At 33.4% G+C, this 69,932-nt stretch overlaps 3 protein-coding genes and 1 long non-coding RNA gene across 9 annotated transcripts; 3 read left to right on the top strand and 1 right to left on the bottom strand.

Annotated features, from left to right (window-relative positions):
- Positions 1-8,123: 8,123 nt before the first annotated feature.
- On the bottom strand, positions 8,124-59,969 carry LOC119083397. Of its 2 annotated transcripts, none has more exons than XM_037193113.1 (4): positions 59,776-59,969; positions 44,342-44,564; positions 11,760-12,763; positions 8,124-8,261 (listed from the first exon to the last, which is right to left on the bottom strand). In XM_037193113.1, exons 3-4 carry the CDS (start codon positions 12,515-12,517, stop codon positions 8,237-8,239), a joined length of 783 nt encoding a protein of 260 aa, XP_037049008.1. In that variant the 5' UTR covers positions 12,518-12,763; positions 44,342-44,564; positions 59,776-59,969; the 3' UTR covers positions 8,124-8,236. The 2 variants fall into 2 exon arrangements, with proteins under 2 accessions (XP_037049008.1, XP_037049007.1); XM_037193112.1 differs by having other exon boundaries at positions 11,716-12,763.
- LOC119083400 (vegetative cell wall protein gp1-like) lies at positions 20,480-25,290 on the top strand. Its single transcript, XM_037193118.1, has 4 exons — positions 20,480-20,626; positions 20,777-21,136; positions 24,492-24,623; positions 24,786-25,290. The coding sequence occupies exons 1-4, from the start codon at positions 20,624-20,626 to the stop codon at positions 25,176-25,178; spliced, it is 888 nt and encodes a 295-aa protein (XP_037049013.1). The 5' UTR covers positions 20,480-20,623; the 3' UTR covers positions 25,179-25,290.
- LOC119083398 (leucine-rich repeat extensin-like protein 3) lies at positions 32,678-36,898 on the top strand. Of its 4 annotated transcripts, none has more exons than XM_037193114.1 (5): positions 32,678-32,833; positions 33,065-33,320; positions 33,784-33,816; positions 34,781-34,866; positions 36,464-36,898. In XM_037193114.1, exons 1-5 carry the CDS (start codon positions 32,831-32,833, stop codon positions 36,815-36,817), a joined length of 732 nt encoding a protein of 243 aa, XP_037049009.1. In that variant the 5' UTR covers positions 32,678-32,830; the 3' UTR covers positions 36,818-36,898. The 4 variants fall into 4 exon arrangements, with proteins under 4 accessions (XP_037049009.1, XP_037049011.1, XP_037049010.1 ...); XM_037193116.1 differs by lacking the exon at positions 33,784-33,816 and adding an exon at positions 34,235-34,294 and having other exon boundaries at positions 33,065-33,290; positions 34,807-34,866; XM_037193115.1 differs by lacking the exon at positions 33,784-33,816.
- A 6,525-nt stretch (positions 59,970-66,494) lies between the features above and the next one.
- Positions 66,495-69,866, top strand: LOC119083396. 2 transcript variants are annotated; one of them, XR_005088854.1, is made up of 3 exons: positions 66,495-66,519; positions 69,501-69,645; positions 69,766-69,866. It is a non-coding gene; the product is annotated as an uncharacterized LOC119083396 (long non-coding RNA). The 2 variants fall into 2 exon arrangements; XR_005088855.1 differs by lacking the exon at positions 66,495-66,519 and adding an exon at positions 69,106-69,124.
- Positions 69,867-69,932: the final 66 nt, after the last annotated feature.

Consider the following 69,932-nt stretch of genomic DNA (forward strand, 5'->3'; position numbering starts at 1 on the left):
AAACAAACAAACCCCACGAAACCGCGTAAAACCTTATTTTGAGTTTAGTTTATTCTAAAAATCGTCAAGGACAAATTAAATATCCTCATGCCTACTCGAAAGTACACGTAATGACCAACAGACATCTGAAAAATACCGCTGACCGATCAGTGTAAAAAATCTTCATTCTGATTTCGTTGCCGTATAAGAATTTAGTCAAATAACAGGCTAAGTTAAACCTTAAAAAAAACATTAAAATGCCTGCGAAACGGGTAAACATTTCCAATGATAAAAGAGCTAACAACAAAATCCTTCCATAAAAATGTCTTCATCTCTTGATTAATCGAGTAAAATAAAAATGAAAAATCTCAGTTCTGTTAGAATGGAAATTTCAACATTATTCGCATAGACAGTAAAGTTGAAGGCAAGAACAAATTTTGATGAGATGAATGGAAATAAAATTGATTTGTTAAATAAATCTATTTGAGAAGGATTTATTTGCACACATTTTATAGGACAATTTACTTATTTCTATGCGAAATACGTAATACATTTGCATTAAATACAAAATTACGACTGTATCTACAAATATACAGATGGGAAGATCAAACTAAATTAAGTCTTGAATAAAGAGAAACCATAAATAACTATAAAAAACGACTATATCAGGAAAAAGCTCAAGTCAAGTGTGATAAAATCTTGCAAAAGTATATAAATACGACAAATAATAATAGTGATTATGCGTCGTTTCAACGTTTTGTTGTTGTTCTTTTTATTATGGAAATGTAGATCTGCTTATCTATTCTGTAACTGGGTAAAATTAATCTTTGATTCAGACATAAACGAGTTTTTTTCTATCTATGTTCAAGGTTTGATTCTATCAGGGGATTATTGTTTGACTGAAGTAGCAAATTTTGTACCACACTGAATATTTATACCATACTACACTCAAAACTCAATTACCATAATATGCAGGAAGAAGCTACGGTTATAATTTTTAAAAGCTTCTTAAAAGCTTTATGAATTTCTACAGAAAAAAAATAACAAAAAAACATAAAACAGGCACTTCATTATCGAGAAATTATAAGCGGATTCGTGTGCGATAAAATCAATTCACTTTTCGATATTAAAAACATTGTGCCCGCATTTACATCATGTAATTAAATTGATTCTTCCGTGCGTCTCTATATGTCTTTGTACCTTTTCATTTAAAATTTCCGTTTTCCATAAATAAATGAACAAATAGACGTAAAGTGTCGTGTTGAGTGAACAATTCCAGTTATATTTATTGATTTTATATCAAACAATTTCTTTTAGTAACATGCATTTCCTTTGTACACATGATATTTTCTTTTCCCGGTTATCGATTCATATAAATACGACTTTACTGCTTGTTCAAACATAATACACTGAACGATATATTATATCCCAACTATAGAAGCGAAGTACTTGAAAAAGTTGTGCAATTTCGTTTATTAAGACTTCTGATTTGATGTCAAGATTTCCTTTGTAAATTAGAGAATAACATCCTTAAAGTCGTTCAAAATTTTCACTTTGTTACAAATTGTTGCAATTATACTTCTTTGACAATGTTAATTCTGCATAATTATACTACCGATTGTTATAACTATATATTGTAATGAAGTTGATGACTTAGTAAACAGGCTTTGTTGTCACCACAGCTAAATGAAATATTAATCGATTTATAGTAATTATCAGCGAGTTCAAACCAATTCTTCCTATTCCTCAAACATAGGACATCGACTTTACCATACGTTGTTGTATACATAAAGTGCGTGTCGTATAATGTTGGGTTGTCATGCGAAACGAATAAAATGACCTGTATTTATTGCCATCTCAAACAACATTTCCGCAAAATATTATTAACAAAATAATGTTCTCGTTATATTGAGAACTAATTTTTGTCCCGCACCGGTCAGGAATGGTTCTATCTGACCTTCGGCTACTTCCGGTGGTTTGATTATTTATGTTTCTGTCCCGTGAATGTATTGATGACGGACAACGACTGATATTAATCAATATGCAACATTTTTCTCGTTTTTTGTTTGCTTCATTGTTCAGGTTGGTTGAGAGCTTTTATCTGGAGATGGCTAAAGTTACTGTAGTAGAGGAGAAAACTAAAAATGTCAGACGGTACCATTTAACAAGAAAGTCATAACATCATAACCATTTCAAAGCGTTTGGTTTAGTCGACAAAGACGACCAAAATAAACAATTGCCCTAGAGGTTGTTCTATGCAGCAAAATGCAAAATGTATTTTGAAACGAACGAAGACTTTTCGTCAAACACTAGAAAACATTTGAAGTAACAAAATGATTGATTTTTACCCGTAAACAGTGATGTTAAGTGCACTTTACCGTGCATAAGCCCGTTACATTACATTACTTACCAATGGAACAAATGTTGGAAATGACATGTTTTGTGTGAAATTTACCGATCGAGGCGTAGCCGAGTTTGTAAGCTTGTAAAACATTTTTACTGATTCACCAATCTAACCGTTTAGAAACAACTTTGGTGTATAGTGGCAAAATTAACCTTACCTCACGCTTTTGAGTGAAATATCTTATGTAATTGCTTGCGAGTTATTGTTTTGACTTGTGCGATCACTCCTATCGCCTTAGGCTCATTTCGCAAATCTAACACTTTCCAAAAGTACAAACTTACAAGCAAGGACGTAATATACTATGAAATATTAAATTGGAATGTTAGATAAAACATAACAAATTGACATTATTGGAATGTGTGGTATAGGGAAAAAAGAATGGAATAATGCAAAGTGGCTAACACTATATTTATGAGCCACATGCGCAATAAGTCTATTGGGATCTAGAACATGTAAATTTTAAGCGAAATCCACCTGCCTTGTATTGTTTTAATACAATGTTGTGGCCAGAACGTTTTAATAATTTAAACAATATTGTCTGCATAGACAACATGTTGATAATAAATTATTGAATATTGCATATACGATGGTGAGACTTTTTTACTGCTCATTCAGACCGGTGTAGCATTTAATGGAAAATATTGATTAAACGTCAACAATATAGAAATGTAATTGCCATTTGGAATCAACTAAGTTTTATATTAAATTGTCGATTCATATAGCAACTGTTGTAATATTTTATTGAGCTTTCCGACAAAGCCCTGATGTATCTACACCATTTCATACCATTCATATTTTATAATGCAGCCGTAAATATCCCACAAAACTTGGGGTAATTAAAAAAAAAATTAAATGAAATTTCATTATTGTTACAGCATGTTTCTTGAAGCTAACAAGTTGATTATAAGTCACCCAAAGCTGAAGATATATTTTTTATGATATTACTGCATTGCCTTGTACTCCACAAATGGGTGTGTGTTGCACTGATAAATGATAACTAACAGCACCCATTAAATCCAACATTTTTTCGCAGGACTTTTTTTTATATTTTTCCAGCAAGACTTTAATGTTGTCCGCATATATGTAAATGTTTACGTAAGAAAGAAGAACATACTGAAATAGACTTGGTGCAACATAAAAACGGTAGTAATACGGAATAATATTGTTTTATATCATGGAAATTATATGGGTAATGTGCGAATATATCACATGAAATCCAATGTCTTTTTCCTCGTATGTATATTTCATGGGAATAAATTTACCAACTTTATGTGTTGTAAGACGTGTTTGATTGTTGAGCCCTGGGTTTTTGTATTTACAACTATACGGAGAAATTGGATTCACATATATAAAGCGACGAACATGTTTGAATAAAGTATAGTAGAACGGCAAGGCTTTAATAATGAGGGAGTCGATGTAACGAAACAATGGAAAAGTCAGGAAAAATTTAATGTCGTTCTTCTGGAAAAGGGTATTCTTGTTTTGAATTTTTGAATACGTACGTCGTTATGTACCTGAAATCCAATAGTAAGTTATGACATGAGTCAATAACGTGTGTTTATGTTTTTCGGTAGAATATGGAAATTGATTGATGCTAAGCTACAAATGTTATATGAGTAACGGAGACATCAACGACTGGCATCAAAAATAACATAAAAATATTGCAAATATATGTCAAGCCATTTCGTGATAATATTGAAATTGGAGGCTATATATTCATGTCGTTCTCCTTTTTTTTTTCTGAAACTCTTAAGCCGCAATTTTCAATAATTGCAATTCATTTTGGAAAAAGGTTTTCTCGCAAATTTAACAGGCTTGTTACATCGAAACGTAAAAGCCTTTCTAATAATAGGTATTTGACTGAAAAACGGTATCTTCAATTAAATATCTTTTTTCTTGTAATAAAAGGTTCTATGTTCCATTTTACTTGATATGACACTTCCCTCCTACCAAATAAATAAATAAATTGGAAGCGGGCACATTTTTTCTATGTTAATTTTCATATTATCTTTTTTACGCCCTTAAAAATGAAAGGTAAAATGATGAAGACGTGAAATAAATCGATTCTCAAGATGATAGGATAATGCTACTTTTACAGCTCTTAGCGAAGCTATAACTGTAGTGAAAAGTTGAATAACCGTTTAATAACCACGAATGTTAAACAAATGTCTGAGCTCAGAAAGTTTTATTGATCTCCGACACAGACGATAAATTCGCGAATTTTACAACCCAACTACTTTTATATTATGCAGAAAAACTGTTTAGCACGCTCGTTCATATACCACTAAAATAATAGTCAAGAATTTGAAAGGGTAATCGATACGACAATTTTACAGCCACTTCGTCATGTAATGGAAAAACTGAAAATTACGTTTAAAATCCAGCAGAAAAGTTTTAACGGAACATGCAATTAAAAGTAGTTTAGAACTTGGTAGGGTGACACTATTAGCAAACTGTGCAATTAGGGTGGTTTTTGCGCCTTTGTAAAAATGGCAATGAAGGGGCCAATGCATTTTTCACGAAGATACTTTAAAAAATTGTTTGCATGCATAGGCTATGCAGCTTACCACTTGAAACAGGTATCTGGTATCGAGTCGAGGTGGAGTAATATTTCCACGTACAGATATTTTTTTAGAGAGAATCTTTTAAAAACGGTAGACAGATCTTTACAACAAAATGGTTTTGCTACTTAATCGGTGTGGCTTAAGAGGCTCCAAGCGTTCAGTTTAGACACAAACCAAAAAATGAAGTAAAATCGACCATGACTAAGTATATAAAACTGCCAAACCATGGCATGAAACTCACGTCACGAATAATTAATTAGAACCTTAACTGTCAAGACTGTGGTTTCACATTGAGTAAATTACTTGAATTCGACACTGATTGTTCACATTGAATTTACTTTTGCAAGGCAAAACAGAAGTTCAAGATAGTTCCATTAGAGGTACACTTTCTGTTAATGCAAAAACAGCAAAACTCAATATTAATTAGATCAGATCATAGAATATTGAAGTTGTCACAAAAAAGAGACTCACACGAAGTTATGTTTATTAAGCCAATCATTACACTATTTATGAAAACTTGGTCTCACTTCTTCGAAATTAGGTTTGGTTTTGATGAAATTACCGAAGATAGAAAAACAAAATTTTTCTAACACTATCCGACTGCGACTTTCGAATTTCTATTATCATTAAGGACAACCATAATGATATTAAGAATAATCACACGCGTTTCATTCGAATGAAACGAGATGGCGCTTTAGTATTTGGTTTGTATCAAAATTGAAGGCTCGGAACCTCCTAATTAAAAATTGGAGGACTGAGTGTGTTCGCTTGTAACAAACTTGAGAATTTTCATTTGTAAATTCACCTAAATATTGTTTCTCTGTCGATAAAGGATCTTACGATATTTATTATATTATAGAAGGCAATCTATAGGCAAATGTCCCGACTACCCAAATAAAAACGAAGGTTAATCGGTTATTCCGTCTTTATTAATTAATTTTTGTCATTTCTCATTTTCATAGCAGAGAGAAACACAAGCAAAACGGATAGGCTTAATGTTAAACAAGGCATCAGAACAGTCGGAGCGTTTGCTGCGACTTAGCCCCGTACAACCCGTAATCCTATTTCGTCCGCAACCATAATACGTCCGTAGCCCTAATAAGCCCGGAACCCTAATACGTCTACAACCCTCTAATGCGTCTGTTACCAAAATGCAAGTCAAGTTGGGAATTGTCAAATTTACTGAAAGTTTTCATTTTTAAAATTGCGCATAGCGCAATTACGAAAGCCCGTACGAAGTACCTCTCAAATAAAACCAACAATTTACGACATTATTTTAGAAACCCAAAATTTTTTGCCAACTTTCCATTGGGCAAAATCGGTTGAGATTTACTCGATTTATGTACAAAAAGCACTTAGGGCCGAGTAGCGGCCTTAGTGCAAGGGCCCAAATTTGAAACTTTTTTTTGCCATCATTCTATTCGGCATTCAATTATCTCTCAAATGAAACAAAAACTAGCAAAATTGGATGAGATTTACTCGATTTATGTGCAAAAAACACTTAGGGCGAGTGGCGGCCTTAGTCCAAGAGCCCAAATTTGAAACTTTTTTCGCCACGTTCTTTTCGGTATTCAACTACCTTCCATAAAAAACTAAATCTAGCAAAATCGGATGAGATTTACTCGATTTATGTGCAAAAAACACTTAGGGCCGAGTAGCGGCCTTAGTCCAAGGGCCCTAATTTAAAAATTTTTTCGTCACGTTCTTTTCGGTATTCAATTACCTTCCATAAAAAACTAAATCTAGCAAAATCGGATGAGATTTACTCGATTTATGTGCAAAAAACACTTAGGGCCGAGTAACGACCTTTGAGCCCTCCCAACAAGCCCACGTTACATCTTACCCAAAAACAATGTTCAGCAACTTTGTTCTACTCGTCAATACCTTTCATTTGATATATCACAAGCAGCTATTGCGTGCGTATTTCGGTAGATATCGTCGAAAGACTGAAAAACACCTATAGGGCCCTAGCTCTGGAGGGGCCGACCCTACCATGCCCATTTTCGAACTTGACCTTACTTTTGTCGATACCAATCGGGGAAAAAAAGAATTTTGAAAAAAGGTTGTGATTTACTCTAGCTAGAGGGGTCACGGACGGACGGACGGACGGACGGACGGACGGACGGACGGACGGACGGACGGACGGACGGACGGACATTTTTTTTATTGCGGATTCGTCATCTATGAACATAACCAAATGCTTTGCCCTTACTGTCTGCTTCCAATTCGACGTGTTACAAACGGCATATTAATCTTATAAGCCCCCAGTACTTCGTACGGGGCTAAAAATTTAAGGGTGAGGTCGAAAATATCACAAAGTAAACAAGTGTCATGCAAGTAAAATGTAAAATGTGCAGAGCTTAGATACCCCAGTAAAAAAAAATTGTAAGTGAGACTTCTTAAAAGCCTAAATCGAACGAATTCAGACTTCTCAGTCCTTAGCTTCATACAAAATTTTCTCCACTGAGACAGTGAGAAATCGGAAATCGATCGATTTCGGCTTTCTGAGAACTTTTTTTTTTACTCGGGATACACTTTACAACAATACCAAAAGGTCTAATTCACATGAAATTAACGCAATATAGAATTCAAACAATGGGGCGAAAATTAAATTTTTCTGAATTATGTCGGTATTCTCTTTGGGACGGCAGACAAAACATATTTCCTTCGGATGTGTTATTACATTTTATGTGAGTGCCCTTAAAAATGTTTACATGAATGTGAAACCGTAGACGATGGTTACTTTGCATAATTGCTAATTACTGAGGTCCGATGATTCCAAAACTTTTAGCTAAAGTAAAAGCAATGTAATTTTTTTATATAATTTCATTTAGCTTTACTTAGACAAATAATAACATTATGTACACATCCATTCATTCATTCTTTATACTCGTATTATAGACCCTAATGAACCACTTTATTATTCCCCATTTGCTTCTTTAACGTTTTCGCTCCGAAAAAGGAACTATATAAATATTGAATCGGGTTAATTATGAAATTCCATACAGAAATCTTTTACTATGCTTTCATCAGTATAACAAATTACTTAATACATAATTGATATATAATTCGTTTGGCTTAAACCCCTTACTGGCTCCGTTGGACGGAGTACATTATTATAATAAATTGCTCACCTGTTTTGACTAATTTGAAAGTAGTTGCATTGTGTGATTTAATCGTCTCGTTGAGGTTTGGATGGGTACAATCTCTTAATATACAGGATGGTGTGGCCATACTTACTGATGGGCTGAGAGAGCCGCCACGAGCACCTCTCCACCCAAACAAACGTCTACGCTCTGCGCTTTTTGGTGAGTCTGTAAAATGAAAATAGAAATTTCATTAACCTGATAGTTAATTCGACAAACAAAAGCGAAAAACTCAAAGAAAGTACATGACTCCAAGCAATAGCAACAAAAAAAAAATACAAACAAAAGGAAATAGAAGTGAAGTAAAAACCGCACCAGATTTCCTGAAATGAATTTCAAGTAAAACAATGAAAATGTAAAAGAAAGTTGTTGTTGGCGATTGTGCGCGCTGCGCAAGATGCATTTAATGTTTACCACATTTAATATAGCATCAAAACAATGAAATTGACGTTAAACTGTTTTGTACAGCAAACATTTAATGAGATATAAAATAGTAAAAACTTTTAATGCATAAATCCCATGCACAACCAACGAGTGTATGGAAAATATTCGTATACAGAAAATCATACATAACGAAAGTTTTAATGATATTTTGAACTTTCAATTGCGATAACATAAATGAACATTTTTAGATAAAACTGTTACGAATATCCAGAGTCATTTATCTACTTTCTTGTTACTCGAATATGTTCAAACCATTAGTTGATTGTAACTTGTAACAAAAAACCCTTCATCGGACGGAACTCTACCCGTTTTCATTTCAACACACTTTTTTGTCACTTTTCCGAAACCTTTCTCAGAAGAATAGAGCGAATTCTTTTCTTTGGGTATCTTCTCTATCTTTGCACTGGACTGTGATATTTTAATTTTTTTTTGTATTATCGCGTGCGCGTGAGTAGTAACAGTAATAACATGAATCAATGTCGCTGTTGAAAACGAATATGTAAACATTTCAACAAGCTAAAGGCCTAAAACATTTAAAAATGTGTATTTAGCCTAGAATATATTTTTCTTTGAAACAAAAAAAAATCTGGAAAATTAGATTACCAACATACAAAAAATTGAAAATTTGGTAAAAATATTTTTTATATTTTTCCTTGACAGATTAAGGAAAATCCGGTACCATTTCGATTTTTGGCGCCCTCTCAAAGTCTGTCAGTTTACACTGAAAACACACAATGATCGATTACTTTTGAACTGTAGGTATGCCTGAACATCGGTTGCGGTATAGCAGAAATAAATTTTACTGCCTGCCCTACGCGAATGTTAAATATTACATAGCAATTTGCCACTTACAAAAATGGTTACATGTGAAATATTTTCGGTTCATTTTTGGTGAATTTTTATGTGAAATTCGACTTTCGCATGTGGTAGGCAGTAAAATAGAATACATTGGATGCTGCTACGTAATTCATTAATTGGGATGCATTCCTCGGCTTCGGCTCGATATACAACCGTCTCACGCCTCTCAACAAAAAATTTCACAGCAAGACACAGTACCGGACTGGCTCGAAAAAGCCCATCGGGGGCTCCATGCAACTCAATTTAAAAAGGGCCACAAATTAAAAATTCTCATACAAAAATCCAAAAGGCCCATCGGGAATTCCCCGAATTCACCATATGGCCAGTCCGGGCTTGGCAACACAGTAATGTTCTACTGTGGATCCTCGTAAACTTCCTCGTGTATTTTTGAGTAGCTTGCACTCACGGACACATTTTCTGTTTCGTGGTTTTCGTACTATTTTTCGAGCGATAACTCATTTAAAAGTTGCTAACGAAAGAGTAACCTGAGACCACAACAAATTTTAATGCATTTTGTTTTGTGAAACCAAATTGAGAGCTCTTTGTTAAGTCAATACAATACAGTCAAGGCAACTCTCAAGCCTTGGTCAACATAATTTTACAAATGTAAGAGTAAACGTACAACCTCCAATATCAGAGTCTGAAAAGGTCTCAATAATCTTAGAAGATGCACATCTGTTAGCATAAAACTAACATGTCGATTAGAAAAAAAGTGTTTTTTTTTACCGTAAATTTCGTGAATAATTTTATCAAATAAAAAGTGATAAATTAACCACACAGTATGGCCATTAACTCTTCGAAATTAGTCAATGAATGGCCGTATCAGCAGTATAAAAAAAATTACAAAAACGGATTTAGAAAAATCAATTCGAGACTCGCGTAGATACTACAGAAATAATACTTTGGAATATTAATCAACTCTCAAGATTTATCTTTTAACATGTTTTTTTTTGTTCACAGAATGTATATTATGCGTAGGTACTTTTTGCACTTTTTGCTTAGAGCTTAGAGATCACGTAAAGAAGAAGAAGCGACATAAATAATCAAAATGAAAAAAGGAAAAAAATCCTTCGCATCGGTCGCTGTCGCTTATTATACATTTATAATGGAATTTCGATAAAATATTCATATTCAGACAGGAATATGCACAAAATATTTGCTGTGAAATCACAATAAAAATGAAAAATCGGTTATATAATATGCAAATAGGATGAGAAACGTAATGTAGAAATGAGAGTACCCTCTTCTTATTCATATCTATACAGCTGTCTGTCTCCCTTTGACAATGTGCAGTCAAGTGAATATTATACTCGTATTAGCGTTTGCCGAATGTAGTTGAAGGATACTTTTCATTTACTTGATTCTATAAACGAAATCGAGTGAAACATGAATATTTGTCATTTGACGTTACGATTACACTTTATTATTTCTTCAGCACTTTTTAGTCCTGTGCGAAGTAATCGTACGTACAATAGACTATTAGGTTTTGTTATGCAATTATTTGCACTTTTATTTATTATTATTTATTTTGGCCAATTTCATTAATTACTTTCGTTATTATTTTTTATAGTAAAGCAGATAAAATTACTTGTCAAAAGCTTGCACTTAGGCCACAGGTGGACCATTTGCGCTGGGTACTGACTTAATGTAAGGATTGTAGAATACGTGTTTTTAGTATACAATCATTATTAGGTTCAATTATTGAAATCATTTTGAATGATCAGTTAGTATGGCTCGACGTCGGTCGTACTGGGCTCACGTTGCCAGCACTTTTTTTGTGTACACAAATTTTGGGTGCTGAAAAAAAAACGATGCGCGATAAATTTGAGTTTAAGTTATTTGAATGTTGTCTTCAAATATTTGAATCGTGATGTTGACTTGAAAAGCAATAAATGATTGAATAACTCAATAGCTTGTTCGATATATTGCCATTGAGGTATTTTTGCACTTGGAACGTCAATTAAAATAAAAAAGAATTCACGGAAAATGTATCCAAGACCTTGACACTTGAGATTTTGTGTATTATTTCCGTGGGAATATGCAATCTAAAATATGTCGGTAGTTGCTGACGTAGCTGGTTCAGCAAATAACAAAAGAGCTGATTATTAAACTCTCTAGTAGCTCACTAACTTTTGAAAATGCTCTTGAATTCCGCTAGACTCTCAACTCAGCGCTGAACCTTCGATGAATTATTTACGGGAAACAAGGCACTCACATTAAATCAATGAAAATGATTACTCATAATCTATGAGCGAATTCAATGAATGGTTAATTAAAACAGATGATCGTCAAACAAATCCAAACGAAAAGCCAAACTCACTTAAATACTATTATTAAATCAAACCAAAAATTTGAGAGGGGCACCTGTCACCTTTCTGGGGCACATCAACCGATACCGGTACTTCAGCGCTTTTCGATCGGAACGTTACTGAAGGTTTTGGTTTGTTGAAAAACTTCAGAGAATTTGGTCGATGGTCGATTATTGAGGATGGAGGTGGTTCGGGTTCGGGTGTCGGTTTGAATGGAGCTCGTCGTTCTAATGAGTAAACCGGTTCACCAGATTCAAAAAACGCATCGTAATTTCGTTGCACCAAATTTTCTCGTGTAAATGTTGGATTTGCAATACGAATCTCGGTTACATCACGTAAACGAGCCGGTTCCGCCTTTTGACTCTGCTTTGAACGTCCTAGCCGTCCCAAGCTTAAGTGGAATCTGTGTTTAGGTTTGCTGCTTTCGTCTTTTTCTTTGTTGATAGGTGGATTATGGTTGTAGGATGTGGTGCCAGGATTTGCAAATTCCACATGAATACTTGGTGTATGTTCTCGCGGATTGTTTTCTAAACGTGAGGTTGGGTAACCGAATGCGTCCGTTTTAACATTTTGTGTGGCACTAGTGGGACGGGTACTAATTTCTTTAGGTAATGATTGATTGGCATAGGTTGAGGAAATGGGATAAATGTCTTGGGAATATGTCAAGACATTGCTAGTGGGAGAGGAGGGCCTAGTGCCAAAGGGAACAAGTGGGTCACGCAGGTTGTCCAGAGTTGGTCGAGGCTTAATTCTAGGTAGTGCGGCACCGTATGTCATGTATAATAGATCTTCGGCTGGAAATATTACGTACATTCCTGGCCCACACGATTCATGGCGATGGGCTCCAGGTAGTACGTTTCAAAACTTCTCAGTTTTATAATTTTGGATTTATCGTTTTTCAATAGCAGTAAAATTCCATAAATATTTATTTAATGGGAAAACTATATATTACTTAGTATATCACTGAGGTCAAACCGATAAGTTTCACAATATAATCACCTGTTCGACGTAATTGTTCTTACAATCATCTTGTTACACAGCTAATATAAGAATCTTTTGCTGAAAATAAAGAGAGAAAAAATGATAAATTTAAACAATAATAAAATAAATAAATAAAAATAAGGATTACTTTCTAGCTGGATCATAATCGCCACATTTCTTATTTATGACAAATATTCAATAAAGTAAGCAACGTTCTCGTAAAAATAAAATAAATTGAGATTAAAGGGGGGGGGGGGTGAAACGTAGGGCGTGGGTAATAATGACATGCTAAGGTAAAAGACGTTTCAACGACGCAGGTGAGAAATAGTTATTTTCGCAACAAGTGACGAAAAGTAGGACTTTCTGTTGCCTTTATTGCGAAAAACGTTATATACAACTCGATGATAAATGATTTTTTAGGCACACGATGTGGATCGTCACACTCGGGCAACGGCCGCGAGTGACAATCTTCATATCCAGTGCCTAAAAAAGCATTTATCACTCGGTTGTATAAATAACTATTACATGACAATGGATAAAAAGTTGAAAAGTCGAATCTTTGTGTGAAGTTTGTGTGTTGGATCAACAATCACATTACACACTTTACATGCTTTTGTAGCCTAAACCAATTTTCTTATTTTCTCTATGTGTAAAGAAAGCCACTTTACACTCAAGGGAAAACCAAAGCAGTATATTCGTTTTCTCACCTCAGCTGAGACTTCGCTAGACTTTGTTGCAAAAAACGTTGTTGACCTCGAGAAAAAAGTATGAAATTTCATTTTGACCAACATCCTCGAAATGAAATTTCCAACTTTTCTTCCATTGGTGAACAAATAACCATTTCTAAGAAAATGGAGTGGTCTCAAATTTTCAATTTTTGCACATGAATTTGTGAATTAAAAGAGAGACGACTCTAACGCGTTACAACTCTTTTAAAGAATTAATAAATTTCTAACAAAAATATTGTGTTGCTGGCACTTGTTGCAATTTAATTAATAAACCATTTTTTACGAATTTTACGCAGCAATGAGAGGTAAATCCATCGATGTAATAAAGGGTAGATTGGTACACATGAAGAGCGTTTGTGCGGAAAGAATGGAAGAATGTATGTGTACCGTAATTTACGTTCTGAGAAAGCACGCGAAAGAAAGCCATACAAATATTTCAAAATCTTAATGTCCTCTTCCTTGTTGAATGTCCCTTCGCTTTGTTTTGTGTTGTGATTACAAATTTTTGTCGTTGTGTGTGTGATATATTTCCGAATTTTCGTTCTTCGTGTGTACCAATCTACCCTATCGATGGGTAAATCTTATTTTCATTTTCGGCAAGGAAACTATTATTCAATTTTACCCCTCATCGATGCTTTGGTGAAAAGCATACATTTGAGCATTTTTTAAATACTGGAATTTAGTTTACTTTTGATGGTGTGTTAGCTTTCAACAGAAAATAGATTTGGTTGTAGCAGTTTGATCAGCTCTGAAAAAACTGAGCAGTTTACTAGCTAACACATTCGTGGTAGTTATTGCGGTCGTACATTTTTCAGTTGCGGTCGTACTTTAATTTTAGCTAAGCGTCGATGCCTCTTACAATGGAACAATTGACATAAATTGATTCTTGTATGTTTATTATGTTTTAATGTGTTTATTAACCTCGACTTTTCCTCAGATCAACAAACTTTACTGCTCCGTCTCCATTATTTGTCCCATTAATACGTAATGATCTATAGTTTTCAAGCAACGTCCTTGAATTTAGCCAAATAACATACAGGATATTAAAAGCATATTCTTAAGGGTCGGCAAGTTCAAGTTTTTTTTTAACAATAATAGAGTTTATATAAAAAAAACAATTTCAATTGAAATTAAATATCTGACGACCACTACCACTGTTTTGAACTCAATGTACAAATCATATTATTTTCTACGAAACCTTCAAAAATTTAATTAAATTTAATGTTGATGTTGAATTTAATTGAGAACATGTTTCTCTAACTTCATTAAATTTTGCTTTTAATATAAAAACATCAAAGCAATTGATCAAAAGAAGCTGAGTTCCATTGATGCGGGCTTATAAGACAAAGAAACCATTGATCGTAAATAATGTTACGAACAAAAAAATTAATAAAGAAATATGAATTAATTGGTTATAATTATTAACATTTGCTAATACCTGATTTGATTCATTGGATACATTTCGAGCTACACATTCAACAGTAATACTGAATGTCTGAATCGAGTCAATGGAAGTGTTAACGATTCCTGGTTTGAAAAAACAAAACAAACTTTAGTCAGGTTTTTTTTGTTAGTAAATCAAACATGTATACACTATAACGTATATGTGATTGATTCATTAACAAAAACTTTTAAAGAGATGAATGCACTCAAATTTGCAAACTAACAAGTGAAGTTACGAATGAAAACTTTGTTTGAAAAACCTTCAATTAAATAAATTTTCAATTCAATGAAGTGAAATACCACATCGTTGATGCACACAATTTTGTTTCAGATTGCTGTTAAATCGTACATTGACTGAACCGCAACATTTTTCAAAAAGTTTTCGACAATTTATCCATCCATTTTCAATATACCAGTCCAGCTCTAATGACAGACAACATGTCGGTTTGATACTAAAAATTTTTTGAATGAATACACAAAAAATCCTCTAGTCCGATGTACCCACCCATATTTCCAGTTATTATTTTTTTTTTGAGTATATGTACTGAAATATCAGTTTCCAAAAAAAAATCTTTTATATTTGCCACTTCCTCATGTTTCATTCGATTGACTCATACGAAAATAATATACAAAATGACATTTTTTTCGTCATAGCTGTAGATTATATTGTTATCACATCACACACAATGGGTATCCAATTCAAAAATAATACACCATGCATGAAACGAACCGAGTAATAAATCTTTTGAAAACTTAACAAAGGACATCGTTAAAAATTTACACAATAAGAAAATGTATAAACCTCTTCCACTAGTGAGCGGTGAATCTAAGTGGTTCTTTAGTTAAAGTCACAATTCAATTTTTGATATTATTAATAAATCACCAAATTAATATTCGTAAACATTTTTTAGAGTTTCTGGCTAACCGCCAAATTGTCAGGCCGAAGTGTACGCTGAATTAATCAGTCCCAGATATATCGTTAATAGCAAAACAAAAAAAAACTGTATAAGATCCGTTGAGAAAGAAAGAAAACGTTATCCTCGTTATAACGATGACGTGAATATTAAATAAAAACGTATGATCGCATAATATTGATTCGGAGCTGATGTATGCTGCGATGTCATATATTTTAAAGTTTTTTTTTATTTGTTAAAAAAATATCCATCACCACGATCACCACTTAGAACCGATGAGTTGAAAATTTTAAAAAAAAACGTCTTAACAAGAACAAGAGTATTGAAAACTAATTTTTTTTTTAACAAACCGGCAATGACTTCTTTGCTACAATTTTTCAAACAAATATTCGTCAATTTTTGTATTAAAAATGCACGAGAATATTTTTATATATACACTTGAAAATAGACTCACAACGCCGCGCCGACACGTCGGAACAGTGAAATATCCAATTTATTCTGAATTATTAGTTGGCGTAAAAATGACTTAAGGTTGAACGTTTCATTTCGTATATTTATTTTAGAACCTTTTCCCTCAACACAACAACCTGAAAATAGAAATTATGGGAAGTGTATTTAAAAATAACGCCGTGGTTTGTTTATAATTTAAAGGTTGTGATTTTGAACTTAATTATGCGTTTTTTCAATGGTATTTCGTTTATGGATCATTATTATAATTTTGTTAGGTGATTAGTTTGATGGCTTATATGAATGAACATCTTGGCAGAGTTGATTGATTGAAAATGTCTTATGCTTTGTTCCTTGCTCGTTAATCAGACAATGCTATACTTCAGCTTCAGCGATCACACAGTAGAGTTTAGGGGTAAGAAAAATGTAATATTGTACAAGGTCTGTGATACACCATGAACGCAAAGAAGAAAAATCAGGAATTACAGCAAATTTCTTATACTTGAGAGGAATGTAATTTCATTGAGGTGTTTTAGGAAGAAATATTTACACTTGCCTTGATTGAGTTAAAGTTGTAGCAATTATAAGAGAAACTTTTATTCTTTGAGGAAATTATAGGAGAGAAAGTGCATCAGTTGAGAAATGTTACATTTCTAACTTATATTCTCCATTACAAACTATATGTGTAGTGACCCTTATAATTTTTGAAGCTGTTGTGGTTTGTAATTGATTCCACAAAAATTTCGTTGAACCAATAAAAATCAAGATTTTCATTTGTTAAACAAATTTTGTGTCAAATCATGTACAAGCCCAACGCACTGTCTAGCACCGAAGCTGACTTTGACGTCACTCAAATAGAGGACTGAACCGATCAAAGTTGGCTATTCTTTTTCATACAATGGCTATCAAAAAATTTAAAAAAATAGTCAACAGGTGTGTTTTTGGCCTTCTAATTGAGTGATCTCAAAGTCAGCTTCGGTGCTTGACAGTGCTTTGACAAGCCACAACAATTCCAAAAACAGAAAACATGTCGAATTTCACTTTTCTCTCCCTGTAATATAATGATCACAATTAGGGCAGTCATTTCAATTTTGTATTCACCAGTTTTTAAGTTCTTTTCTTTATTTTATTAAAAAATCTAATTGAGCCTGCTGTATTAACTTATGTGGACTTTTTCTGAAACAATTTTTACAACAAAACAAAATTTAAAATTTTAAGTCGCCGATGTTCCCAGTCATCTAAGTGCTTCCCAGTCTATGATATTTTGGCGTGAAATTTGAATTCGTTTAGGGATTTTGAACTTTTGAGCCAAAATGTTATAACCTGGAAACACTTTATTGACTGGAACATTGAGGACTTTTAATAGTTATTTATACTTCGCTTTGAACCATTTACCATTTCTCGAACATAAAATGCCCACACAATTCTTGTAGAATAATAAATATTATGCACGTATGACAAAAGCGGTCGAGGCTTGCCGAGACGGCTTGTCATACGTGCATATTCTTTTTTATCTGTCTAGAACGATAATCTCGAGCTTATCCTTCTAGGGAGTTTTTGTTTATCTCGATATATCTGTTCTCGACAGATAAAATATGATATGCACCTATTGCCAGACTGTTATTTTGACGTGTAGGCATTATGACCCACGCCTTTGGCTAGGGCAATAATGTCCTACACGTCAAAATACCAATCTTGGCAACAGGTGCATAATATATATTATCGCATAAGCGAAAACGAGACAACAAGATATGCGAATGACACTTTGACAATTTACAGAAGTATAATGTTTGTTTATATATCCTAGGTGAATAATTTTTTCGGGGAATCACACCGCGTATGCGATAAAAAATTTTATATGTTAAGCGCTTAAACGCACTTTATTTGACCAAAAACAAAACACACATTCTGAGTGTAGATAAACGTGTCATCTATGTACCTTGGCAGTTCAACTATAAAACTTTATATACTCGACCATAAAGCTTATGTATTGGCTTATTTATTTATTTAGCGTATGGTTCTCTTCCTTTCCCTCTACAGCATAAGTACAAAACCTTTCAAAAATTAACAAATCTTTGTCGTCAAGCAAAAATAAATCAGAACAAAATCAAAACAAAAAAACACGGTTTGCTCGGCAACCAAATTCCATTACAACTGGAGCGAATCCAGCCATTTTAGTGCATGCGGCGTCGTTGATTTAATGTCTTCGATAGGCCCCTGGTACGAAAACACGGGACAATTGAGTAGCAGGTGGTCGGTGGTTTGATATTGTTCGCCACACACACAGCCGGGATCATCGACGTAATTCCATTTATGCAGCATGTAATTGCATCTACCATGGCCTGTACGTAGCCGATTTAAGTTGCACCAAGCTTTACGTGGCATCATAAACTCAATTGAACGGCTGGAATGTGTGTTGATGTCGAAAATTGTACTCGGATTAGTCGATTCCGGCCAAGCGACCTTCCATTGTGTGGTCAAGTCCACATTCCTCGACGACATTTCCCTCGCTGTTTCACTTGGTGTGAGTCTTGATTTCAACCGTTGTATGGTCGGATGTTGTATGTCGTGGTACAGTGGTACATTCGGATTGGCGGCAGCTTTCTGGTAGTCTCTCAGTAGTGCTCGCTTTCGCCTGATTTCAGGTGGTTCGATATTGGCTTATATATAAGGCAAACAGTGATGTTTACACGCTAATCCCAAAGGCTTTTTTATATCGAGGTTTGCGGTCAGAAAAAGTGCGCTTTTTAAACGAGAAATCTATAAAATTCTAAAATATTTCTAATATTTTCCGAGATGAAAAAAAGGCCCATTATTAAGTTAAGGTTGCATATTGATGCAATTTTCAACCAGAAAAAATTCATTCGGTAAATTGTCAATTCATTGCGATTTTATACTTTTTGTATCATACGCAATGTCCATAGTGCTATAAAAACGTTACGTAACGCTGTGAAAATGAAACGATCGTAAAATTCTATTTTTAAGCTTTTTTTCAGATAAGATTTATAAAATTCTGTAGGTGAGGTTTCCAGTAACTGGCCCTGGGCTGCACGCTCTTTATTTTATGTAGAACCTTCTTTTCATTATATTCTTTTATCGATCAGATCTTACATTTGATCGAAAAAAAAACTTCTATCTATTAGACCAAACACGGTGAGCTTGAACCAAGTCTAAATAAAAAAGTTGATACATATGCGCTTTACAGTTTACACGCGAGCAAATTTTTAACAAATACGACATTTTCCATACATTTTTAGAATCCTTTCAAAGTTGATGAAAAAACGATTGTTACAAACAGGCCTCATTTTATTTTTCGTAGACGGACGGGACACATGTTTATGAGCAAAATTTGTTCTACGTGATGTTTTTTATGGAATCTTTTTGAAGCACAGAATTGATTGAAAAATGCAAACAACATTGGAGCTATAAAAAAAAACTAAACGTTTTTAGGGGCATACCATAGAACAATTTTAGAACAAATTTATGGGAACTGGTCGTTTTTGTCAATTACGCCAGAACAAAGAAGTATGGTCTTGACCCTAAAAACAATTTTCCGTCACAAAATTCCATATGCATCACCTTTTTATTTAGACTTAGTTCAAGCTCACCGTTCAAAAACGGTTCGTTTCATTGATACAGTGTTAAACTCAGTTCATTTCGGGTAGATACATTTTAAGCCAGTTTGAGGCATATTAACATAATTTTTTCTCAATCATCCAATATACGTTATATAAAGAATTTACCACTAATCCAATCATCTACCGAAATCATTCGATAGTAAATCAAACTCACCCACTTTGCATGGAGAGCTTTGCAAATTTATGTTTTAGAGATTCTTTTATTACGATTAGTAGAACTTAGTGATGCCTAACCTACTTTTAAAAGTCCCGGAAAGAATTGAAATAATCATTTAGCGAAAAAAATAGTTTCTCAAATTGGCACAAACAGTAAAAACAAAACAAGTGTAATGTGAAAACTTCTTATATTTTCCGTGAAAATCGACAAAAGTCGGAAGAGACGAATCAAAGATCCTTGTAATGGTTTCTTTTTTCAATGTTCAGGAAAAATTTGCCTTTTTCAAATCTTTTTCTAAAACTTATTTTTCCCTTTATACATCCCAAAGTGCTTTGAACACTAGTCCACTGTATCACTCGTTATGTGTAGGGTATAATGAATGGCGGCAAACCGTTTCTAATTTTTTGTTCAATTTTTTTGTTGTATACTCATTAAACAATATTCTATACCAGAAAGTCGCAACCGGTTTACATGCTCATTAGGTGCTTTTGCACATATTGGCAAATGATATAAATAAGCCGAAATTGTTAATAAACAATTATTCTGGAACAGCCAGCTAAGACGTAATCTTCTTTGCTTTGTTCAGTTCATCTCTGTGAAAAATTTTGAAAATGGTAAGAATATTGAATTGTAAGAATTGAATATTGAATGGACTAGTAAAAGTTCTAAAACAAAATTTTGTTGTTATCAATATCACATACTGGTGCTGATTTTCATTTTCATAAAATGACAAACGATACTGATGCCATATTTTTGTTCGACAGAAATTGCTCATTGTTTGCCTCGCTGCAATTGCAGTTGTTAGCGGAGATGTATCCCATTTGTTCGGCGGAACAAATGTTGAGCGCTCATATTTACCACCTGCACAAGAACCATCGAACCAATACATTCCACCAGCAGGACCACCACAACACGAACCAGCACAGCAGCAATATCAACCAGCTCCAGTGCCTCAATATGCACCACCACCACCTCCACCACCACCACCACCGCCACCACAACAATTCCAACCAGCTCCACAACCACAATACCAACCAGCTCCACAACAACAATTCCAACCAGAGCCAGCCCCAGCTGCTACTTTCGATGATGTCAACGGATACGATTACAAAGTTCCCGGAAAATAAGAATCTATTCCATTTCCGTCATTTTGATTAAACAGTTACCATCCAAGATTTTCGAAAATAGTGTGATTGTATCGACACGAAATCAGTAATAAAATTTGCGAACTCAATTAATTTGTGGAATTTTATTTGAAATCGTCGGCGAAAAAAAACTGCTTACTTTTAGACCGGAAAAACGTATTTTTCCCGATATTAGGTCTTTCTGGAAAAAGAAGTTACCTACCAAGGATAAAGGATACAGTGAAAAAGAGCTGAGCCCACACTTGTTAAAAAATCAATTTCAAAGGGAAGCAAGGATCGTTTTACTCCTTTGAGAGATTAAAGTGCGATGTGAAAGTAGGCATCAATTAATTGTGCATGTTCAAGTTTAAAGATCGTTCAGGTATCATCTCTGCATCGACGAGACAATAAAAGAGAAAATTAGTAATTTTATAGGTCTTCACCCAGATGTTTATACATTCAAAATAAAAGTATGTCAGATCTATCTGTTTTTTATCGAGAACTTTTAATGCGAATTTAAGCAATTATATCAACCCCGTGTATGAAGAACGGAAGTGCTGATGTAATTTTACAAGTGTTAAGCTAATCAAATCCATCGTGTTGTACGTTCTAGCAACGATATAAAAAAATATATCCACCTTGGTTATAACAAACAACGAACATACGAAAGACTTCATCGCATATCAATGAAATTTGATTTAGCAATGTGTGATTTGTAAACGATCTAATTGCAGTATGATATGAATCTCAGATTATCATTAACGTCCTTAGAATTAGAACTATTGATTGCAATGACAACCAGATTAAAGATCCACTACACACGAAATAGACTGATATATTTTACATCTTGAAACTTAGTGTACAAATGATGTCTAAATAAGGGTTGTGCAGATTTTTCTAGAAAACTTTAAAAAAAGATTCGCTTAAGTCAGTTAGATAGGAGTTATCTTATAGATGTGTAACTTATTATTGAGGAGAGATATGCATGAACCGAAATTTTTTTTTGGGAAATGTCTTTTTGTGACGGTTAGTGCATAGCTCTACTCAATTATAGTTGTTTCACATTCATTACACAACTATAATTGTAAGTAACACAGGAATAATGGAAGTAAAACTTGATACAGTATGCCAAGTCCAAATATGCGGGACACATCCATTTCGGGTTTTCAGTGCATGATCCAGAGTTTTAGAGTGTAAACATTTTTGTGTTTTCTTAAATTTAAAACCACAATTCCACTTCGCTGAATGGTCAGCTAATATTAGTTTTCTTATTAAAAATACCAAGTTTTGCAAAAGTTATTATGATTTTAGAATTCTGATCCCATTATAAATGTAAGTAAAGTAATGTAAAAATACATCATGAGTTGCGAACAAAAGCATGCATACCGGTAGACAATAGATTTTAAATCTGAGCTTATTTCAAGTGAAAGCGGTTAGAACAAAAACCTTATTCGTTGTAGGTGTAGACACAAAGTTTACGCGGTTTCGTAAAAATACTTCGTAAACTTGAATTATCCTTGATTCCTTCGTAAAAATTAAATTCATCGGGTGTGACCTTTCCGATATTGTGAAGATGTTTGTGCAAAACATATTTTTACGAAGAAAACTGGTAATTCCAACAAGATTGACGTTTTGTAGTCAGAGCGAAGAGAAAACAGAATTACATTATTTTATATTGAGCTATGTTCGCTGACAGCGAAAACGTGTGTCAGCCTTATATGCTACAGAATTTTTTTTATCAAATTGTTTCCGTGTTCGTTGATCTTTGAACCAATTCTCAAATTTATCCTTAAAAGGTACATTCATCGTGTCACTACTCATGCATGTTTGGTGTCGTCGGAAAGCTCGGTCTTTCTGCTATTTTTACACAAAGTCTATTCTGTGCACAAAAAGTCCATTTCGTCAGAAACAATGATTTTGTACACCCTCGCCCTCGACTGTCAGCTTTTATTCTATGTACAACCTTCTTTTCATCTTCTTTTATCGATCAAATCTTACATTTGATCGAAAATTTAAAAAAAAAGAAACTTCTATCAATTAAACACTTTGTACTTGCTTGTATCTCAGTGTAGATGAATTTTAATCCTAATGAGAAAGTACTCGCAATTACCTTTCCTACGACACTACAAACGATTACGTAGCTTTCCTATATCTGGAATGGACTCCATAAGAAAAGTACATGTTTTTACATCTCTTCCGCTCTTACATCTCTTACAATTCTAGCAGTTTTAACTTCTAGGGACCAATACCGTTCAAGGTACATATCAAAAAGTCCTATGAAAAATGCGTCCGATTTCGATAGGTTCGTTTTCAAAAGAATCCCTCAGAAGAACCTATAAAATTGTGGTCCGCCTTTTCTGAAACAATTCTTCGGCTTTTTTTAGCTGCGAATTTATGAATCCCGAAGGTGAGGTTTCCGTTCTTTATTATATGTAGAGCCTTCTTTTATTAATGGGATCGTAATAAACGGCAGATAAAAAATTCAAAAACGCAGATATAAAGTTCGTAAAAGAAAGATATCTTCGTTATCTTCTGCGCTTTTGATTTAAATATCTCCGAATTTGTATTTTTTTATTTCAACGTTTAATATAATACTTATTAATAAGATCTTAGAACATTTAAAGAAAAAAATCTTTTTCGAAACAAGTGACGAAAAGTAGGACCTTCCGTTGCCTTTATTGCGAAAAACGTTGTATACAACTCGGTGATAGATGATTTTTTAGGCACACGATGTATATTGTCACACTCGACCTGCGGTCTCCACATCTAGTGCCTAAAAAAGCATTTATCACTCGGTTGTATAACTATTTTATACCAGAAACCGTATGTTTCACTGATTTAGCAATCCATGTAGCTACATGTAATTCATCCGAATTGATTCCACATATCGGTTCTTCCTGTCAGGTTTATTTCACTCTGGTAGAAATATATAAGCCAGTTTGTGCGACATAACTCTAATTTTGATTCAAATCATCCAATATACCACTAACCATGTACAAAAATCATTCAATAGTGGAATTGGTAGCACTTAGTGATGTTTAACCAATTTCAAAAGTCCCGGAAAAATTCTTTATATTTCAGTGAAAATTGACAAAAATCGGAAAGGACGGCTCAGAAACACCATGCAAGGATTTTTAATGTTCATCAAAAATCTGACTCTTCCAAAGACTATTCTGAAACTTTTTTTTTTCCTTTTATACATCCTAAAATGCTAGTCCACTGTATCACTCGTTATGGGTAGGGTATAATAAATGGCATCAAACCGTTTTTATTTTTTTGTTACATTTTTTTGTTATGTACTCGTTAAAACAATATTCTATACCATGAAACAGCAACCGGTTTACATGCTCATTAGGTGCGTTTGCACATATTTGCAAACGATATAAATAAGCCGAAATTGTTAATCGACAATTATTCTGGAACAGTAACAGTACCAGCTAAGACGTTCTTTGCTTTGTTCAGTTCATCTGTGAAAATTTTGAAAATGGTGAGAATAAACCTAAATCCTTTTCATAGACTAGTAGAATAGACTAGTAAAAGTTCCGAGACAAAATTTTGTTGTTTGTGATATTGATACTGATGTCGATTTTCTTTACTTTCTTTCTCATAAAATGACAAACGATACTGATGCCATATTTTTGTCCCACAGAAATTGCTCATTGTTTGCCTCGCTGCTATTGCAGTTGTTAGCGGAGATGTATCCCATTTGTTCGGCGGAACAAATGTTGAGCGCTCATATTTGCCGCCTGCACAAGAACCATCGAACCAATACATTCCACCAGCAGGACCACCTGCTCCTCCACCACCACCACCGCCACCACAAAATTTCCAGCCAGCTCCACAGCCCCAATATCAGCCAGCTCCACAACCACAATATCAGCCAGCTCCACAGCCTCAATATCAGCCAGCTCCACAACCACAATACCAACCAGCTCCTCAACCACAATACCAGCCAGCTCCACAACAATTCCAACCAGAGCCAGCACCAGCAGCTACTTTTGATGATGCCAACGGATACGATTACAAAGTTCCCGGAAAATAAGAAACTATTACATTTCCGTCATTTTGATTAAAAAGTTACCATCCATGATTTTCGAAAATAGTGTGATTGTATCGACACGAAATCAGTAATAAAATTTGCGAACTCAATTAATTTGTAGAATTTCATTTGAAATCATCGGCGAAAAAAACAACTTCTTAATTTCAGACCGGCAAAATGTATCTTCTCTCCGATTTGTCAATTCTTTCGGTAGAAAGTGAAAACAGACTGAGTGTAAAAATCACTTTTACATTTAGCCATCAATAGTGAAGAAAAAGAAAAGTCGTGCTATTGTGTAACAGTAGGGAAAAAATTGTTCTGCATCTAAAGTTCGGAATTCGTTCAGAGCTGGTTCGACTAGATAATTATAAAACAAAAAATTTTATCGGTCTGCACTTTTTGTTTGTGAATTCAATGCTAGAGTATTTCAGATCGATTTAAGAAGATTTCTGTTTTTTATCGACAAATTTTTATGCGAATATCTGAATTAATTAAAATAAATTATTTTCGTATAGAGTGATATGAAGGATTGAGGTGATGAAATTTTATAAAAGTAAGTGCATTGTTATTATAAAATTTTTTCGGAGAATTAAAAAAAATAGTTAGACTCTGTGAAACGACAACGGGTCATCAAATATGATCCAGAGTCCCAGAGCGTAAACTTTTTAGTCATTTTGAAATTTATCCACAATTCCACTTGGCTAAGTGGTAAACTAATATCGCAAAAGTTATTATGATTTTTGCATTCTGTTTCCATTATAAATGTAAGTGTTGTAATGTCAAATATTGTACATGGTTCATGAGTTGGGAACAGCAGCAGACATACCGTTTGAAAAATACATTTAAATCTGAGCTTATCTCCATTGAAAAACATACCCCTTGTAGGTGTAAACTTTGAGCGGTTTCGTAAAATAACTCCTTAAACTTGAATTTAAGAAGACTTCTTAGTAAAAATTAAATTCTTCGGGTGCGACCTTTCTGATATTCTGAATATGTTTGTGAAAAACATGTTTTTATGACCTCGTGATAAATGACTTAAAGAGTTCGCCTATGTTGTATATCATGTATCGAATACACAAACTAGTATAAAATGGAAATCAACAACGCACTTCAAGCGCATAAGTGCTACTCTAAAAAGAGTACTGAAACTGGAACTGAAACTATCGAACAAACTTTGGCACTGTAAACTTTTGACTCTTTTTTCATACAAAATAGTACTGTGATAGCTGCGATGTCATTAAAAACACTTTTGCTTGAAGTGCATTGATACCAAAATATGATAAATATAATTCAGATTCAGATTCAGATTAAGTATGGTTTACACTCAACAAAAAGTACTACGTGAGAGAGCGAGCTGTAAAATAAACAAAGCAAAAATTGAAAAAATTCAATTTTGTCTCTTGCACGGAGTACTTTTTTGGTAAGTGGAAATCAAGCATTATTAATATGCAGAGCAGACATACACCGTGTATCGCATACGCTATTTTTTTTTTCAAAATGAGTTTTCAAATTAGATTTCAAATTTGCTTGACAACATTGACAAAAACAAAATGTTTACGCATAGCTCCGTAGTCAGAAGAGACCGTGTAAAATATTTCCAATTCGTCAACCAAAAATTCAGCTTTCTGATTGCTTGAATTCGATATTTTGTGTAAAAATTATAGCTTGACTTCGTAAGTTTCTTTTTACTCAAACTTCATGTGTACATGCACGGAAAATCCCAATATGTGTGTGAGATCTATAAGTGGACTTAGCACCCCCATTTTTTGGCATATATATAGCTGTGTAATGCATATTGCGAAGACTGTAGCTAAAATAGCTGTGTAGCTTATATTATAGCTGTGAGACGCGTTTCAAATCTATCTCGAGAAATAAACATTTTTCCTAAACTTTCATGAATTTTGCGGTCACCCATCCAAGTACTAACCGCGCCCATTGATGCTTAACCTGATAATCCGACCGTCAACTATGCTACTGCTGTGCTAATTTTGCTTGTGCTTTAACACGTTCTTATTTCGAAGCGTTGTTACCGCAATATAAATTCTGCAGCTATATTATAAGGCACACAGCCTAATTCAAGTCTGTAGTTTTCATATTTAGCATTTTTACTTTGGTGAGTTGTCATTGGAGCATTGTTTCAGGTTCTGAAAGAAAGTGAATTGAGACTGCCTGCGTGAAGAATCGCCCATTCAATTGTTTTCTGTGAAATGCCTAGTTTGACATTTGGGAGCAGTTACTTGGCTTAATTCGTTTGTAATGTATTGACATTTCTGATATATACGGATATATACTTTCATTCGTCTGTGTTTCCACGGATTTTGACTATTGAAGAGGTATTTCTATAACCTGACAATCAAGCTTTATTAAAATCAGCCAAGCTATTTTACGATTTTTCTTTATCTGTTAACATTGAGTCCGACCAAGCGTCAGTACAAATCACAACTTGAATGCATGGTCCCATACATTTTCTGATATGCAGCACACAGCTATATTTTTCATACGTCAAATATGCGTTACACAGCTATGATATAGAGTACACAGCCACAATATGCAAATCCTAGCTATAACATGTGTTGTCGATGCATAATGTAGCTCTGTAATCTATAATATAGTTGTGTAACTCACATTGCAGGTAAATAACCAAAATTAATAGGATATGCGTTCAGTAGCTATATTTTTATAAGTCTCGCAGCTATATTATAAGAACTGCAGCTACATTATAAGTTACACAGCCTTTAACGAAATCCACGAATTTTCCGTGTGGGTATGTGTATGTTCGTAGAACCTATATTTCAGGCGACTTATTAAATAGTACTTTACATGACTAGGGATAAAAAGATGAAAAGTAGAGTTTCGTGTGAATTTTGTTGATTTTTTTTTGCGAAGCCGAGGTCAATAAACACACGAAAAAGAGACTTTTCATTTTTATCCCGAGTTATGAGGGCGTCGAAAATAGTGCTTGAAACACGAAAAGTACGGTTTCAGACGCATGTAACATGTAAATAATTTTGGTTGCACATTCCGCAAACTTACGAACTGGAACTGCGTGAAATTGCTTTTACAGTGTTCTACGTTTGTATGATACACTGTCTAGTTTCAGTACTATATTTAGAGTACCACTCATGCTTGAAGTGCGTTGATTTCGCTTGTTTTTTTTGTGTCGAAAGTACACATTTTTACATTTTATTTCTCGTGGCTTTAGGTCCACATCAACCATTTCCACTTCAGACTTAACTTTAACTAAATTCATACAAATCAATAATTTACGTCTATAAGGTTTTCCGAAATGCCCATTCTTCTACAATCTTAAAACGAAAGAAAAGGCAGAATAGTTCATATTTTAACCTTCGTTCATTGATAAATTGTGGAAATTCGAACTTAAAAATCAATTATATTTCTCGGCCAATGGTCAATCAAGTTGATACATTAATTACACCCATTTATGCTCTATTCACATTGAAAATTCATTTTAAGACCGCGTTTAAAACGATATTATTTCATGGTAAAACTATCCAACTATTAATGGTACATAGCGCAATCGTTTGTACACAACGATTTAGGTGTGAAAACGATTTAAAATTTTGAATTTGATCAAACAAATTGATATTATAACAAATATTTGATAGATCGCTAAGTTTTTCTATGTATTAACGAAATGATTTATCTCAATATAATTTAATAATTATATGCATCGCCACTGATACTTTTAGCGTAATTTAATTTAATTTGCTAACATCTCCAATGTTACACAACATTTTTTTTTCTCCATCGATTTCGTAATGCCTCATATACGAATGTGTGTGTATTTCTACGTTTCGTTTCTTTCTTTTTCTTTTTGTTTTTTTGTAGTTTGGGTTTTTTTAATTAACAAAAAATCGATGTTCTGAGTTAATGCCTTATCACAAATTTATACAATGCTACAATCAAGTTCAAGATCATGGTTTGTGAAATTAATGTCGGCATCTTGTCTATCGAAATTTGAATTTCCAATAATGAAAGGCTTATAATGGGACATGTTCTTTTTTTGTTGATGAGATTTAGGAGGATAGTTTGAATTAATTAGATAAATTTGCATATTACCTTGTTCGGCTATAGTTAGATCGTTGCATAAGACATTTTTTTCTTCAATTATTTATTTTAGAATTTATAGGTAGAAATAAAATTCTGGATCATTTATTGGTTTATTTTCGCTAAATGTATGCATATGGACGGACAATAATAATATAATAGCCAAGTTATATAATTTTATGCGTGTGGTTTTTATGGTCGGTTATACAACGAAAATAATTTCGGTAGATTTTCTCACAAAACTGCTAATTGGCACATAATTCCACCACACCAGATTAACGATATTTTTTATCTTTCATATTTTTTATTTCATTACGTCTGATCAGAATGTTTTAACATTCTTACATTAAAACAATGAGCATTACTCTAGCAACGTTTCCTTAAATGTAAAAAAAGAATTGTTCATCTCACAACTTATAATTTCCTGATTGAATGAAAAAATAATAATTATTAGCTTATTGACTTATAGACAATAATAGAGACATGTTTCACAAAAAAAAAGAATCGAAAAAAAAAACAGAAAAATTATGCAACAACTCAGTTCGATTCATTAACGAATGAATTAACATAGATAGTATACAAACTTGAACAATAAATTTTATTTGTCCATGTTAGACAAAAAATCACATAAATTAATTAATTTTAACAAATAAAAAGTCCTTTTTTCTGGCTAACAAAAAAGTTCTTATTTATTATTAAGCCTGGCAACGCGATGAGATAGTCTGTAGGAATGCAAATGCTTATGGTCAACATTATAGACGAATTGTAGCCACCACGATGCCCTAAAGAATCTAAAATCCATTTTTATCTTTTTTCGGCGATATTTTACAAAATCCGGTTAACGTACAATATTTGAATTATATAAGAATTTAAGTCGAATTGGGATGAAGTGTCGATGCCGACTATACGCTTTCAGATGTAATTCTACACAAATGTGCACGGTTCAAAAATATGAAGAGATATCTAGCTAATAAGGTAAAAGTAAAATAAAATGATCGAGTCTGGTTTTTGACAATTGAATTTTAATTGTCAAAAACCAGACTCGATCATTTTATTTTGCTTTCATTTTAGAAGTGATGCAAATTTTAAATCAGTATTCAATGACACAACTAATAGAAAATGATATAAAGTTTTTGATAAAATCTTTCATTATTAGCTATAAAAAAAAGCATTTTTTGCATGACCTGAATAACAAATTTATCGGCTCTAATTATCATTATCAGTGAAATATTTGAGCTTTCAGCATTTAGCTTCCCCGAATGTCTCATTCAAAATGGTTCTTGTTGGTTTTTCGACTTCTTTAAAAAACTCAGCTGAGGAATGGTTTCTTCCTAACATACTCGTAGTTCATAGTTCATTAATTTCGTCACAATTCTTCTCTTCAATCACCAAATCTCAATTTCACACATTCACACGTTTCATCACTTTCAGCTGTTTTGTCAATATTATAAGAATAACAAAAAGAAATAACTGCACAAAATTGAGATTTAATGATTGTAATTCCTGAGATACAATTTCTCTCTATATAAAATTTACAACACGCATGAAACTTACTTTTAGTGACCACAATCAAACACTGGTTGACTGAGAGGAGCTATCCAACTGTAAGCCAAAATGACAGAACCTTCTTCTCATTAATTTGGTTATATTTATTTATTTAAAGTGTATTCAATATCAATACAAGCAAAAATGTCTTTTAGAACGTGATCCCACATTATTTAACCTTTTGTAAAAATGAAAACATGTGATCAATAAATCCATGCCACGTTTTCTGTTTAAACTATTACAGACAGCAAGCATATGACCAAAGTTATTATCAGGTTTTTTACTTCCATCGATCAAAGTATTTTGAATCTGTTGATTTCAAATCTTGTACTTCAATTGTTTTAACATGTATTTTACTATGAAAGGGCCGTATTACTCAGAGCTTCTCATTATTTTTGCAGATAACAGATAACAGATGTGACAGGTTACAGTATAACATAGTATGTGCAGTAATAGTATATTACTTCCGAGGTTCCAAGTTGTGTATTTGATAAGTGTGGTGTTACCCGAAGGGGAGGGCTGTATTCCCCACTTGTCAAATACACAACTTGGAACCTCGGAAGTACAATGCTTTACGTGATTAGGCAATGTAAATGAAAATGAAACATGCTGTAACACGTAAAGTCTTTTACTTCATTAGTTTTACTGGACATTCCGCTATCTAAGATCCCTAGCTCGTCGTTTTATTGTGTGGCCGCTCTCAATAATAGATAACTATCTGATTCTAAAGAAACTCATGCAATTAGTTAATTAACTAGCAGACGTGAAACAGAAACAGATTTAGATTAAATTATAGCCAGGGACAGTGAAACTTCAGCTTGAATTTGCTTCAGCTGGTTTTCAGCTGATCCCCACATACAATCAAAACTGTTTTTACTTGTTTATAGGGTTCAAGCTGTTACAGGCACGTGGATGGTAATGGTAAAACCTTATAGACAGTTTTGATTGTTTGTATGGATCAACTGAAAAACAGCTGAAGCAAATTTATGTTAAAATTAGGTATTTTCGTTTCTCTGATAGTTTCGCACAAATACAAAAGAAGTAACCAAATATTTTATCGAACTCTTCATTTGTTCATTTGCTTTTAAGCTTTTCCTTTTGTTAATCGTACAACTTGATGACTTTTTTGGCCAAGAAATCGTCGTCTCACAGTGAAGCCATGGTGTCACATTTTTGGTCAAATTAAGAAAAATGTGATAGACAATATAATCTACGATTTTCTTCGCTTGGTCCTCTGAAGAAGGTCTTGGCCAAAAATAAGTCTTTAAGTTTTACCATTATGAGATATTAAAATATGGTTTCCTATTATCGAGAGTAGTGCATGAATGAAATTAATTCGGTATAACTAATTCGGCAGATAGAATAGAAACATAGAAACAAAAACATTTTCGAAAGCGATAATTCTACGCTTTGTATTTTGAATTATCACTTTCCAAATTAATTATCATAGTAAAGTGAACCTGTGCATGATTTTACGTAATACCTATGTCATATAGTGTTTTACTATATTCATATTAAAAGTTGAGACCTGTCAATCAAATCCATCACCGATTTTTGGTATATGAACGATTGATAAAATATTTTCCGCAAACGTACATCCTTTTCTCAAAAGTAAGCTGTGAAATCATCGTACATTAATTGAAATAAAATTTGTCTATAATTGTTGGAATCGTATAATTAAGTTATAAACAACAAGGAAACCGTCAAACTTAAATTAATATAAAAAATGTATCACTAATGCTATACCAAAATCATTCTAGCCCACTTTATCACTCGCTATGTGGGGGGTATAATGAATGGCTTGCAAACCATTTTTATTTTTTCGTTAGATTTTTTTTTGTATGCTCACTAAAAATATATTCTATCGTAATACCATAAACCCGTAAGCCGCAACCGGTTTACATATTCGTTAGATGCTTTTGCTCATATTGGCAAATAATATAAATAACGCGATGTTTCTAATTGACAATTATTCTGGAACAGTAACACTACCAGCAAAGACGTGATCATCTTTGGCTAGTTCATCTGTGAAAAATAACGAAATGGTGAGAATATCGAAACCATTTTCATGGACTAGTGAAAGTTTCGAATTGTTTTTTTAGTTTTGTGATATTGATACTTGTTGTTGATATGTTGATACGTAGTCTTATTTATAAAAGATTAACGTTTTAGTGATTTTGCAAATTTATTCTAGAATTTGAATTTAAGATGCTCGGTTAATTTTTCAGATTTTTAAATGGCAAACGTTACTGATGTCATTTTTTTTTGTTTAACAGAAATTCCTCATTGTTTGCCTCGCTGCAATTGCAGCTGTTAGTGGCGATGTATCCCATTTGTTCGGCGGAACAAATGTAGAGCGGTCATATTTACCACCATCCCAACAAGCACCATCAAACCAATACTTGCCGCCATCTGGACCACCTGCTCCACCACAATATCAACCAGCTCCACAACCACAATATCAACCAGCTCCACAACCTCAATACCAACCAGCTCCACAACCTCAATACGCACCACCACCGCCACCACCACGTAAGTTTTTTTAAAAAACTTTTATACTGAGTTATGCAGCTTACAAAAATACGTCAGAAACCAACGCGCACACGATGCACCATTTTCAAATATTAATCAAATCTAGTACTTCGAAATGAAATTACATGAAAAAGTTAGATATAATATGTAGGTATAAGAACATCGAACCGCATCGAACCAGAACAACATTTCTAAGACGATTTTGTTGACTGCTAGTTTGAAGGGACACATATTGATTTTTGTAAAGCGACGATTTCCTCTTCCTATTTCAATGTCCCATCTGTTATATGTGCCATAATGAATATCTAGACGCTGTTTAGCAGTTGCTACGGAACATTCTCTCACAAATATACTATTCGGCTTGATTTCGAAGAAAATTTGCATGTCCTATCTGAGCATGATCCTATGATGTCGAATTTTATTTAAATAATTTGGTTATGCTAATTTATTTATTTGTTTGTAGCACCACCTCCACCACCACCACCTCCTCCACCACGTAAGTAATCCAAATTTTCACTTTTCATATTGAGTGCTACAGCTAACAAAACTACGTCAGAAACGTTTTAGTAAATTACGCAGATTCGACCAAATTCACTTATATGTTTCTACACTTTGAACAGCTATATTTAACATAGAACAAAATGTAGTACTTCGAGATAACTACATATTAAGTGGATTCTCCGAACCAGAAAAACGTTCCTAAGACGATTTTGTTGGCTGCTAATTTCAACGCGCTCAAATATTAATTTTTGTGAAACGACAATTTCCATTTCCTATTCAAAAATCCTAACATAAAATTCGAGAATTAAAAAAAAATCAAGATGATGTTCACATATCTGAACTTTGATTTTTTATCACAAATGTGCAAATACACTTTCCGGTCGAATGTAAATTATTTATTTATTCGTTTGTAGCACCACCTCCACCACCTCCTCCTCCACCACCACCACCACCACCACCACCTCCTCCACCACGTAAGTAATCCAAATTTTCATATTGAGTGCTACAACTAACGAAATTACGTCAGAAACGTTTTAGTAAATTACGCATATTCGACAAAATTCACTTATATGTTTCTACACTTTGAAGAACTAGATTTAACATAGAACATGGCTAATTAACCAAATCTAGTACTTCGAGATGGCGTACATATTAAGTGGATTCTTCGAACCCTATCGAACCAGAAAAACGTTCCTAAGATGATTTTGTTGGTTTCAAAGAGCGCAAATATGAATTTTTGTGAATAGATAATTTCCTTTTCCTATTCAAATATCCTAATATGAAAGTCGATAATTTTAAAAATCGAGATGATGTTCACATTTCTGAACTTTGGATTTTCTATAACAAATGTGCAAATACAGTTTCCGGTTTTGATATGTTTTAAAACATGCATGCTAAACTTGATGTTATCAACTATGTCGAATGTAAATGATTTATTTAATTTATTTGTTCGTTTGTAGCACCACCACCACCACCACCACCACCACACCACCACCACCACCACAGTGCCCACCTGGAACTTACGGACAATACCCTAACTGCCAAGGTAAGTTCTTCTCTCATATTATTGATAGGTTACTTATCTTTAGCTATTTAACTTCAATGCAGGGCCTATTTTCGATAATTTAAATTCTCGAAATTATCGAAAATTCTCTAAATTCTACAAAAATTATCGAAATTCTTAAATTTATTTTTGGAGAATTTTGATAATTTTTCGATAATTTCAAGAATTTTTTGATAATTTGGAGAATTTAAATTATCGAAAATATGCCCTGCTTCAATGTGTAATAATTTTATTTAGTTCGCCATTATAATTTCTATGACATAAACAGTACATTCTCGAAATATACGCAAACATTTTTTTGTGTATAATATCGGTCTAAATACTAATATATCTGCGATCTATTAAGTTAATTAATCGGCAACAATTTCCCTCCTCATTTTCCATATACTTAAAAAAAAATAGTCCATCACGTACTTAATGTACATTAACTAATTTCACAATTCGATAAAAATAATTTTACTTAAAAAATATTATTTCAAACCTTTACTAAAATTTTCAAGCTTAATGTAACTAACGTAAATTTAATATTAAAGCTCCACCTCCACCTCCTCCTCCACCACCACCACCACCTCCTCCACCACCACCACCACGTAAGTAAACTAAGTATTTGTGGTTAAAGCAATAAACGGAATGCATGGGTAATACTCATTCGGTATGCAAAAAATGACACTCTACCAATACTGCTGGTATAATCTATTTTTAGAATAAAAGAAGAATAATTGAATCTTTGATAAATTCTTGGAAGTTTGTAAATTCGTCGCCATTGGGAGCATCTGAAATCTCTAAGAATTTTTATATACAAAGTTTCAGCTGTCTTGGTTATTTTCATAGTTTCATCCAATAAGAATTTCATGAGAATCGTAATTTTGTTTCAACTAATTTTACATATTTGCCCGCCTATCACAATAAATAAAATTGCTTTGTAAAGAATCACTTCTTTCCACATTTTTTTAAATTTGCAAAAACAAGCTTAACAAGCTTCTGAGAAATTTCCTCGATTTGATAATATTGGCGATTGTACACATAGTTTTTGTTTCAAAGATTCAGTAATACTAATTTGTTTGTTTGTAGCACCACCACCTCCTCCTCCTCCTCCTCCACCACCACCACCACCACCACCACGTAAGTAATCCAAATCTTCATATTGAGTGCTACACCCAATAAAACTAACGTCAGAAACTTTTTTCCTTCTTAATATATTACACAGTTCCTCCCATATTCAATTTGAAAAAGTTGTTTCAACATTCACCAAATCTGGTACTTTGACAGTACAATATATATTGTCGATAAAATTTGTGGGTAGAAAAACATCGAACAGGAAAAAAAGTTTCAAAGGAAGTGCAAATATGAATTTTTACAAAAAGACCATTTCCCTTTCCTAAACAATTGTAAAAATCCAATTGATGATCATAGTCTCTTCTAACCGTTGACTTTGTATCACAAAACTAAAAGTTCTGCTTTGAAAATGTGTATAATCTCATTCGTTGTTTATAATAGTGTTAATAGAGTTAATAATATTGTCTACATGTCGAGTTTTATAGAAATAATTATTTTATACTAATTTATGGTTTATTTGTAGCACCACCACCACCACCACCACCACCACCACCACCACCACCACCACCACCACCACAACAATACCAACCAGCTCCACAACCACAATACCAACCAGCCCCACAACCACAATACCAACCAGCTCCACAACCACAATACCAACCAGCTCCACAACCACAATACCAACCAGCTCCACAACCACAATATCAACCAGCTCCACAACCACAATACCAGCCAGCTCCTCAACCACAATTCCAACCAGAGCCAGCTCCAGCTGCTACTTTCGATGATGCCAACGGATACGATTACAAAGTTCCCGGCCGACCATTCAGAAAATGAGAAACTAACTCCATTTCCGTCAAACTGTCATTTCGATTGAAAAGTTACCATTCATAATATTCGAAATTGTGTGATTGTATCGCCACGAAACAAGTAATAAAATTTGCGAACTCATAATTAATGTGTGGAATTTTTATTTTAACGTGAATTCCTGTTGATACTTTGAAATCTTAAACTAGCATCAATCAAAGAAAAGACGAAAGCCGCTCACCAACAAATAGAAAATATTACGAAAATCGTTAATTTTCTTGAAAGCTTGACTATAATCTCATCACAATAAAAAATGAAGCCTTATAAGGGGCTTCACATAATAAGATAAATACTTGGAAATAAAAATAGAGAAATTTGTATCTATAAACCCTCATCATGTGTTCAAAGATTCGGTTAAAGCTTACAGATATCGTTTTCCTTTTCCTAAACATATACCAAATAAATACACCAAATAGCAAAATGTAAAGGTTGAATCGGGTAGAATTTATTCGGTTAAGGGTTATGATGTAATAAAAATCATTTTTCTAAAACTTCAGTAGAATTATGTTTGTTTGTTCAGTCATACAAATTTTAATCCTGTCGCTTTATATTTTCATACCGGTGAATGTTGTCGCTGACAATTACAGCTTAAGCTACAATAGCAAAATATTTATATTTAACACCGTAATAATTCGGGTTCAACTCTATAACATTTGATTCCGTTTCATTATTGCGTTGAAGCTCCCAATTACGTTGGTTATTTCATATATTTGTTCATGTTAATTTTATTCGAATTAAACTTTTTATCGTTTTGACGTTCTACAATGTACGTGTAAAAACCTATTTTGGAATATATGTAACATGAGGGAACACAAAAAATTCATTTCATAACGCAGGTGAGAAATAGTCGTTTCCCCATCTCAATATACGAATCACAAACGTGGATGGCGTATTACAAATATCTGTGATTGTAGGATTTATGATGTTTCACTTTGTCGTTCGACACATATGTGTGCAAAATGTGTCCAAAATTGTTCTAATTCATTATTCACTTTCAATGTAGTTGAACAAAGAACTGGGACAAACCTAACCATCTAAATACGAGACCCCTCCAATTACGAGCCTAGTAATAAAAGATGACGTCTTCCTAATGCAAAAATATTTCAATTCAAGGCTTTTGTGAATTTTAATTCGCAAAATTCCGAATAATTCTAAAAATTTCATAAAAAAATTCAGAATAATTTTCAAACAGAATTTTTCATATTTACAATTCCCAAAAATTATTCCTGTTTCAGAAAAATGTCCGCTCCTAATTTTTAACAGAACATGTACAATTAACAAGATAAACTATTAAGAGTTTGGAAAATTCTGAGGGTAACTTTGAAATTCAAATTTACCTTGTAAAAAGAAGTTATTTTTAGTTGAATTATTATCGACGTGTAATTCAATAAAGGAAATTAGTTATTAAAGGCCTAGTTTACTCAGCCAAACAATGAACACGCGATGTTATTAATGACATCATGAACGCAGAGGTATCACCATTTTAATAATTTATTTTTTCTATTTTTTACACCAAAGAAAAGTTTGTTTTCCTATCGTTGAAATTGAAGGCAAATTTTTCAATTTTCTAACTCTTTCCTTAAACGCCTTGTTTACACTCACCATCACAACTAATCGAACTAGAAGATAAATCATTTTATTTCATTTCATTTCCATCTGTTAAAATCGTTTAAATGGTATAAATCCATAACGGAAGACGACATAAACGATTGAAATTTAAAAGCGGGAAATTGTAACAATTCGAAATAAAATGGATTTGGGAAATGTAGATAATATTTTGAATAGCGCAACTGTAATTGAAATTGATCGTCAATTTATGACTAAATTTAAATAAATGGATTTTAAGATGCAAATTCTAATAGAATAATTCGATTAAATTAAAAATATTTAAAGCTCCAAAAAACAGAACACAAAATCATTTTTATTACATCATTAAGCCGCTTTTATAATCCACGAAAACTCTTATATCTGAGTGTGAGAGCGCCGTTCCATAAAACTGTGAACATTAAACGATGATAATAGGATAACAAGTTGGGTTACACTTGATGTTTCGACTCTTTTCCGTGCCACATCCCATTGTAATACTACACGATACACTCAACACCTTTTAATAGCTTTAGTAATAAAATCATGTCATAAATTATGTGAATGAGGTATTTTCGGCGCACTTAATCTCGTTGAATAGAGAGTCTCGGCAACAACTACGACAAAATGAATTACTTTTCTTTGGTGAATTACCATCGAAGCTGTAACAACATATTTGAAGTTTCAAATTGTGTCAGCTTGTGCGCTGGAAACACACATATATTTCCAAGACAAAACATCATTTGCTCTGTTCAGTAAGGTGGAAAAGTTTGTGTAACACATATCAGCACAGCGAATCACAAAATTAGGATAATCAAAATGTTTTCCTTTGATTTATGTTGTGGTAGGAGAAAACATCGACCACAGAAAGTTTTTTTTTTCATCAAAATTTCAAATTACGGAACTTTCCTTTTCACTGTGTGAATGTGTGTTGGAAGTTCCAGCCTGGAACTGGTATTTAATTGAAGAGTTCGTGTGACTTATTGTGATTTGAAGGCCTTTTGGAGGAAAACCATTTTATTTATGGAGGGTAATTACTGTGAAATTTGCAGCATGTTACACTGTAGCTTTTATACTGTACGCATATTATTGTCTATTTACCGTAAACAACATCATTTCGTCAAGGTAAAGTTCGTGCAGTAAATGAAGACAATACACCAAAAATTATTTGTCACAAGAAAATAACCGAGGGTTGAATTATGTGGTATAAGTAGATTCTTATGTCGAATTCTCTGTATCACCAGTTTGTTTCAGAACTTTTTTTTCTCACTTTACGTCTTAAGACGATGATACACTCGTTCCGTTTAAGTGTAGGTTTACACATCATTTGCGCTACTATAAAAATATTGAAAGTATCACTTTGGACGGAACGAGTGTTCAGAAGAGCCTTTTTGAAAAAAAAGTAAACATAAACAATGTAAGAATAGAATGTATTTCAATCGAAAGTTGTCCTTAAAGCTTTCCCTTCTGGATCCATTTGCATATGTTTAATAAAAGGTTAACACAGCCTTATGGAAATTGGAAAATTTCCGGCGATGACCTTTTTTTCCATCTAACATTCCACTGTAAACGGATAAAGTCTAATATACATCCCGACCGCTTTTCAAAAATTCATGCATTTGAAGGTGTTGTGAGCACATTTTTGTTGGTCTATTATATCTGAATCAAGTAAAATGTGGGCCCTTTTTTGTAGTTTATTGTTATTGATTAAAGTCTGATTGAAATTTTTATTTTTATTTAGATGTGAAAGGACATTCAGTGAAGTTGTATTCGAAAGACTTTCGAGAATGTGTCGTATTTATATTCAATGTTCATGAATAGCCTTTGTACAACTAAATAAAATTTATGGTTTTCCTGTACAAAAGGACTTTGAAAACGCAAAGAGTATCCAGTAGGGTGTAGCGCTTTGCAGTCTTTTTTTATTTTTGTAAGGCCTGCGGGTAGGCTCGATGCAGAATGGTCCATCACGAAAATAACAAAAAAAAAAGTTCGAAGCTCCCATGCGCACCTCTGAAAATCGACTTTTCGGTCACAGAGCCATTGTTCACCCCAGCAATACTAAGAACGATTTGGAACCGTTTTTGCATAAATTCTGTGAAAAATAAAAAAAAAATGGTTTTTCTCGTACCATTTTGAACATATTAAAAGTTCAATGAATCTGCAACCCGGCGAAACGTTGCGTCAAGTCTATATTCGTTTGAAAGCTATTGAAATTCCCTTTAAAATGAGCTACGACACGACTATTTTGCTTCCCAGTCACAGATTTTAGAAAGCTTTACCTCCAAAAAATTTCTGGAAAAGTCATGGTCGTGAACACTTGTTGTAATTTTTCATGGGTGAGTCGAATTTTTTTTAAATTTTAAAGTATGCCAAATTGAAGCCAAAGTCTCTACGAGTAGTTGCCATAAACACTTAACAAATTTGTTCCATCACAGTCGGCAGAACTACTCTAACTATGGCTCTGTGACCGATTTTCAGGGGTGCGGATGGGAGATTCGAACTTTTAATTTTTTTTTTTTGTTATTTTCGTGATCAGTGGACCATTCTGCATCGAGCCTACCCGCGCAGGCCTTAAAAAAATAAAAAAAAGACTGCAAAACGCTACACCCTAGTATCCAGGTTAAAAAATCTACTCACGAGTTCTTATAAGAGTTGACGAATGAGAGTCTGAGAACGATGAGGAAGAGAAACACGCTGCTACAGATAGAGTGGGAATATTTAGCAAATTTAAGAAAATTTTATTTGGTTCTTATTTCCATAGCAGTAGTAAAATCTATGTTAACAAACAATCAAATTTTTACAGACGTCCCTTATTGTAGTTGATTATGCGAATCTAAAAATAAGATGAAGTTCATGCGCTCACTGATTATCATCTAGAAGATAACGTAATAGTCTGTGTAGTCTGCTATAGTCAGATATGCATTTTGTATTTAATGCACAAAGAGAATGTGTTGCGAAACAGCAAAGTAATTTATAAAATGAAGCTCGCTTTTCGTTTTGAAAAAGAAAAACGAACCGTTATCCATCTAGCTTTCACCAATGATTTTGCTTTCGTCCGAAGAAAAAGAGAAATTTCATTGTCCAAATTGGGTCGTTTGTTCGCATCACCCATAATCTGTTCGATGAAGTTTAAAAAGTGTTTGTAACGTATACATGGAATACTCTACTTTCATTACACACCACTTAAATTACAAACTCTCAGCTGAATTGTTTGAAGAAGAGTTTATTTTCCATTATAAAGTTTTTAAAGGAAAACGCAAAGAAAATAAAAATGTATAGCGAAATAACACACAGAAAAAGCACAATTTCCATCCAGAGTAGATACACATTTCAGTTTTTAGATAAAATATAAAAATGTTATAATGTTAAGCACACAAACGCTTGAATTTTGTACGGTGGATGTCGTAAGATACGTTTATCGATAATGCGATGAAGATAACGTACGCTCAACGTCCAAATTAATTGGTTTAAAATCAATAAGACTGTTTTATACGACTTACAAGAGCTTCCCGTCACACTCCAGCTTCACACCATCAATGAATAATAAAGAAAAACTTGGAAAAACTACTCGATGTTCTAAAATTTTGCACTCTTATCAGCTCTTGAGGCTTTTTGTGAGACCTGAAACGTTCACACAATTAAAGGATATTCACATTTCGGTGTTGTGCTTGTGGTATAGTCTTAAACTTTAGGGTCTAGTACGTACAACAATCAGACAAGCTGAAGAAACTCCATCGATGGGTAACTTTTCAACAAAACATGACTATGTATTCAAGCAATGAGTCAATCCAACATTTGTGGTGGAAATAGTCACGTTGTTCACATTGCGTGAAAGTCCCCGTGACCCAGGGCTAATTTTGGATATTCAAGATTCAAGAAAAATTTTCAGTTTTGCAGATAGTTCGCAAGATCAACTGTGTGTATAAGACCGATTCGTTCCATTTAAAATACAACCGTAACTTGATACGAAGAAGGAAAAGAAACTTGTGTAAAATAAAGCACATTTTACATTATATACCGAAACCAGAGAGACACAAATTCAACAAGCATAACATTAAAACAACCTCTTCAATCTTGCTGGCTACGTGCTCAAGTTCTGAAATGGAAATACAGCCTTGCCCTTATTCACTCCATCCGAAAAGATTTTAAATTGTGTCTATCTAGCGAATATTTCGTATATTTATTTATCAAGGCATAGAAACTTGTGAATAAAAATACGTTTTTGTTTCAATAAAAAAATGTTTTTTCGTCTTTCCCTTTTTTCTGTTTTCCTTTATGTGTCGAGGATCAAATTCGAATTCATATCATTACTTATTTGTGTACGGAACGAGCTTATAAAAGCCTAATTTACTTTTATTTGGTGACAGTTGTTGTTCCAACATTTTTCTGGCATTAGTCGTTATTTATCGCATCACAAAATTATGTAATTTTAACGAAAACAATTGTTGTGCAACATTTTGTGAAAATAGAAATAAAAATTATCGAATTTCTGTTCTATTGAAACAGGCTTGTTTCCAGGTAAAAGAAGTTAATTAGTGAAATTAATAATGTAGTACTTCAACAACCAGTATTGACTTTTGTCTGTTCTGTCTCGAGCTGCCTATGGCAGTTCTTCCACGGTTACATTTTTTATGTTTAATTACGTAGAATAAACAATTCTGAGCTTGGAAAGCAAATAAAGAAAAATACCTCAAATGATTGTCACGGACAATGTCACGCATATACCAATCGTATAAAACAAACGTGATTTATAATTTAAACAGTTAACGTTTTATCTATAACAAGGTCGATGATACCGCAGTTCACATCATCCCCATGCTTTACCATTTTATTTACTTTTGTAAGTGAGTCTGAAAATATTATGAAGTTTGATGGTGTCGTTTAGCAAGGTCCACTTCTCATTTTCCATTTAAAAACTTTTATTTCGACTTTTCCACAGACGACAGACCGTTTTAACTTCTTTTTTTGAAAATAAATTTATTTGTAAATGAAACGAAACTCTCAATAAGCCCTTGAAAGCAGCCTTACACTTCTTAAGTAAATCATCAGAGAAATATACTGCCTCATACTACCCTTGTTCGGATCGACGATGAATATTAATCAAAATCTAATACACATTACGCTAAAACCATTGAATGCTCCAAAGATACAGAAGACAAATTGAATTATAATTAGTCATTTATTGATCGAGTAGAAGCAATTTCGAAAAGAAATGCTCACATAATGGCAAACGTCCACCAGAAGAAAGAGAAAATGTTCGCAGACACTTTCGGTGCGATGTGTATACAAACACACAAAGAAAGTGAAATTTAATTAAATCGTCTGCAGCTGGAAATAAAATTGCTATAGAAACTAAATTAAGCTCTTTAAATTGTATGTCGTTTCCGGTTTGGTTTTATGATTTCCAACTTCTTAACACAATGTGTTTTCAATGAAAGCGAAATGGAGCCAACTTTTAATCACATTTTTATGGAATATCCTCTGTCGATTATGTATTATTTTTGCAATGCAAAGCTTGATAATTAATTTTGAATCATGGAGCAAAGATTTACCGCCAGAAACAAAAGAATTTACGATGAGAGAGCATTATCCTGCTTCAAGCAAAATTTAAAGAATAAAAGTTTTTACGTCCTTAGACGCTCTTAAATATTTTAAGAGTCATAATGCAAAAGGCATTATAGCGGACCGAAACTTTAGCAAATGCAAATACATAAATTAGCATCGACAAGTTTAGTTTCGAAACTAGTTCGAAAGTATGAAAAGAAGTATTAAACGACGTTTGATGTTCGCTTGACTACAACAATATAATCTTCCGATATGTCTGCAACATCGTTTTAATATAAATTGAATTATGAAAACTTTCAGAAAATTTATTTACTGGCTAAATTTATGTCAATCAATTCCTTAAAAATTATGTCAATAACTTTCTAAAAGAGTGTAATTAACTCACCTTATTCCGCACTTAATATGAAAACTGGAACCACATTCTCAAACAACGAAAATAAACATTGTGTTCAAAAGTCCTGCTACATTCTTAACATTTACGTGAATATTAATCCATGGTTGACGCAAAACTTTCTCTTGAACTCACTGATCCGTTCGTGTTCCACAAATAACACATTTTTACCAAATTGTTCGTTCAGTATTTCATTTAGGCTCAATCCAATTAAACACTGTTGTTAAACGACCGTCAAAAAGATCAACAAAAAAAAACTTTTGAAAATTAATTAAGGGTTAAAGATGGATATTCTTTTGGTTATTTTATAACCGAAAATTCGATGGAAGTAAATTAGACCGAATGTTGTTATTTACATTATATCGTGCCCTAAAATGGTGGTTGATTTTTCCGTTGGAATTTCGTGATTTAATAAAATAGAAATGAATTTTCGTTCGGTGCCCGCTCGAAAAAGGTCGCCAACACTTTTCTCTGATTTGCAAATAATTTGTGCGCGATTAAAATATTCAATTAAATCTGAAAAACTTCTAAACAATTTCTTCGTTATAACCGCTTATTGAGCTAATGATGACGGTAATGAAAATTGTAAACACGAAAATTATCTTTTCTCATTCAATATAGCTACTTACATTTGAGAAAATGTTTTGAGAAAATTTTTACAATGTTGTTTTATTTATAAAATCTAAGAACCTTGGCATGACATAAGGTTTTCCGACGATTTTTTTTTTCGCTGAAGATGAAATACAAACACATTGCGCCTAAATAAATGTATGTTGTATTACAGTCAGAGTTTCACGTCTATTGTAAAACGGAACATAATTATTTTAATGATATAAACATACTTGATTAATAAAATACGATCTTGACTTCTTGGCTGCGAGTTATGTTTAATAAACAAACATACAAATATTTCAGATCCGTATACCGAATTATCTTGAAAATATTAGTAGGATTAACAATTATGATAATGTTCACAGAATGTGAAGAACAGAATAAAATGAATGATTTATAGGAACATACATTAAGCGGAAGATATTTGTTAAGTCTGTAATTTTTAAATATCTGGCAACGGAATTGGGCAAAGTGCTTTAATGTAATAAATCAGTCTTCATACTCTAGCGGAGCTCCATACTCCCAAAAACGTGATCAAACCAGGCGATATAAGACGAGATTCTCATAAAACAAAAGGCTAAGCAAATGTTCATCTGTTCGTTTAAGAACAGCTAAGCTGAACATTTGATTTGCCTTTTCGAAAGTTGAAAACGACGAGTCAGACACTTTGTAACCTTCATTTATGTAACTTTAGGTTCGATACAAAATATTTTTACGTTACTCGTTAGAGGAACGGATCAGTAAAAAAAATTTGGTCCGTGTACATCCGGTTCGAATGGGTCCGAAAAGAAAATTTTGTCCGTGTACATCCGGTTCGAATGGGTCTGAAAAGAAAATTTTGTCCGTGTACATCCGGTTCGAATGGGTACGAAAAGAATATTTTGTCCGTGTACATCCGGTTCGAAAAGAAAATTTTGTCCGTGTACATCCGGTTCGAATGGGTCTGAAAAGAAAATTTTGTCCGTGTACATCCGGTTCGAATGGGTCCGAAAAGAAAATTTTGTCCGTGTACATCCGGTTCGAATGGGTCCGAAAAGAAAATTTTGTCCGTGTACATCCGGTTCGAATGAGTCCGAAAAGAAAGTTTTGTCCGTGTACGTTTGGTTCGAATGGGTCTGAAAAAAAAATTTGTCCGAGTATATCCGGTTCGAATGGGTACTGAAAAGAAAATTTTGTCCGTGTATATCCGGTTCGAATGGGTCCGAAAAGAAAATTTTGCCCGTTTCGAATGGGGCCGAAAAGAAAATTTTGTCCTTGTACATCCGGTTCGAATGGGTCTGAAAAGAAAATTTTATTCGTGTACATCCGGTTCGAATGGGTCCGTAAAGAAAATTTTGTCCGTCTACATCCGGTTCGAATGGGTCCGAAAAGAAAATTTTGTCCGTGTTCACACCCGGCTCGAATGGGTTCTGACCCACAAAATTTTGTCGGTGTACAGCCGGTTTGAATGGGACAGAAAAAAAAATTGGCTGGGTCAGATCCCTTAACTGTCTAAACTTCTCAATTGGTTTTGTTTTAGTAATGATTTATTAATTAAAAAATAAAACTATGCATTGCCGAACATTTTACTCTCTATATCACCGCAATACCTATTCCATCATTTTGTCGATTTATACGACAAAACGAGTTATCATTCAACTAGATTGCTTCAAACTACGGAAATACATCGGTTTGAAATTGGTAATTTTTCCTATTAAATACACCAAATTGACTATATATTTGTCTATCTATCTGTATATCGATGGTCGATCTCGGAAAAACCGCAACTTCGCAGGAACCTAAGTCAGGTCATTAGAACTTAAATTTCGTTATCAAAAAAAAGAATTTTTTGGAATTAATCAATTTTTGGAAGACATTCTCTCATATTAAATGTTTCGATACATGTTGGGCAGCTGGAAAAATTTGCCCACTTTAAGGCATCGTCGCAAGGTGAAAAAAAACTTTGATAAGTTGCAGGGGAAGCTGTGTGGATAATTTTATTAAATAAAAGTAGGCGTCGAAGGGGTAGATATAATTATACATGATGGTTGCCAAACTAATATGATCAAAAAAAGCCAAAATATTTCATCTGATTCGGTCATATATGACATTAGGTCGTAAACGATCTTTTTATTTTTGACGTTTTGACCATCGATATAATATGGGGTAGATTGGTACACACGAAGAACGAAAATTCGGAAATGTATCACACTCACACACACAACGACAACAATTTTTAATCACAACACAAAAAAAGCGAAGGGACATCCAAAAAGGAAGGGAACATTAAGATTTTGAAATATTTGTATGGCTTTATTCCGCGCGCTTTCTTAGAACGTAAGTTACGTACACATACATTCTTACATTCTTTCCGCACAAACGTTCTTCGTGTGTACCAATCTACCCTATATTACATCGATAGTTTTGACAAAGGACTATTAGCACATACGTAATGAATGAAAAAGAATGATGTGCCATTGGGCTCACCAAACCAACAACTTTGCGCACGCGTTCACATCTCGATGTACATAAATTTCGACCAATCTGAACTTTAAAGAAATACCTATACCTAGCCCCATGATTTAGAGTGAAGGAAAATAAAAATGTTCTTATTCATGTGGAGTAATTTAAAATGAGATATTAAAGTTTCACTATATTGCAAAGTGGCTTGAATACTTTCGATCTCCTAACAAAATGGCTCTTGGTCGCCATTTTGGATTTTATTTAAAACGATAGAAATCAGGCGAAATGATAATAACAAAGTTGCTGATAAGTGGGAACTATTTAGAGGCATATTAGAGCTATTATGAGCAATATAATAACATATTTATCAGTCAAATGTTTACTTATAACACACTATAGTGGTTAAAAGTTGTTTACTATGCTGGTGCATGTAATAAGGCTATTACATGTATAGGCAATAACCTTTACATCACTCGCATAGTAAAACGTCGTACTACATTCGCAAAATAAAGTGATATCTCGTATCACGATGAGTAAAAGTACCTCGGGCTGCCGCCCTCGGATACTTTTTCTCATCTGGATACGAGATATCACTTTACTTCCCTTGCATAGTAATGTACTATTATAAGACATTTTCTAACATGATAACAAAAAAAGAAATGGGCAGCAGAGACGAGAATAAAGTGAGAGAGATGATGAGTTTCCTTTTCCAGACTTTGGCAAGGTTTTGTAAGGGTCGGCGTCAGCTTATGTTGTTTAAATTATTTCACAAGTAGAGTTACGGGTATGCCACGAAGTGGCCTTGCTTGTTTATAAATGGAAATATTTAGATGTGTTACGTTTAAATTTCATTTGTCGCTCAAAATGTATGCAAATCAAATCTATGTTACGCGTCAATAAGGATTCTTGATACAAATCACTATCTATGCATATGTCTTGTTGATATGACAAACAAAGTTTACTCAAACTTATTCCTTGTTTGTAAACAACATGATGGAAAGTATGCCAAAGTCATTAGTCTTGCATAGTGATGTATTTGCACTTCTCATCACCGTCATCCCGACAATGCTACACAAGTTTAAGTTTAAAGTGAATCTCGAGACGGAAACTTGAAAACTGTAATCATTTTTGACCGAAGCATCCATCTTTTTCTTTTAGTTTTGTCGTTGGAAAAGAAAGAAAGTTGAGACGAATCTAAACAACTTCATATTTTTTCGAGAGGAAAATTACTTCGAAAAACGCTGTACCATGACTTTGTATCGAACTGAGAGTCAAGCTGAGCCAATGACCTTGAATTTACGTGTATTTATATAGTTACTTTTCTGGGATTTGTACCATGACTTTCGGAATCAGTTGTCCCCTTGATTTTTTTTAGTAACTACCAACGTACCTAACATAGTAGTACAATGTTGCTTTTGTCAAGTAGAGTAACATTTACACTAACGACATGATCTTGAAAAGATTAAAAAATTAAAATTTAATGCTAAACTGTCATAATGGATATGCCATAAGCTCTGTTCTACTACGATGCTAGGTCCTCTGTAATAACTTATTGCTTTCTCAGACAATTCAAATTTTGCCCTGGGAAGGGTTTATTACCAGAAGTAACTTAAATGAATCGGTTGTCCAACAATCTATTTCACTGCAGTAGCATTTTTGAGCGATAAACAACGGTTAACTTTGTAAAAAACGAAGACATTTTAGTTCCAATTTTATTCTCCGCCTTATACGAAAGGTATGAACATAATTAAATATTCAGCGGCTGTCTCGTTGCCTGTCTTTCAGCTATAAACTTTGCTAGGTAACATAGTGGCACCCCAGAAACAACTAATACTTGTTGCATTGCTGAACGTAATTAAAAATTTATTATCTAACTTGCACATCCCACATCGACAGTGTAGATTCTACACCTTTCATCTCTTATGAAAAAAGTTAGACAAACAGAGTTTTCATTACTCTCCACCATAATCTCGAGTTACAACTTTAAAACAAATTTATAATAATGAAAATGTATAACTTACAAAGTTTCAGGAGGTGTGACCTCATAAGTAATAACAATCGTTGTTACAATATTAATAATTCGTGTTAATATGAACTGGCGTGTTTCGGAAAATCTTTTCAATATAGAGATTCATATCATTTTGATAAGCTCAATTATTTGATAACAATGAAATTATAATCTGTTGTACTGTCAGTCTCGCCGCAACATTATATTATACATATAAAAAAAGCAATTTGATTAAAAGCAATAAAAAAAGATTATTTGTTTTTTAATGTTTCCAAAATACCATAATCCAGTTTAATGAACTTTTATTTCCATTTTTGTTTGTCATTTAATCAGATTTTTATGTGTAATCGTTCGGAGTTCTTTTTTCGGCTAGATATTTTTCGCAATTATTTTAATGTAACAAAGTTTTGTTAATAAAATCAGGAAATAATTTGTTTCGTCCAAAAAAAAATTTTTAAGGTCAAGCTTAAGAGATGGTCAGTCTAACAGCCAGACGTATAAAATTATTTGATTTTAATTGGTTAATAATGCGTCTATGATTTTCGTAATTATATATTATTTCAATAATGGATGCTCAAATTAGACAATAGACAAACTAATAATTATCACACTCTTGTAGGTAACGAATGAGTTAACCACGAAAATTTGATTGATACTTTAATTCCAATAATGCACAATCGGAAGGCATTGAATGAAGTATATGGCTGTGAACATAAATAACGATTGTAAAAACAAAAGAGAACGTTTCGACGAAAAACAAATCTTTAAGCTAAAGTTTGCGTCATACTGTGCCTAAAGAAAGACTCACAAGAAAATTATTCCATAAATGAATCTGTAGATAAAATAGATTCGTAAGGTACTTCAACTGCGCCAATTTCGTCTTTTGGGGATTTTGAGGATTTTCTAAATTCTCTGAATGAAATAATGCTCACTGCTCAGTAATGCTTAGACGACCGTGCATAATTTACCGTTATCCCGTTATTCAATTTTTTACTTATTTATTTTTGTATTCGAAGACTAATAGCTTCAATTCCTGGAACATACCTACTCAGAATATTCGAATTATTTACAGAAGGACGGGGCTTTTATTACGTTTTTCTTTTAACAATTTAAATTGGCTTGTTCGGTGTATATATGGTATTTGGTATAATGTACATCTTATTAAACTTCGTTTTTCCCTGTTTAGCCATACGACATCTAATAAAACTTTCAAAACCTTGTAATGGCAAGACATTGCATGTGACTGAATAAAATTAAAAATATGTTGACCTACTTTCGATCTCTAATTAGAATCCAATTCTTTAGGTTTATAAAAATAGCAATGCATCTGATTTGTGTACTCCAACACGGAAAACGTATTTTGAGATTAATCTTTTATTCAATCAGTCAAAGGACTTTGTGGTTCTTTTTGCAAAACAATTATTCATCATTGGACAAGGACATGTTGATTAATTTGTGCTTCCGTTTTTTTATATATATAGGCAGTTTTGCAGTCTCAGGGAAACTATTGGTATATTGTTGTCAAATTTTTTGTTTTATTTATTTATATTTTATGATCACTTGTAAACCTAACAACCATTCCGTAGTTGTTTTTGATATCATATTTTTAATTTTAGTTGATTAAATGTAACCCTAACTGTTCGTTTGAGTCGGGGGAAACAACTAATTACATTACAATTCAATTAAATAATCAAATTATGTTCGAAAGTGAATAAAAAATGTTACTTATTCATAGAGATACATCCATGCCATAAATTTTCCCTAATTAGTCTAGAATGTACTTGTAGTAACTGCAATTAAATGAATTAACATTACGAATGTTGGTTTAGATTGGATTTAATTTTGTAAAATTTGAAACAAACTTCGTTTTAGTTTTAGTTGAGTCAGTAAATAATTTTAATTTGAAAATTAATTTGCATTTGCTTGAACATTGAACAATTTGAAAAAAAAAGGATTTGACAAATTCCACGTTTAAAACTGAGATTCCATTTCACTGCAGTTTATTAACTGTGTCGTTGACGTCGACAGTTTTATATGCATCTTTTCTTGGCTCAAAAATGTATTAAGTGAAGCAATTTCGCTCGCCATCGAATTGTCCAATTCTTCCTGTGGTAGTTGTCGGTACTCTTCGATCTTCGATGCCAGTTCCCTCTGCAGACGCCTAACTTCATTCAACAATCTGTTAGTTTGTGAATGTCCCACCTCTACACTCGCTTGCAAATTGCGGACAGCTTCGTTGAGTGCGGAGTTCGTTTTCCCGAATGCATTAATTCTAGCTTTTCTTTCGGCACTCAGATCTTTGACGGAAACAAGAGATTTCATAGCGCGTTCAAAAGTCTCTCTGTCTCGCTGGATTGCCGTTTCGGCAGATCTTAGCTTCGACTCTTTTAACTTCTTCAATTGTTCACGATTTTTAAGCATATTTTCGGTATTTTGTTTCTTCAGATGTCTGATGTGCTCTAAATACCGGGACACTCGCACGTCGATGGTCTCATTATTATTGCTCTTCTCGTTGTTGGTCGAATCTGTCAATTCACTCATTTCACTATTCATTTTGGATGCGGAAATTGTAAACTTTTTTTAACACAACCTTTCACAACGGAGTATTTACAATGAATGATTATTCTTAAAAGGTCCCTCTATGAAGACAACTAACCTACAGTAAGCGTCAATGTGCCCTTCCTAAAGAAGTTCTCAATTACTTCACTCAGACTGTAACATAAGAAAGGGAGAGAACACTGTTCTATTAGAACAGTCACTCATAGTTTCTATTTCTGTCATTAGTAAGAAAAAGCCATTTTTACGCCGACAATTTGTGCATCAGAAAGGTAATTAAGAAAGTCATAAAAGGTGTCTTAGGTAGATATTCCAATATCCTTATTTTCTATCTCTTTTTTGATATTGAGTTGTATACGGTTTCATGAAACAAAGATACATTATTAGTGAAGATGAAAGAGTAGGGGTTTGGGACATATGCGATTGATGTGGAAATATCAAGTTTATCGACGGGTAAACTTATCAGCATATACCAGCGCTATGATAGGAATGTTTGTACGTTCGGGAAAAGCAATCAAGCAAGAAATCACGGTAGAACCCCCTCTAAATACTGCAATTTCAATGATCACCAATGCACGACAATTGCATTCGTAACTTGACAGTTCTTATGGATTTTATACACGTAACTGTCAAATTACGAATATTTGGAGTTACGAAAATATGAGAATCGGCGCCTAGTTTTGCATCCAATTGGGCAGTGCAATAATTTGTTTTTTGAATGTCCAAAACCCTTTCTCTTTCATCCTCATTAAATATGTATTTTTGTTTCATGAAACCGTATACAACTCAATATCAGAAAATAGATAGAAAATAAGGATATTAAGACAACTACCTAAGACACCTTTTATATGACTTTCTTAATTACCTTGCTGATGCACAAATAGTCGGCGTGAAAATGGCTTTGTGATTTTTCTTACTAATGACAGAAATGGAAACTATGAGTGTCTGTTCTATCACTTTCTTCTGTTACAGTTTGAGTGAAGTAATTAAGAACGCTTACTGTAGGTTAGTTGTCTTCATAGAGTTACCTTTCAAGAATAATCATTCATTGTTAATACTCCGTTGAGAAAGGTTGTTTAAAAAAAAGTTTACAATTTCCGCATCCAAAATGAATAGTGAAATGGTGAAATCTAAGAGTGAATTGACAGATTCGAATAACAACAACGACAAGACCAATAATAATGAAACCATCTCCGTGCGATTGGCCCGTTATTTAGAGCACATAAGACATTTGAAGAAACAAAATACCAAAGATCTGCTTAAAAAAGCTGAGGCACGCCTGGTTCAACAACAAGAGCTTCACAACAAGGACTTGGAAGATCTACGTGAACAATATGAAATGCAGCTTCAAGGGAATCGTGAACAATTGGAAAAGTTATTAAAAACGAAGCTAAAGTCTGTGGAAACGGCATTCCAACGTGACAAGGAGAGTCTGGAACGGGCGACGAAATCTCTTGTTTTCGCCAACAATCTGAGTACCGAAAGTAAAGCTAGAGTTACTGCATTCGAGCAAACGAACTCTGTACTCAACGAAACGGTCCGCAATTTGCAAGCGAGCGTAGAGATGGAACATTCACAAGCCAACAAATTGGAGAATGAAGTTAAGCGTCTGCAGAAGGAACTGGCATCGAAGATCGAAGAGTACCAACAACTAGCACGGGAAGAATCGGACAATTCGATGGCGATCGAAATTGCTTCGTTTAATGACTTGTTGAGCCAAGAAGAGAAGCGTATAAAACTGTTGACTTCAACGTCACCGTTATTCGCCAACTGCAGTGAAATGGAATCTCAGTTTTAAACGTGTAATTTGTGAAATCAATTTTTTTTCAAATTGTTGCTTAAACATTGGCAAATGCAAATTAATTTTCAAATTAAAATTATTTACTGACAATTTTCGCAATTAAAACTAAAACGAAATTAGTTCAAAATTTTACATTTGCGTTTTCAATCAGAAAAAAGAAAAAAAAACAGAAAATTTCAACCAAATCCAAACCAACATTCGTAATGTTAATTCAGTTAATTGCAGTCACTACAAGTACATTCTAGACTAATTAGGAAACGTTTACAACATTCTACGTAAAAGGCCAATACCGAGCTTTTTTTGTTCATTTTTCAACATAATTTGATTATTTAATTGAATTGTAATGTAATTAGTTGTTTCCCCTGACTCAAACGAACAGTTCGGTTTATGTTTAATCAACTAAAATTAGAAATTTGATATCAAAAACAATGTAATTAAGTACGGAATGGTTGTTCAGGTTTATAAGTGATCATAAAATACAAATAAATGAAACAAAAAATTGGACAACAATATACCAATAGTTTCCCTACTGTAAGCTCCCTGAGACTGCAAAACTGCCTATACATTATGGTGCATCAATTTTACCAACGCACTGTCGGTGCTTGACAGTGCTTGATTTTACTCGTTTAGTCGTTGATGGGTACAAAAGTTGACTTATTCCATGTTCCATGAGATTTTTAGTCTAATATAAGGTTGCACGGCCAAATATTAAGAAATTTGTCGAGCATACAAAACTCAATCCGTTACTACACGGAAAAGTACTTCATTTCACAAGGACAAGAGCTGAAAGTACTTTTTGACATTTTTTACTTTAGCCTATACCCTTTACCCAAGGGGAAAAAAATAGTCGATTTCATTTCGAGAATGTTGTTTTTGGCCGAAGTGTAACGAGCGCAACAAGTCACACGAGAAAATGAAATTTTCTACTTTTTTCCCGAGGTCAACACAACGTTTTTCACAACACAGGCTCCCGAAGTTTCAGCTAAGGTGAGAAAATGACTATTTTTTCGCCTGCGTAGTGAAAATGACTATTATTTCTCGTGTTATCTCGTCAAATAACAAAATTTAATTTTTCTGTCAAATTTAACTAGACGTCACGTTTATTGACTAGTTAAATTAGTCAATGAAAGTATACTCTGTAGGTATGGTCTGCTGTCAAAATTTACATGGAGCGGAGGAAAAGGCGAAAGGTGAGTTTGTTTATATGAAATCGCTATTTCCACCGGCTTGTATGGACAGACCATACCTGGTTCTGGTTTGTATGTTCATTGAAATTAAACATCTCCGTTAATGCTGACGTGAATTGGGCTATTCTTTTGATCACATAAAGTTCAGTAAAATACACAAAGTTAACACTCTGAGCATTCTTCCTCTAGATGTGTAAATTACTAATTTGTTTCGACTGACGAATACCTTTTCAGTTGATCGTAAAGTAAAGCCATTAAGTCATTAAGGACCATCATAAATGAACGATGTTCAAATTTAGTAATTGCATTCGTCTATCGTATGACTCATTAGGAACTATTTTTTTTTAAACAGAATCATTAGTAAACTGACATGCTATTACGTTTAAGAAAATGGAAAAATCCAAAGAGAAATCACCCTTTATTGTGTCTGTATATACGCAGGTGTTATGATGCAGGTACGATAGCGTATGTCTGAGACTAGCAATATTGAGAATAATACCACAATAAGTTCCGAACGTATTTCTGAAAAGTCATTATATTTTCATGAGCCCTCATAGCGTCAATGAGCTACATACTTCAAGTTCATTCCAAACGAAGTACTTTTAGCACATACATATACCTAACCTACGCGATACCCCGTAAATTTATTTCAGTATTTGCTTTTATCATATTTTACGAATATATGTAGAGCAGAGCATACATTATGGATATTACGACAGCGTAGGTAAAGCAAGCAAGCAAGCAAACAAACAAACACATGCATACATTTACTTCGGCATAAAGCTGACTTTAATTATATTTGGAAGGTTCATATCACATGGGTGAAAAAAAAAATATCTAATTAAGTCACCATTTTTGATGTAGTGTTCCACAAAATAATTATACCCCTCTCAATGTTGAAATGTGATAGATAAGGTATGACTGAATGTGACCTCATTCATTCGATTCGATAATTGTAATTGTTTGTGAAAGGAAACGAATTGGAGTGGAGAGGTTTAATAAACTTTGGTGGAGAATGTAAATTAAACCGAACGATCAATAATAAACTTGACAAAACCCGAAAAGGATACAGTTGTAACAGTTCGATGATTATGCAAAATTATCTGAAGAGGAGGAGGAAAAGGATTTATCACCGAAAAGAAGACTTTTCCAGTAGTCTAAACGAATGGGAATTATATCCAAACTGAAATTCAAATTGTGAGATAATGGTAGATTACATTGGATGCGGTGAAAAAGATTCATTACATGAGGTAACCGTTTGTTATAAAATAAAACTCGTAAGGGTTTTTTTTTGAAGAAACAAGGTAGAGTTTGTATAACTATGTGCAGAAGGCGAAGTAACGAAGTATGCAACTACACTTGTCGAAACGGCAGCATCGATACAGCATTAAAAGTATTCTCCTTTACTACCGGTCTGCAATGAAAGTAGATAAGTAGGTATGGCCAGTCCATACAAGTCGGAGCACATACGGATTTGCATGACGCCACCTCAAACGAACTCATTTCTAGTGGAAATTTGCACTAGAAATGAGTTCGTTTGAGGTGGCGCCATGCAAATCCGTATGTGCTCCGGCTAGAACAAATTTGAACGTTTGGCCATACCTATCTATTTACTTTCATTGCCTGTCTGTTGATTATCACGCAGAAATTCTCGAAAAATGAACCGAAAATATTCATTATGTAACGGGCCATTTTCCCAAGGGTCAGATTGCTATGTAATAATCAACTTTCACAGGCAGTTATAATGGTTTACAGATTTTACGAGATACATGCAAGTTTTGTAACGGTCCTCTCTTCATATACTTTTACATGCTACATGCGTCGAAAACCGTACTTTTCATGTTTTAAGCACTTCTTTCGACGCCCTCAGCATGTGAAATACATTACATAACTCGGGATAAAAATGAAAAGTTTCGTTTTTGTGTGTTTATTGACCTCGGCTTCGCCTCGGATTAACAAAATTCACACGAAAACTCTACTTTTCATCTTTTTATCCCTAGTCATGTAAAATACTATTGTTTTCATCGTTTACCTAAATAAACACGATTTACGAACTACAAACTTGTGGATTGAAAACCTCAACATAAAACAATCATTGAACAATCAGTCATGTTGTGAATACTGATTTATTTACAAAGTTAGGGAATATGAACTTGCTCGAACAGGAAAGCGATTTTTGGGGTCATTCCGAGAAGATTGTGAAAATATTTGGGCGAGAAAATGCTTATGAAGAGAAAAAAAACCTTCATTAATAAATAACTAGAACAAACATTGCAAAAATGTCAATTTCTCCTTTCAACGATCAAACATCCAACCATTCTAAACAAAATCCTTCCCTAAACCTGCATTTCGGCATTCAGTTCCTTTTCTGTTTTGTTACATCGATAAAAGTGAACCATCATTAAGACATTTCGAAGAATAATTTACTTCATCGAAAAAATATTTTGAAACGAAAAATTTGAACAATTTATACGAAATAAATTCACTTCAAAGGCTGAATGTTGAAAATGTATGCGAATATCTCTAACAAACATTAGCATTCTCAATAAAAATGTTATCGCTCATTCGATATATACAATAATAATCGTAAAAATAAAACTCATAAATACAAAATTTATTTGGGAAAAAAGTATAATTTTATTGAATTTATTTTTAGATCAATAATATTGTCGGTTGAACTCAACCGTACAGCATGTTAATATAACATGAGATCTTGTTATAATTAGCATCCTCTCACTGTTCGCCTCCTCGAGGAAAATTAATATATTTTCTTTCCGTGAGCATTTGAGTGTATACGATAATATTTTGATCTCTAGTGTAGTCACGCGACTATTTTAAAAAATATTATATTTTTGTTGTGTGCAAATAACAGAATAATAAAGTTTTTAGTCTATCTACTGATCGAAATTAGTGAAATTGTTACTGCTCTTACTTACACAGAGGATGCAGGGCAGAGCATTTTAAATTTTCAATAACAAGAAACTAAGGAAATGTTCACTTTTTTGAGTGAATTTTAATGATCCGAGGCGAAGCCGACATAAATGTGACCACGAAACATGATTCCGTTTGATTTAAGTAAGAGGTTAATAATGCTGATAGCAGCGAAAGGAGTGCTTGAAACACGAAAAATATGGTTTCCAAAGCATGCATGCCGTAATAAGATTTAGCTGAAGGATGAGATGTGCTTCTTATATTATCAAGCTATTTCCTACTTTGATTATCTGAAAATGTTTTAATGTAATTGTATGTCATTATTGAAGTAAAATAAAAGACTTAATGGAGTCAGACCACTGTTGATCTACCCACGAGACGATAAGAATCTACGCACATCGATAGGTTTCATAAGTTATAAATGATGAATATGGTGGGTTGTGACGGAGCTGATTCATTACAAAGTTGGGTTACCTGACTTTAAAGTGCATTTTACAGTACCTCTAGCTATATTAATTAAGTAAACATCCTTGTATTTCTACCTTTATAAACTATAAAACAATAATTGAAAAATAATTTAGCTTCTAATAGCAATGCCATGTTGAAAAGTCAGGCTTTATGTGGCTTTAATTATACGCGCATCCTAATTAAACCCCGTATTAACTCCAGAGAATAAACCTTAGTTTAATACTCGTATGCATAATATAGTTGTGTACACAAGTCTCTGACTATACTTTCGTGTGAGAGTTACAGAAATTTATGAAATGTTTTAGCAAGTGCTCAAGTAGTGCGATTATATTTGCCATCAGAAAAATTGAATGTGATCCACGAGTTTTGCTAATATTAATCACTTTTTCATTTTATTCTATTTAGTTTTCATTAAAATAAAAAAACTAGCTGAAACTAGCGCGAATTGGAAATGTTGGTGTGTTATATTACGTTTACGTATACATATGACATGATTGAACAACAAATACAATTTTATGAATTTAATTTACATATAGGTGAACAGGAGGCGTTCAATATCAGTATCGCATACTATGGAAATTAAACTTATCCCTGCCAGTTGAACCCTGTTCAATTTAAATTTTAATGAAATTTTCGACTCGCGATCTGTGTGTATAACCCAATATGCCAATCAAAAACTTACCTACTATACAATGAGGTAAAATAAAAATCAGAATTGCTCTGGATATAAATAGGTAATGGGATATACGTTTCAGGTTATATATTGAGTATTCAGAACAAAAGGAACATAAATTTTCATCCCTATGGCTGTCCATCAAATATTGAAATGCGATTTTTTTTCTGTTTTTCAAATTTGTACAAACCTAGAAGGTAAATTTATACAGGTCCCTTTTCAGTTATGCTGAGTCGTATTCAATATGTCAATAGCAAAGAATAAAAAAATTTGTGAACATATTTCGACGAGCTTATTCAGTTCATCAACATTGCACTAATTTAATGGAAAACCAAATAATAAAATTTGTGTTGTGTATCAACGAACATTAACAAACAAAACTAATTGAAAAAGAATTTTTTTTACGGTTGAACTTTGCATAACACAAAAAATACGGTACCACCACTTAGTCATCGAATGATATAATTATTTTAAAAATAATTTCATTCGTTCATTTATATAAGCAGGACCGAAACAATTCAATTTAAAATCCTTTTTTCTCGCAAATAAAAATAAATGAAAGAACAACGAACATTAAATCCAACGGTAAAACATCAAACACCAGTAGGGTAAAACCGGATTACGGAAAAGTTAAATGTTTCTCTTGTACTATTTAATATTTTCAATTTCGTTCCGTTAAAAATTTGATTTCAAATTCGATCACGACAATTTCTATTCAAGCAAAGAATGAAATCAAAAGAAAATCCCGACATTTTGTATAGTTACTCAAAAGAAACTCTACATAGTTAAATTGTTATACATCTTTATCACATTTCTTCAGTTTATTTTTGTATTACACGACAAATCCTGAGTTGAATGCTATTTTCAGACCAAAGAACTTTCGTTCATAAGACTATCAAACATCCAAACTCAATCGCACTTTTGTGGATGTCTAAACAGCGTCACGACGGAAAATCAACTGGCATATCAAGCATCGACCGAATGTTATTTTGTGTTGGGAAAATGTAATTGTCGGTAGCGAAACAGAGGAGAGAAAATCAACAACATAAAAAAAAATTTGTTTTCATGCTTCGACAGAGAGAAAATTCATGCGATTTGTTCTGAAATCGAAACAGGTGGAAATGAGGAAAACATGTGTGTTGGAAGTTTGCATGATCAAAAAGGTAAATGTTAAGAGACGAATGTGAGTATTGTTGTGGGGGAAGAAAATTGGTCGACTCTGGATATACGTCGAAAGAAAGTTTATTCAGAGAGGGTTAATGTATAACTTTTGTGGTGGTTCGGTAGAAACTTAGTAACAACTCCACTTTAGTTAAATAAAAATGCATGGATGATTGCATAGGATGTGTTTCGTAGGTAAAATACTTGCTATGGTAAAAATAGAGAGTTTTTCGTATCGGTATGGTTTTCAAACGAGCAAGTACGTCATTGGTGTCGCTTCAGTTTTGTGGTAAGGGCGAGGGTAAAGTCCGAGAAGAATTGTATTGAAAACATTATAGGCTATATTTTCTCAACAAAAAATTAGCCCAACAAGTTTATCCAGAAGAAGAAAATTGTAAATATGCAGCAACATCACTCTTATTCAACATAACGATAGAGGGGTTTTCAAATTTTTAATTGTCACGTCTCATACTACATACTAGCAATCAGAAATTGCTGGAAATTATCTCACCAAATTCCTTACCTTTTTCAGTTTCTCGATCAAACTAATTTCTTACAAATTCAATATCAATTCCGAATCTTCAAACCACCTCCACCATAAAATAAAATGAATAAAATCTCAAAGCACACAACAAATCTGAAAACTCACTGCACACATTATATCCATTCGTGTGAAAAAAAATCATGAAAAATCAACAACATGATGCAATTACACAAAAATGAATGAGCCACCAGAGATCTTTATTGGCTCTAACTTTCTATATCATTCCTTGTAGGGTATTTAGGACAAATTTAAAACTTTATTAACATCAAAAAGCATTTTAAATGAGCATTTTTACACGGTTAGCATAAAAGTCTTATGGATGTCGTTTCCGTTAAATCCCATATGTTGGCTTTATTTGAAAGCTTTTTTTTATAGCCTACTGTCTCGTATCGTTTCTCCCCTATACACTGAAAGCTTTCAATTCGCATGTCATTTTATGCGAAAATAAACAAAAACAAGGCATCAGAACAGTCGGAGCGTTTGCTGCGACTTAGCCCCGTACAACCCGTAATCCTATTTCGTCCGTAGCCCTAATAAGCCCGGAACCCTAATACGTCTACAACCCTCTAATGCGTCTGTTACCAAAATGCAAGTCAAGTTGGGCATTGTCAAATTTACTGAAACTGATCATTTTTAAAATTGCGCATAGCGCAATTACGAAAGCCCGTACGAAGTACCTTTCAAATAAAACCAACAATTTCCGACATTATTTTAGAAACCCAAAATTTTTTGCCAACTTTCCATTGGGTATTCAATTACCTCTCAAATGAAACAAAAACTAGCAAAATCGGTTGAGATTTACTCGATTTATGTGCAAAAAGCACTTAGGGCCTAGTAGCGGCCTTAGTGCAAGGGCCCAAATTTGAAGCTTTTTTTGCCATCATTCTATTCGGCATTCAATTATCTCTCAAATGAAACAAAAACTAGCAAAATCGGATGAGATTTACTCGATTTATGTGCAAAAAACACTTAGGGCCGAGTAGCGGCCTTAGTCCAAGGGCCCAAATTTGAAACTTTATCCGCCACGTTCTTTTCGGTATTCAATTACCTTCCATAAAAAACTAAAACTAGCAAAATCGGGTGAGATTTACTCGATTTATGTGCAAAAAACACTTAGGGCCGAGTAGCGGCCTTAGTCCAAGGGCCCAAATTTGAAACTTTTTTCGCCACGTTATTTTCGGTATTCAATTATCTCTCAAATGGAACAAAATCTAGCAAAATCGGATGAGATTTACTCGATTTATGTGCAAAAAACACTTAGGGCCGAGTAACGACCTTTGAGCACTCCCAATAAGCCCACGTTACATCTTACCCAAAAACAATGTTCTGCAACTTTGTTCTACTCGTCAATACCTTTCATTTGATATATTACAAGCAGCTATTGCGTGCGTATTTCGGTAGATATCGTCGAAAGACTGAAAAACACCTATAGGGCCCTAGCTCTGGAGGGGCCGACCCTACCATGCCCATTTTCGAACTTGACCTTACTTTTGTCGATACCAATCGGGGAAAAAAAGAATTTTGAAAAAAGGTTGTGATTTACTCAAGCTATAGGGGTCACGGACGGATGGACGGACGGACGGACGGACGGACGGACGGACGGACGGACGGACATTTTTTTTATTGCGGATTCGTCATCTATGAACATAACCAAATGCTTTGTCCTTACTGTCTGCTTCCAATTCGACGTGTTACAAACGGCATATTAATCTTATAAGCCCCCAGTACTTCGTACGGGGCTAAAAAGTTGAAGATAATTCTAAAGTGGGCTATAAATAAGGGATCAGTTATCATGGTATCTTTTGTGCTCTTTCGTTTATTGGCTTACACTCGTGCAAACTCGTTACTAGGGTTGTCACGAAAATCTAAAGAAAGAGACTTTTTTGGATTCAATTTAATTTTTTTCACAGACTTTTCAAGCACATCATCAGTATCAAGACAGTTCTATTGATATTGAATATTCTCAATTGGTTGACAATCTATTACTTCATTATTTTTTACCAGTGTCTCAAGAAAGTAATTTACTTCATCTAATCGTCTAAGGCTCGGAACAGATCGATCGCGATTGAAAGAAACTTTGGCTGACCAGAACCTGAATTTCTGAAACCTGAAAAAGTAGAATTTAGGTTGACCTGATTTTTTCTTACATTTCCTGATTGCACTTACTGCATTTCAGGTTTCAGGTCACTTCGGGTAAAGTTTAGCTTGACCTGACCTGTTCCAAGAACTTCATCTGGCTACTCATTTAGTCTTTTGCCATAAAAACGTAACAGGTTAACTTTTTGAATTAGATTAATTGGTGTAACAACTTCATTATCTTTTTTCTATCTCACAAGTAATTAGTACTTCAAATATACTTGCTCATTATTCCAACCTTTTTTTCTTGTGGGTGTGTAAGTGAAAGCCCAATAAATTCATTCGACAATTTCTATTACCACAAAAAGTCTGTTTGTTAAGTGTTCAACCCTCAACGAAACAATTAAATCTTCATTAAAGTTCGATTAAACTGGAAATTTTAAAATTCGTTTCGAAAATTATTTTCTTTTCATTAATTTTCGTCGGAATCCGATACATCTTTTATTAATGTAACTCCGTCAATCTAAACAAAAAATACATTTCCCATGGAAAAGAGCCCCGGTTTTGTCCGGAAAAACAATAATTTTCATAGAATTATTTCGAAAGACACTGAAATGATTAAATATATAAATCTGTGTACGAAGCCGGAACAGCTTGACCCTTTCAGGAAAATATATGGATACGTTTTATTGAGTTAATGTCTCAGATATTTAAATTAATTTCAATCGATCAATCAAAAATGCGTTGTTATTAATTTCGCTTAATTAAATTAGATTTAACAGATTACTGTAGCAGTAGCATGTTTTGTGATTCTCATGTCAGAAAATATTAACTCAAACGAAATTTAAGATAACGTTTATCGACACAGTTTGGTTTCACGCTGTCAACAAATTTATCTCTATATCCATCTATCTTTCCATATATTCATCTATAATCCATCATTAGTGCTACAACGTCAACTACAAGTATCTTACAAATAAGAAAACTGTGTTGAATAAATTAATTAAAACTAGAAGCTGATTTTCAATGCGACGAAACGTCGTGTTAAAGCTCTTGTGAAAAAGCTTTAATGAATTTATTTGAAGCGAAATTATTTCCTTTTTGCTCGCATTTTCTTTGTTCGGTTAACTCTGTCCTGAACATAAAATCACTGTGAAATAATATGTAATCAAGCAATCAACATAATTTATATTCTGCATTTTGTAGATTAAATTATTGAATTAGGACGGTAAACAGTAACAAGAAAAACTACTTTAAAGTGTATAATAACGGGGTAGGAATGCATTGTTTGTATATGTATGTCCAAATGAACCCAATGCTAACTGCATGCCATGCACAATAAAAACTAGTCGTGTGATTACCAACCTTATCATCTGGATCTCTATTGATTTTATGTTTTGCTTTTCTGTTGTAAAAAAAAACTGAAAAACTAGAATATTGAACTACGACCACAGTCGTTTTCCATATTTTGCTAACGCATTCTCTGTTAAAACATTTTAGGAAAATGAAAAATTACATTTACGAATGAAGTTGTGCGTGTCTCCACAAATGCAAATCTCATGAGTAACATTAAATTATATATGTGCACAGTCAGTAGAAGTCGAATTTATATATATTCAATTTATATCACGCTGTGTATACTGTACACAAACCGTTTAGCTTTGCACGCAAATTTTCAAATTCTCTTTTCGTGTTCTCTTCTGATTCTTATTCAACGTTCCTCGTCGTTAAATGGATGAACGTATATAATTATTTAACGAAACAGCGACATGGAGTGTTTCTTGGCTACACATATTTCGACAAGTTAGCAAAAGTTCTGTTGAGTTTAAATAACAGAATTTGTAAAGCTTTTCTTAGTGAAGACACAATTGAACGTGTCGGCACTATCAACTAAAGAAGGCTGTTTTTAAGAACAGCCAGAAAAGTTTTTTTTACAAAAAAAAACCCATTGCAAACGTCAACAATTTTTTTAGATTTATAAAATTCCCAATAGTCAAATCAAGGAATTTTAAAGTACACGCACGGAATTTTGAAAACCGACACATTTTCTGTTTCTGTGTTTTGCTTGAGTTTTTGATTTCTCCATACAAAAATACATGCAAAATTGACAAAAAAAAAACAGTAAACCACAAAACAGAAAATGTGTCGGTTTTCAAAATTCCGTGAGTGTAAATATTTGAAAACTGGTCAGATTCAGATTAGATTATTTGGAAAAAATATCGCTCCAAAATCAAAACTTTTTGAAGGTTCCTGTAAAAATATGGTACGTTACTATGAAATGAAGTGAGTGTAATAATCTATAAAGCTTTATAAAAACGAATCCACTCGTCATTAATTGTATTGACTACGTGGGTGTGATAATTTTTCTATTTTTCGTCTATATACTGAACTTATACATAAGCCATCCGTTGTAACATTTTTTGATGTCTAGTATGTATCATTTAACAATCTATGTTGATTCTTCAGTTACCACTTTGAGCGCTACAAAAAATAATTTCGAATCGTTTCCTAAGTTCCATAATCGCCCAGCACATAGCACTGAACAAAGCACTAGAACAGAATTTTCAATAGGGGACTGCACGACGCATTAGTCCAAATTTATCATATAAAAATAAATAAATTAATTGGAACGCAGAAGCATTTAAAAAAAGGGGCCAGGTTACCGTTAAAAAAATCTGTTCTAGTGGTTTGTTCAGTGCTATGCCCAGCATCATAATTATTTGAGTCATCCATTTAGAAACGGCAAGCGTACCGCGATGTAATCATTAGTATTGGTGATTCATACTAACTCTACTACTTCATTTCTTCTAACATACATTTTCCTATGTGAGAAAACAGCTAGCCAATCCCATAGTTTATCGTTTACTCTCGTCATCGTTGACAAATGATTCCATGTAGGACTGAATGCTTCTAAAAAGATTTATCTAAACCGTACTGGAAACATTTCATACAAATACGAACTTTTATTTCCGGTTTAAGCCCATGGTAGGTGATAAATTGAACTCAATTGATAAAAAAGACATAAATTTTGGAACGTATTTATGCAAAACTTTTTAAACAAGCAAAGTCCAAAACAATTTTTTTTTGCTAATTATAATTTGTTATCTAGCAACATTAGAAACAAGTTTGGAACAAACGTTCATAATTCGCCTAAGGAAAGTAGCTCAACCTATTCCAATGTAAAATTCCCTTATCAACGAAACCAATTTTGCCGTTGTATAAGGTTACAACACACACCATGATAAGCATTGTATTTTTTGTATATGATATACAGAGGGTTCAGCCATATTGAAATTTTCCGTATCAGCGTTTTTCCTCTTTTCTTTGCCCAAGAATCATCGTTCGTAAAACGTCACCACATAGGGTGTACTTTGTTTCGCTTGCAAGAGACTTTGTGTATGGTGGTATTAGTGCGTGTAGAATGTGAACATCGGAATAAAAAAAATTTTCACAGTAAGGTATGTGCTAACTTTAAGCTGGTGCTGAAAGACTTGGCGGATTGCTTTTAAAGAGTTTTGATTCTTGTGTTGCTTAGTATTCAAATTATTGTAGAAATAATAATTGGAATTTATGATTGAATTGATTGTTTATTGATAATTGTCTCAGTGTTGTGAATAGACCAATTGAAAACGAGTGATTTATCGCAAGAAGAAAAAGTGTTTTTCTATTTTTGGATTATCGATTTTTATTGGAAAGCTAATAGGCTATAAAATGTAAGTTGAGTCAAATGTCTACGAAAACAAAGCCGTGCCTGGCTATCAATTGCTTGATAGAATTGGCAAATATTAAATTCGTTTAAACAAAACTCAGTATTGTTGCATTGAAGTCCATCACAAATTTTTGACAAGTCCAGAAGGACTTTAACGAAATTGTTTGGTGGAAAATGTGTCAGTCATAAAATCAATAAAACAAGCATTTTCATCTGTCTTTGCCATAAATTTCCTTTTATCATATTTTCTTATTGAAACTTTTGGTTTTATTTGAATGCCAAGTACAAATGTAGATTTGATGAAAAATGAAAGAATGTTTCTTCTTCTTTTTCTCTTAATTTTTTTACCATCATGAGATTGCGTATATTTTCCATGGTTTCTCATAATCCACTGGCATCTCAATATATACCAATTTGTATAGTGATGTGCTTGAACATCAACTGGATCGTAGCTTCATTTTGGCAAAATAATAACCAGCCTTCATAGTGTGGCTTAATTTTTGATTTATATTATTATTATTATATGGATCAGAATCGAATCGATTTTGCCTTTGTACAATTTCATTGAGGAAAAGAATGTAACAAGGATGGCTAGGTGGAAAGGTGTATCGTCTCCCTTTTTCCTTTATTCTTTTCGACTTTATTTACGCAATGGTGTTACGCAACGAGAAACAAATTCATTCGTTTTGAAGATTTCTTTTTTTTTTTGTCATGGCAAGCTGACACCTGAGAAAGTTTCAACGTCGAATAATGGTGTACAGGTAATGGTTCGTCGTAAAAGGAATTTCAATAGATCGTAACATCTGGCAATGAAATAAAATTGAATTAGGATTCAGATAAAGATTATGTGCAACAGGAACATAAATGAATTTTATATTCCCAATTCCAATTATTAGCACCACCAACAGCCTAAAATCCGATAGGATCTAATTTAGTTGATTTACTTATTGTTGGTGTGTTTTTCCACCCGTTTGCGATAATATCGACCAAAAATCATAAATCCAAAAGACAATTTTAATGGTGAATATTCGCTTGTGAAATCGTTTCGATAATTTCCTGCACATGAATATCCTTCCAATCGAAAATATTTTACCTTACCCCGTCGAGCCATATAGGTGCGTCGTTAGTATATATTATTTGAGAAACCCACTCTAAGCACAGACTGCATTTTGATACGTACGTTAAAATGTACGTTCGTACGGATACTATTGAAGTGGAATCGAATTTCTATTGAATTACACAAACGTGTTCTATTTTAATGAATAAATTCGTTTCGACTTGCTGCTGTGTGTTATCCCACTGATCTATATAAGTGAAGAAGACCTACAAATATTTGTATCAACGACAATTACATCTATCACATACAACATAAGTATCTTCACATTACATTTTTCTTTCAATAATGTCGCATCATTGATCCGTTGAATTAACTTGTGAGTTGAGCACTTTGGTTCGTCAACAACTTAATTTTAACCTTTTTATAAACGGTAAGTGTAACAATACTGCCGTTTGATAGAAAATCTTTAGATTTATGCTCCCTAAAAGATCACACACCACGCAGAGCTCATCTCTTCATTTTTGTCAACGTGTTGAAATGACTAGTTGTTTCTGAAAGGTTAAATCCAGTGACTGAAAAATTTCCTTCAATTTTTCCACATCGATACTTGATTCCTCAATCCATGGTTCAACAAATAAATTAACAATCAGTGTATTTGAAAACTCGTTATTATAAGTCGACAGAAGAAAATCAGAAGTAGTTTCGCCTTAAAGAATGCAATAGATAAATATAATTAGGAAATCAGAACCACAATTAGGAAACTACCACACTTTGTTGATGATGTCAATTCGTATATTAGCACATAGATTACGTAATACTAAACTGTTCCCACTCTACATACCATGAAAACATCCCATTGGAGTTGACAATTTCAATAAGTAAGGTTTGCTTAATTAGTTCGTCATTCTACTCCCATATTTTATTTTCATGGTAAAGCAAATGTCAGCTGCACAAAATGAATTATATTTTTTAATCGGAACAAGTTGATAAACATGGTTCCGGAATAAATTGACAATGTCTGTTTCATACAGTACCCGTACGTATTTGTTTTTTCTTCCAGTCATTGAAAAATCATTGTTTCATAAAATATAACAAAAAAACTATTTTGCTAGCTATGTTGGGTTGGTGAATGTATCTATTGGATTTAAATTTTGAAACTTTTCCGTTTTTCTTTTGTTACATTTGATACGCCCAATGCAGCGACACTTTACCCTAGAACCAACGGGTTTGTAAAAACGATAGAGGTAATCACGGAATGTAGGTTGAGGTTGAATATTTTACATTTAAACCACCATCGTTGTACGTTTTGTTTGTCTACCTTTACGTGCTTTTATGGTGTATACATGGTACATGTTTGTGTAAAGTAAATGTCATTACTGTATAAATAAATGAATTGTGGAAACACTGTGCAACAGGTGCGAGTGGGAGAACTAATCATAAAATTTTCAAAGTTTAGAACCAATGAACGAACAACCTGTTGCACAATTTTGCTGGGATGTACGGGAATGTAATGTGATTTTCTTTCGTAAATAGACTGTCACAGTGTTTCATTGTAAGAAATCAAATTATTTTTAAGTTTTCATTTTATGAGATTTCTCGGTATTTTTATACCTTCCATAAATGAGAAAAAACGGAAATGTCGTAATTGAAAAGGTGGTTCGTGGAAATAACTTTACTATTTGATTAAGAAATATTTCTGGATAAACCGCACCACCAAACCAATTTACAATATTTTTTCCATTATTATGGTTTTACACATTTTATTTTCCTTTTCTATGAATATCGAGGTCGTCGTTCAGTGACTGAACAAAATAAGAAAGTTTAGAATACATTCAGAGCTAGAGGTAGTTAATGTTAACCTCAAACAACTTACCAAACTTCTAGCAAAAGTTTAAATTTCTAAATGACACCCTTTTAACCATTTTTAGATGGCAGGCGGTGGCGACCCGAAATGGCAGAAAGATGCTTCAGACCAGAACTTTGATTACATGTTTAAACTTTTGATCATTGGAAATTCGAGTGTTGGCAAAACAAGCTTTTTATTCCGTTATGCTGATGATTCATTCACATCGGGTAAGATGCAGATGTAGTAGTTATGCTAAGATATTTGTCTTTATGATTTCTAAACATTAAATGCAAAGCTTCAAGTAGAAGGTTTCGCTGATCTAATTGTTGATTTATCAATTGTTTTAGCATTCGTATCAACCGTTGGCATTGACTTCAAAGTGAAAACTGTTTTTCGACATGACAAACGAGTAAAATTGCAGATATGGGTAAGTAAATTTGCTACAGATTTCTATGTTAAAACATCATATTAGACCTCGCAGCTCTATCGAAAAAGGTTACGATTAGTGTTTTGC

Source organism: Bradysia coprophila, unplaced genomic scaffold (genome assembly GCF_014529535.1).
Source record: "Bradysia coprophila strain Holo2 unplaced genomic scaffold, BU_Bcop_v1 contig_617, whole genome shotgun sequence".
Classification (NCBI taxonomy): domain Eukaryota; kingdom Metazoa; phylum Arthropoda; class Insecta; order Diptera; family Sciaridae; genus Bradysia; species Bradysia coprophila.

Coding starts and splice junctions, on each gene's coding strand:
- LOC119083398 (XM_037193114.1), top strand. Junction 33,321..33,783: donor ACCACCACCGCCACCACCAC/GTAAGTTTTTTT, acceptor ATTTGTTTGTAG/CACCACCTCCACCACCACCA. Junction 33,817..34,780: donor ACCACCACCTCCTCCACCAC/GTAAGTAATCCA, acceptor GTTCGTTTGTAG/CACCACCACCACCACCACCA.
- LOC119083397 (XM_037193112.1), bottom strand. CDS start 12,517: ATGTACGTAATATTTCCAGCCGAAGATCTATTATACATGACATACGGT.
- LOC119083400 (XM_037193118.1), top strand. Junction 21,137..24,491: donor ATTACAAAGTTCCCGGAAAA/TAAGAATCTATT, acceptor CATGCTCATTAG/GTGCGTTTGCACATATTTGC. Junction 24,624..24,785: donor CTGTGAAAATTTTGAAAATG/GTGAGAATAAAC, acceptor TTTGTCCCACAG/AAATTGCTCATTGTTTGCCT.